The sequence below is a fragment of the Chiloscyllium plagiosum genome, unplaced genomic scaffold (assembly GCF_037043375.1).
Source record: "Chiloscyllium plagiosum isolate Xiang-an unplaced genomic scaffold, Cpla_swu_hap1 HiC_scaffold_40, whole genome shotgun sequence".
NCBI classification, from domain to species: domain Eukaryota; kingdom Metazoa; phylum Chordata; class Chondrichthyes; order Orectolobiformes; family Hemiscylliidae; genus Chiloscyllium; species Chiloscyllium plagiosum.
In genome coordinates, this window is record NW_028270178.1 from 3092925 (window position 1) to 3160982 (window position 68058).

At 58.9% G+C, this 68058-nt stretch overlaps 1 protein-coding gene and 1 non-coding gene across 2 annotated transcripts; both read right to left on the minus strand.

Annotated features, from left to right (window-relative positions):
- Nucleotides 1–768: 768 nt before the first annotated feature.
- Nucleotides 769–28005, minus strand: sdhc (succinate dehydrogenase complex, subunit C, integral membrane protein). The gene is made up of 4 exons (XM_087981522.1): nucleotides 27911–28005; nucleotides 6001–6062; nucleotides 1729–1892; nucleotides 769–981 (listed from the first exon to the last, which is right to left on the minus strand). The coding sequence occupies exons 2-4, from the start codon at nucleotides 6047–6049 to the stop codon at nucleotides 877–879; spliced, it is 318 nt and encodes a 105-aa protein (XP_087837648.1). The 5' UTR covers nucleotides 6050–6062; nucleotides 27911–28005; the 3' UTR covers nucleotides 769–876.
- A 16445-nt stretch (nucleotides 28006–44450) lies between these two features.
- Nucleotides 44451–44523, minus strand: trnat-ugu (transfer RNA threonine (anticodon UGU)). Its single transcript has one exon. It is a non-coding gene; the product is annotated as a tRNA-Thr (tRNA).
- Nucleotides 44524–68058: the final 23535 nt, after the last annotated feature.

A 68058-nucleotide genomic window follows, 5' to 3' on the forward strand; every position in this document is an offset into this window, starting at 1 on the left:
GCGCCGCACTGTCGGAGGGTCAGTACTGAGGGAGGGCCTGCACTGTCAGAGGGTCAGTACTGAGGGAGTGCTGCACTGTCAGAGGGTCAGTACTGAGGGAGTGCCGCACTGTCGGAAGGTCAGTACTGAGGGAGCGCCTCACTGTCGGAGGGTCAGTACTGAGGGAGGGCCGCACTGTCGGAGGGTCAGTACTGAGGGAGTGCCGCACTGTCGGAAGGTCAGTACTGAGGGAGCGCCTCACTGTCGGAGGGTCAGTACTGAGGGAGGGCCGCACTGTCGGAGGGTCAGTACTGAGGGAGTGCCGCACTGTCGGAAGGTCAGTACTGAGGGAGCGCCTCACTGTCGGAGGGTCAGTACTAAGGGAGTGCAGCACTGTCGGAGGGTCAGTACTGAGGGAGTGCCGCACTGTCGGAGGGTCAGTACTGAGGGAGCGCTGCACTGTCGGAGGGTCAGTACTGAGGGAGTGCCGCACTGTCAGAGCGTCAGTACTGAAGGAGTGCCGCACTGTCGGAGGGTCAGTACTGAGGGAGTGCCGCACTGTCGGAGGGGACAGTGCTGAGGGAGTGCCGCACTGTCGGAGGGTCAGTACTGAGGGAGTGCCGCACTGTCGGAGGGACAGTGCTGAGGGAGTGCCGCACTGTCGGAGGGTCAGTACTGAGGGGGTACTGCACTGATCTCCTCGTCGCTGACCCCTCTCAGGTAGCTCCCGGTGCGAGTGGCAGCAAAATCTGGATCGACCTGGTTTCCGGAAGGTTCCGCAGACACGTCCAATGTGGAGTTACTTTTATTTCGATTTGTCGTACACATTCAGAGAGTCTGCCCGTGACACCGTGCACAGCCCCAACCCCCACCCGCTCCCAAACTCCTGACAGGATGTCACATCGAGGCCAGTCCGAGACACGAGGCGATGGTGAGGGCTACCACAAGGTAACCTGTCACTTCCACCTGAGGGATCTTCAAGGCATTCCCAGAATCCCAGACCTGGGGCGGGAGGGGGGCGGGAGAGAGAGAGATGGTGAAGAGAGAGAGATGGTGAAGAGAGAGAGAGGGGGAAGAGAGAGAGGGGGAAGAGAGAGAGGGGGAAGAGAGAGAGGGGGAAGAGAGAGAGGGGGAAGAGAGAGAGGGGGAAGAGAGAGAGGGGGAAGAGAGAGAGGGGGAAGAGAGAGAGGGGGAAGAGAGAGAGGGGGAAGAGAGAGAGAGGGGGGAAGAGAGAGAGGGGGAAGAGAGAGAGGGGGAAGAGAGAGAGGGGGAAGAGAGAGAGGGGGAAGAGAGAGAGGGGGGGCGGGGGAGAGAGATGGGGGGGGGGAGCGAGGGGTAGAGAATGAGACAGACACAGAGTGAAAGAGAGCACGCATTAATTCCCTGTTGTGTTCCAACCATGATCGTACTCCATCACTCTCTACCTCCTCCATCTTCCAAACTCTCACCCCACCCTCTTCCATCATCTGTCTCTCTCCCTCTCTTTCCACCACCAGCCAACCCTGCTGTCTCTCTCTCTCTCTCTCTCTCTCTCTCTCTCTCCCTCCCTGTCTATCTTTCCATCCCCCTGTCTCTCTCCCGACACTGGTCGTGTCTGTCTGTGTGTCTAGTGCATGTGCGTCTCTGCGCGCGCGTGGGTCTGTCTGTGTGTCTGAGTCTCTCCCCCTCCCTGCCTGCCCCCGCCCCTCTCTCTCTCTCTCTCTCTGCCCCCCCCCCCCCCCTCCCTCCCCCCGCACCAATCCCACTCACTAGATGCCGGAGCCCATTCCAGGTGTGGTAGGTGAATGGGAAACAGATGGCGAACTTGCTGGTGAAGATCAGGGCGGACGGCAACTCCAGGCTTCGGATCATGTCGACGTACAGAGAGAAATCTCCAGGCAGGGTCAGAGCGGCTACCGCAAACAGGGAGACTCCTGTAGTGGGGGGGGGGGGGGGGCAGAGATGGGTTCAGGGTGAGGAGGGGGGGGCATTGGGAGAGGGGGAGAGAGAAAAAGAGAGAGAGAGAGAGACAGGGCGGTTGGGATGGGGGAGCAATTTGGCAGAGAGAGAGGTGGCGTTGGGAGGAGAGGGGGATGGGGGTAAAAAAGAGAGAGAGACAGACAGAGAAGGTGGGTGGGGGGTTGCGAGTGAGACAGAGAGAGAGAGTGGGGGGGGGGGAAAGAGGAAGAGGACAGGGTGAGAGACAGGGGTTATTGGGTGATCGATGATGGGTTGGGGGGAGGGAGAGAGAGAGCGGGGAGTGTTGGGGGGTGGACAGAGAGGGTAAGACAGAGAGGGATGGAGGAAGGCGGGAGGGGAGAGGGAACAGTGTCAGTCCAAGGGGATGAAGTGGGGGGGGGGGGGCGGAGAACGGTCACCATTGGGAGTTGGACGCTGATAGAGCACGGGCCCATTTCACCCCCTGTCCGCTACCCAGAGATACAGACTGGGAGGGGGTGGGGTGGGGGAGGGGTGGGGTGGGGGAGGGGGGGGGGGAGAAGAGTGATGGGGAGAGGGGGGAAGTGATGAGGAGGGGAGAGTGATGGGGAGGGGAGGGTGCACGGGGTGAGTGGTGGGGAGGGGGGGAACAGGTGGAGTGATGGGGAGGGGGAACGGGAGGGGGAGGGATGAGGAGGGGTGTGGGGGAGGGGGCGCTGAGTGCAAGGTTTCGTGAAGGGGCAGGGAGCAGTCAGTTTGGGCCAATCCCAATTGGGACCATGGGCATTGGATGGTCAGGGGGGGGGTATTTGTGGGACCTGCCAGAGGGGGTATTAGGAAGGTATTTATATAGTTTGGGGAGGAGGTAGTGAAGAGGTAGTTGTGGGGCCTGGTGTGAGGGGCAGTTGTGGGGCCTGGTGTGAGGGGCAGTGTGGGGTATTTGTGGGGCCTGGTGTGAGGGGCAGTGTGGGGGGTAGTTGTGGGGCCTGGTGTGAGGGGCAGTGTGGGGGTAGTTGTGGGGCCTGGTGTGAGGGGCAGTGTGGGGGTAGCTGTGGGGCCTGGTGTGAGGGACAGTGTGGGGTATTTGTGGGGGCTGGTGTGAGGGGCAGTGTGGGGGTAATTGTGGGGCCTGGTGTGAGGGACAGTGTGGGGGTAGTTGTGGGGCCTGGTGTGAGGGACAGTGTGGGGGGTAGTTGTGGGGCCTGGTGTGAGGGACAGTGTGGGGATAGTTGTGGGGCCTGGTGTGAGGGGCAGTGTGGCGTATTTGTGGGGGCTGGTGTGAAGGGCAGTGTGGGGGTAATTGTGGGGCCTGGTGTGAGGGACAGTGTGGGGGTAGTTGTGGGGCCTGGTGTGAGGGGACAGTGTGGGGGTAGTTGTGGGGCCTGGTGTGAGGGACAGTGTGGGGGTAGTTGTGGGGCTTGGTGTGAGGGGCAGTGTGGGGTGTTGTGAGGGCCCGGTGTGAGGGGCAGTGTGGGGGTAGTTGTGGGGCCTGGTGTGAGGGGACAGTGTGGGGGTAGTTGTGGGGCCTGGTGTGAGGGACAGTGTGGGGGTATTTGTGGACCCTGGTGTGAGGGACAGTGTGGGGGTAGTTGTGGGGCCTGGTGTGAGGGACAGTGTGGGGGTATTTGTGGACCCTGGTGTGAGGGACAGTGTGGGGGGTAGTTATGGGGCCTGGTGTGAGGGACAGTGTGGGGGTAGTATTATGGGGTCTGGTGTGAGGGACAGTGTGGGGTAGTTGTGGGGTCTGGTGTGAGGGCAGGTGGTGTGGGCCTGGTGTGAGGGCAGTGTGGGGGTATGTGGGGCCTGGTGTGAGGGGCAGTGTGGGCGTAGTTGTGGGGTCTGGTGTGAGGGGCAGTGTGGGGGTAGTTATGGGGCCTGGTGTGAGGGGACAGTGTGGGGGTAGTTATGGGGCCTGGTGTGAGGGGCAGTGTGGGGGTAGTTGTGGGGTCTGGTGTGAGGGACAGTGTGGGGGTAGTTGTGGGGCCTGGTGTGAGGGACAGTGTGGGGGTAGTTGTGGGGCCTGGTGTGAGGGGCAGTGTGGGGGTAGTTGTGGGGTCTGGTGTGAGGGGCAGTGTGGGGGTAGTTGTGGGGTCTGGTGTGAGGGACAGTGTGGGGGTAGTTGTGGGGTCTGGTGTGAGGGGCAGTGTGGGGGTATTTGTGGGGCCTGGTGTGAGGGACAGTGTGGGGGTAGTTGTGGGGCCTGGTGTGAGGGGCAGTGTGGGGGTAGTTGTGGGGCCTGGTGTGAGGGACAGTGTGGGGGTAGTTGTGGGGCCTGGTGTGAGGGACAGTGTGGGGGCAGTTGTGGGGCCTGGTGTGAGGGGCAGTGTGGGGGTAGTTGTGGGGCCTGGTGTGAGGGGCAGTGTGGGGGTAGTTGTGGGGCCTGGTGTGAGGGACAGTGTGGGGGTAGTTGTGGGGCCTGGTGTGAGGGACAGTGTGGGGGGCAGTTGTGGGGGCCTGGTGTGAGGGGCAGTGTGGGGGCAGTTGTGGGGCCTGGTGTGAGGGGCAGTGTGGGGGTAGTTGTGGGGCCTGGTGTGAGGGGCAGTGTGGGGGGTAGTTGTGGGGCCTGGTGTGAGGGGCAGTGTGGGGGTAGTTGTGGGGCCTGGTGTGAGGGGCAGTGTGGGGGTAGTTGTGGGGCCTGGTGTGAGGGGCAGTGTGGGGGTAGTTGTGGGGCCTGGTGTGAGGGGCAGTGTGGGGGTAGTTGTGGGGCCTGGTGTGAGGGGCAGTGTGGGGGTAGTTGTGGGGCCTGGTGTGAGGGGCAGTGTGGGGCATGGTGTGTGGGGCCTGGTGTGAGGGGGCAGTGTGGGGGTAGTTGTGGGGCCTGGTGTGAGGGACAGTGTGGGGGCAGTTGTGGGGCCTGGTGTGAGGGGCAGTGTGGGGGTAGTTGTGGGGCCTGGTGTGAGGGGCAGTGTGGGGCAATGGTGTGTGGGGTCTGGTGTGAGGGGCAGTGTGGGGGTAGTTGTGGGGCCTGGTGTGAGGGACAGTGTGGGGGTAGTTGTGGGGCCTGGTGTGAGGGGACAGTGTGGGGGCAGTTGTGGGGCCTGGTGTGAGGGGGCAGTGTGGGGGCAGTTGTGGGGCCTGGTGTGAGGGGCAGTGTGGGGGTAGTTGTGGGGCCTGGTGTGAGGGGCAGTGTGGGGGTAGTTGTGGGGCCTGGTGTGAGGGGCAGTGTGGGGGTAGTTGTGGGGCCTGGTGTGAGGGGCAGTGTGGGGGTAGTTGTGGGGCCTGGTGTGAGGGGCAGTGTGGGGGGTAGTTGTGGGGCCTGGTGTGAGGGGCAGTGTGGGGGGTAGTTGTGGGGCCTGGTGTGAGGGGCAGTGTGGGGGTAGTTGTGGGGCCTGGTGTGAGGGGCAGTGTGGGGGCAGTTGTGGGGCCTGGTGTGAGGGACAGTGTGGGGCCTGGTGTGAGGGGCAGTGTGGGGGTAGTTGTGGGGCCTGGTGTGAGGGGCAGTGTGGGGGGTAGTTGTGGGGCCTGGTGTGAGGGACAGTGTGGGGCCTGGTGTGAGGGGCAGTGTGGGGGTAGTTGTGGGGCCTGGTGTGAGGGGCAGTGTGGGGGTAGTTGTGGGGCCTGGTGTGAGGGGCAGTGTGGGGGTAGTTGTGGGGCCTGGTGTGAGGGCGGCAGTGTGGGGGTAGTTGTGTGGGCCTGGTGTGAGGGGCAGTGTGGGGGTAGTTGTGGGGCCTGGTGTGAGGGGCAGTGTGGGGATAGTTGTGGGGCCTGGTGTGAGGGGCAGTGTGGGGGTAGTTGTGGGGGCCTGGTGTGAGGGACAGTGTGGGGGTAGTTGTGGGGCCTGGTGTGAGGGGCAGTGTGGGGGGTAGTTGTGGGGCCTGGGTGTGAGGGGCAGTGTGGGGATAGTTGTGGGGCCTGGTGTGAGGGGCAGTGTGGGGGTAATTGTGGGGCCTGGTGTGAGGGGCAGTGTGGGGGCAGTTGTGGGGCCTGGTGTGAGGGGCAGTGTGGGGGTAGTTGTGGGGGCCTGGTGTGAGGGGCAGTGTGGGGGTAATTGTGGGGCCTGGTGTGAGGGGCAGTGTGGGGGCAGTTGTGGGGCCTGGTGTGAGGGACAGTGTGGGGTAGTTGTGTTGTTTGTGTGGGGGGGGTATTTGCTGAGTTGATACCCACCTGCACTCAGAGCAGCTCCAGTCCCACGATGCATCACTGACATCGCCATTGGTAGCGACCACCTGAGCAACCAAAATTACAACATAATTATAGATTTGCAGATAGCACCAAGAAGGAGGGAGGGGCAGGAAGCGTTGAGGGAGATAGGAGGCCGCAGAAGGACTTGGATAGGCCGGGGGGGGGGGGGGGCAAAGACATGGAGACATGGGCTTGGACAGGCCGGGAGAGGGGGGTAAAGACATGGAGACATGGAATTGGACAGGCCGGGAGAGGGGGGGCAAAGACATGGAGACATGGACTTGGACAGGCCGGGAGAGAGGGGGCAATGACATGGAGACATGGGCTTGGACAGGCCGGGAGAGGGGGGAAAGACATGGAGACATGGGCTTGGACAGGCCGGGAGAGGGGGGGCAAAGACATGGAGACATGGACTTGGACAGGCCGGGAGTGGGGGCAAAGACATGGAGACATGGACTTGGACAGGCCGGGAGAGGGGGGGGGCAAAGACATGGAGACATGGACTTGGACAGGCCCGGGAGAGGGGGGGGCAGAGACATGGAGACATGGGCTTGGACAGGCCGGGAGAGGGGGGGCAGAGACATGGAGACATGGACTTGGACAGGCCGGGAGAGGGGGGGTAAAGACATGGAGACATGGACTTGGACAGGCCGGGAGAGGGGGGGGTAAAGACATGGAGAGATGGGCTTGGACAGGCCGGGAGAGGGGGGGTAAAGACATGGAGACATGGGCTTGGACAGGCCGGGAGAGGGGGGGGGGGCAAAGACATGGAGACATGGACTTGGACAGGCCGGGAGAGGGGGGGGGGGCAAAGACATGGAGACATGGACTTGGACAGGCCGGGAGTGGGGGGGGGGGCAAAGACATGGAGACATGGACTTGGACAGGCCGGGAGAGAGGGGGGCAATGACATGGCAGATGGAAGAGAAGGTGGGGAGGTGTGGGGTTACACACTTGGGGAGGTAGCGTAGAGGCAGGGGGTATTTTCGAAACGGGGAAAAGTTTCAGAAATCTGAAACGTGAAGGGACTTCGGAAAATTCCGGGTCCAGGAATCTCTTGATGATAACGTTCCGGTGGAGTTGGCTGTGAGGAAGGTAAATGCGGTGTTAGCCTCCATTTCAGATGGAATACCAGAGCAGGGATAGTCCTGCTGAGGCTGGACCATGCTCCGGTCAGACCGCGTTTGGGATATAGTGAGCTGTTCTGGGCCCCGTATCTAAGGAGGGATGTGCTGGTGTTGGAGAGGTCCACAGGAGGGTTACAAGAACAATCCCGCGGGAATGAAGAGATGGTCACATGGGGAGCTGGTGAAGACACAATGTTTCCTGTTTCCCCAGCCTTTTGTACCTCTGTCTCTCCCTCTCTCTCTCTGTGCCTGTCTATCTCTCTCTGTCTCTGTGTGCCTGTCTCTCTCTCTCTGTGCCTGTCTCTCTCTCTCTGTCTCTGTGTGCCTGTCTCTCTCTCTCTCCCTCTCGGTGCCTGTCTCTCTCTCTCTATCCCTGTCTCTCTCTCTCTGTCTCTGTGCCTGTCTCTCTCTCTCTCTCTCTGTGCCTGTCTCTCTCTCTCTCTCTCTGTGCCTGTCTCTCTCTCTCTATCCCTGTCTCTCTCTCTCTGTCTCTGTGCCTGTCTCTCTCTCTCTCTCTCTGTGCCTGTCTCTCCCTCTCTCTCTGTGTGCCTGTCTCTCCCACTCTCGCTCTGCCTGTCTCTCCCACTCTCGCTCTGCCTGTCTCTCCCACTCTCGCTCTGCCTGTCTCTCCCACTCTCGCTCTGCCTGTCTCTCCCACTCTCGCTCTGCCTGTCTCTCCCACTCTCGCTCTGCCTGTCTCTCCCACTCTCGCTCTGCCTGTCTCTCCCACTCTCGCTCTGCCTGTCTCTCCCCTCTCTCGCTCTGCCTGTCTCTCCCTCTCTTCGCTCTGCCTGTCTCTCCCTCTCTCGCTCTGCCTGTCTCTCCCTCTCTCGCTCTGCCTGTCTCTCCCTCTCTCGCTCTGCCTGTCTCTCCCTCTCTCTCTCTCTGCCTGTCTCTCCCTCTCTCTCTCTCTGCCTGTCTCTCCCTCTCTCTCTCTCTGCCTGTCACTCCCTCTCTGCCTGTCTCTCACTCTCCCTCGGTGCCTGTCTCTCTCCCTCTCCCTCTCGGTGCCGGTCTCTCCCTCTCTCTCTGTGCCTGTCTCTGTGCCTGTCTTTCTCTCTCTCTCTCTCTCTCTGTGCCTGTCTCTCTCTCTCTCTGTGCCTGTCTCTCTCTCTCTCTGTGCCTGTCTCTCTCCCTCTCGGTGCCTGTCTCTCTCTCTCTCCCTCTCGGTGCCTGTCTCTCTCTCTCCCCCTCTCGGTGCCTGTCTCTCTCTCTCCCCCTCTCGGTGCCTGTCTCTCCCTCTGTGCCTGTCTCTCCCTCTCTCTCTGTGCCGGTCTCTCCCTCTCTCTCTGTGCCGGTCTCTCCCTCTCTCTCTGTGCCTGTCTCTCCCTCTCTCTCTGTGCCTGTCTCTCCCTCTCTCTCTCTGTGCCTGTCTCTCCCTCTCTCTCTCTGTGCCTGTCTCTGTGCCTGTCTCTCTCTCTGTGCCTGTCTCTCTCTCTCTCTCTCTCTCTCTCTGTGCCTGTCTCTCTCTCTCTCTCTCTGTGCCTGTCTCTCTCTCTCTCTGTGCCTGTCTCTCTCTCTCTTCTGTGCCTGTCTCTCTCTCTCTCTCTGCTGTCTCTCTCTCTCTCTCTCTCTCTCTGTGCCTGTCACTCTCTCTCTCTCTCTCGGTGCTGTCTCTCTCTCTCTCTCTCTCCTCTCGGTGCTGTCTCTCTCTCTCTCTCTCTCCCTCTCGGTGCCTGTCTCTCTCTCTCTCTCTCTCCTTCTCTCTCTCTGTGCCTGTCTCTCCCTCTCCCTCTCTGCCTGTCTCTCCCTCTCCCTCTCTGCCTGTCTCTCCCTCTCCCTCTCTGCCTGTCTCTCCCTCTCCCTCTCTGCCTGTCTCTCCCTCTCCCTCTCTGCCTGTCTCTCCCTCTCCCTCTCCGCCTGTCTCTCCCTCTCCGCCTGTCTCTCCCTCTCCCTCTCTGCCTGTCTCTCCCTCTCCCTCTCCGCCTGTCTCTCCCTCTCCGCCTGTCTCTCCCTCTCCCTCTCTGCCTGTCTCTCCCTCTCCCTCTCTGCCTGTCTCTCCCTCTCCCTCTCTGTGCCTGTCTCTCACTCTCTCTCCCTCTCGGTGCCTGTCTCTCTCTCTCTCTCTCTCTCCCCCTCTCGGTGCCTGTCTCTCTCTCTCTCCCCCTCCCTCTCGGTGCCTGTCTCTCTCTCTCTCCACCTCTCGGTGCCTGTCTCTCTCTCTCTCCCCCTCTCGGTGCCTGTCTCTCTCTCTCTCCCCCCTCTCGGTGCCTGTCGCTCTCTCTCTCTCTGTGCCTGTTGCTCTCTCTCTCTGTGCCTGTCGCTCTCTCTCTCTGTGCCTGTCGCTCTCTCTCTCTCTGTGCCTGTCTCTCTCTCTATCTCTCTGTGCCTGTCTCTCTCCCTCTGTGCCTGTCTCTCCCTCCCTCTCTCTCTGTGCCTGTCTCTCTCTCTCTCTCTGTGCCTGTCTCTCTCTCTCTCTGTGGCCTGTCTCTCTCTCTCTCTCTCTCTGGCCTGTCTCTCTCTCTCTCTCTCTCTGAGCCTGTCTCTCTCTCTCTCTCTCTGAGCCTGTCTCTCTCTCTCTCTCTGTGCCTGTCTCTCTCTCTCTCTCTGTGCCTGTCTCTCTCTCTCTCTCTGTGCCTGTCTCTCTCTCTCTCTCTGTGCCTGTCTCTCTCTCTCTCTCTCTGTGCCTGTCTCTCTCTCTCTCTCTCTGTGCTGTCTCTCTCTCTCTCTGTGCCTGTCTCTCTCTCTCTCTCTCTGTGCCTGTCTCTCTCTCTCTCTCTCTGTGCCTGTCTCTCTCTCTCTCTCTCTGTGCCTGTCTCTCTCTCTCTCTCTCTCTCTCTCTGCCTGTCTCTCTCTCTCTCTCTCTCTGTGCTGGTCTCTCTCTCTCTCCCTCTCTGTGCTGGTCTCTCTCTCTCTCCCTCTCTGCCTGTCTCTCCCTCTCTCCCTCTCTGCCTGTCTCTCCCTCTCTCCCTCTCTGCCTGTCTCTCCCTCTCTCCCTCTCTGCCTGTCTCTCCCTCTCCCTCTCTGCCTGTCTCTCCCTCTCCCTCTCTGCCTGTCTCTCCCTCTCCCTCTCTGCCTGTCTCTCCCTCTCCCTCTCTGCCTGTCTCTCCCTCTCCCTCTCTGTGCCTGTCTCTCCCTCTCTCTCTCTGTGCCTGTCTCTCCCTCTCTCTCTCTCTCGGTGCCTGTCTCTCACTCTCTCTCTCTCTCGGTGCCTGCCTCTCTCTCTCTCTCCCTCTCGGTGCCTGCCTCTCTCTCTCTCTCCCTCTCGGTGCCTGTCTCTCTCTCTCTCTCTCTCCCTGTCTCTCTCTCTCGGTGCCTGTCTCTCACTCTCTCTCTCTCTCGGTGCCTGCCTCTCTCTCCCTCTCTCTCTCTGTGCCTGTCTCTCTCTCCCTCTCTCTCTCTGTGCCTGTCTCTCTCTCTCTCTCTCCCTCTCGGTGCCTGTCTCTCTCTCTCTCTCTCTCTCTCCCTCTCTGTGCCTGTCGCTCTCTCTCTCTGTGCCTGTCGCTCTCTCTCTCTGTGCCTGTCGCTCTCTCTCTCTGTGCCTGTCGCTCTCTCTCTCTGTGCCTGTCGCTCTCTCTCTCTGTGCCTGTCGCTCTCTCTCTCTGTGCCTGTCGCTCTCTCTCTCTGTGCCTGTCGCTCTCTCTCTCTGTGCCTGTCGCTCTCTCTCTCTGTGCCTGTCGCTCTCTCTATCTCTCTGTGCCTGTCACTCTCTCTATCTCTCTGTGCCTGTCTCTCTCTCTATCTCTCTGTGCCTGTCTCTCTCCCTCTGTGCCTGTCTCTCCCTCCCTCTCTGTGCCTGTCTCTCTCTCTCTGTGCCTGTCTCTCTCTCTCTGTGCCTGTCTCTCCCTCTCTCTCTCTGTGCCTGTCTCTCTCTCTCTCTCTCTCTGTGCCTGTCTCTCTCACTCTCTCTCTCTGTGCCTGTCTCTCTCTCTCTCTCTCTGTGCCTGTCACTCTCTCTATCTCTCTGTGCCTGTCTCTCTCTATCTCTCTGTGCCAGTCTCTCTCCCTCTGTGCCTGTCTCTCCCTCCCTCTCTGTGCCTGTCTCTCTCTCTCTGTGCCTGTCTCTCTCCCTCTGTGCCTGTCTCTCCCTCCCTCTCTCTCTCTGCCTGTCTCTCTCTCTCTCTCTCTCTCTGTGCCTGTCTCTCTCTCTCTCTCTGTGCCTGTCTCTCTCTCTCTCTCTCTGTGCCTGTCTCTCTCTCTCTCTCTGTGCCTGTCTCTCTCTCTCTCTCTCTCTCTCTGTGCCTGTCTCTCTCTCTCTCTCTCTCTCTGTGCCTGTCTCTCTCTCTCTCTCTGTGCCTGTCTCTCTCTCTCTCTCTCTGTGCCTGTCTCTCTCTCTCTCTCTCTGTGCCTGTCTCTCTCTCTCTCTCTCTGTGCCTGTCTCTCTCTCTCTCTCTCTGTGCCTGTCTCTCTCTCTCTCTCTCTGTGCCTGTCTCTCTCTCTCTGTGCCTGTCTCTCTCTCTCTCTCTCTCTGTGCCTGTCTCTCTCTCTCTCTCTCTCTCTCTGTGCCTGTCTCTCTCTCTCTCTCTCTGTGCCTGTCTCTCTCTCTCTCTGTGCCTGTCTCTCTCTCTCTCTGTGCCTGTCTCTCTCTCTCTCTCTCTGAGCCTGTCGCTCTCTCTCTCTCTCTCTCTCTGTGCCTGTCTCTCTCTCTCTCTCTCTGAGCCTGTCGCTCTCTCTCTCTCTCTCTCTCTGTGCCTGTCTCTCTCTCTCTCTCTGTGCCTGTCTCTCTCTCTCTCTCTCTGTGCCTGTCTCTCTCTCTCTCTGTGCCTGTCTCTCTCTCTCTCTGTGCCTGTCTCTCTCTCTCTCTCTCTGAGCCTGTCGCTCTCTCTCTCTCTCTCTCTCTGTGCCTGTCTCTCTCTCTCTCTCTGTGCCTGTCTCTCTCTCTCTCTCTGTGCCTGTCTCTCTCTCTCTCTCTCTGTGCCTGTCTCTCTCTCTCTCTCTCTCTGTGCCTGTCTCTCTCTCTCTCTCTCTCTGTGCCTGTCTCTCTCTCTCTCTCTGTGCCTGTCTCTCTCTCTCTCTCTCTCTCTGAGCCTGTCTCTCTCTCTCTCTCTCTCTCTGTGCCTGTCTCTCTCTCTCTCTCTGTGCCTGTCTCTCTCTCTCTCTCTGTGCTCTGTGCCTGTCTCTCTCTGTCTCTCTCTCTCTCTCTGTGCCTGTCTCTCTCTCTCTCTCTCTGTGCTGGTCTCTCTCCCTCTCCCTCTCTGCCTGTCTCTCCCTCTCCCTCTCTGCCTGTCTCTCCCTCCTCTCCCTCTCTGCCTGTCTCTCCCTCTCTCCCTCTCTGCCTGTCTCTCCCTCTCTCCCTCTCTGCCTGTCTCTCCTCTCTCCCTCTCTGCCTGTCTCTCTCTCCCTCTCTGCCTGTCTCTCCCTCTCCCTCTCTGCCTGTCTCTCCCTCTCCCTCTCTCGTGCCTGTCTCTCCCTCCTCTCTCTCTGTGCCTGTCTCTCCCTCTCTCTCTCTCGGTGCCTGTCTCTCCCTCTCTCTCTCTCTCGGTGCCTGCCTCTCTCTCTCTCTCCCTCTCGGTGCCTGCCTCTCTCTCTCTTCTCCCTCTCGGTGCCTCGTCTCTCTCTCTCTCCTCTCTCCTGTCTCTCTCTCTCGGTGCCTGTCTCTCTCTCCCTCTCTCTCTCTGTGCCTGTCTCTCTCTCCCTCTCTCTCTCTGTGCCTGTCTCTCTCTCTCTCTCTCCCTCTCGGTGCCTGTCTCTCTCTCTCTCTCTCTCTCTCTCTCCCTCTCGGTGCCTGTCTCTCTCTCTCTCCCCTCTCGGTGCCTGTCGCTCTCTCTCTCGGTGCCTGTCGCTCTCTCTCTCTGTGCCTGTCGCTCTCTCTCTCTGTGCCTGTCGCTCTCTCTCTCTGTGCCTGTCGCTCTCTCTCTCTGTGCCTGTCGCTCTCTCTCTCTGTGCTGTCGCTCTCTCTCTCTCTCTGTGCCTGTCACTCTCTCTATCTCTCTGTGCCTGTCTCTCTCTCTATCTCTCTGTGCCTGTCTCTCTCCCTCTGTGCCTGTCTCTCCCTCCCTCTCTGTGCCTGTCTCTCTCTCTCTGTGCCTGTCTCTCTCTCTCTGTGCCTGTCTCTCCCTCTCTCTCTCTGTGCCTGTCTCTCTCTCTCTCTCTCTGTGCCTGTCTCTCTCACTCTCTCTCTCTGTGCCTGTCGCTCTCTCTCTCTGTGCCTGTCGCTCTCTCTCTGTGCCTGTCGCTCTCTCTCTCTGTGCCTGTCGCTCTCTCTCTCTGTGCCTGTCGCTCTCTCTCTCTGTGCCTGTCGCTCTCTCTCTCTGTGCCTGTCGCTCTCTCTCTCTGTGCCTGTCGCTCTCTCTCTCTGTGCCTGTCGCTCTCTCTATCTCTCTGTGCCTGTCTCTCTCTCTCTCTCTCTCTGTGCCTGTCTCTCTCTCTCTCTCCTCTCTGTGCCTGTCTCTCTCTCTCTCTCTCTCTCTGTTCCTGTCTCTCTCTCTCTCCCCCTCTCGGTGCCTGTCGCTCTCTCTCTCGGTGCCTGTCGCTCTCTCTCTCTGTGCCTGTCGCTCTCTCTCTCTGTGCCTGTCGCTCTCTCTCTCTGTGCCTGTCGCTCTCTCTCTCTGTGCCTGTCGCTCTCTCTCTCTGTGCCTGTCGCTCTCTCTCTCTGTGCCTGTCGCTCTCTCTCTCTCTCTGTGCCTGTCTCTCTCTCTATCTCTCTGTGCCTGTCTCTCTCTCTATCTCTCTGTGCCTGTCTCTCTCCCTCTGTGCCTGTCTCTCCCTCCCTCTCTGTGCCTGTCTCTCTCTCTCTGTGCCTGTCTCTCTCTCTCTGTGCCTGTCTCTCCCTCTCTCTCTCTGTGCCTGTCTCTCTCACTCTCTCTCTCTGTGCCTGTCTCTCTCTCTCTCTCTCTGTGCCTGTCACTCTCTCTATCTCTCTGTGCCTGTCTCTCTCTCTATCTCTCTGTGCCAGTCTCTCTCCCTCTGTGCCTGTCTCTCCCTCCCTCTCTGTGCCTGTCTCTCTCTCTCTGTGCCTGTCTCTCTCCCTCTGTGCCTGTCTCTCCCTCCCTCTCTCTCTGTGCCTGTCTCTCCCTCTCTCTCTCTGTGCCTGTCTCTCTCTCTCTCTCTCTCTGTGCCTGTCTCTCTCTCTCTCTCTCTCTCTCTGTGCCTGTCTCTCTCTCTCTCTCTGTGCCTGTCTCTCTCTCTCTCTCTCTCTCTGTGCCTGTCTCTCTCTCTCTCTCTCTCTGTGCCTGTCTCTCTCTCTCTCTCTGTGCCTGTCTCTCTCTCTCTCTCTGTGCCTGTCTCTCTCTCTCTCTCTCTCTCTGTGCCTGTCTCTCTCTCTCTCTCTCTCTGTGCCTGTCTCTCTCTCTCTCTCTCTCTCTCTCTGTGCCTGTCTCTCTCTCTCTCTCTCTGTGCCTGTCTCTCTCTCTCTCTCTCTGTGCCTGTCTCTCTCTCTCTCTCTCTGTGCCTGTCTCTCTCTCTCTCTCTCTGTGCCTGTCTCTCTCTCTCTCTCTCTCTGTGCCTGTCTCTCTCTCTCTCTCTGTGCCTGTCTCTCTCTCTCTCTCTGTGCCTGTCTCTCTCTCTCTCTCTGTGCCTGTCTCTCTCTCTCTCTCTGTGCCTGTCTCTCTCTCTCTCTCTCTCTCTCTCTGTGCCTGTCTCTCTCTCTCTCTCTGTGCCTGTCTCTCTCTCTATCTCTCTGTGCCTGTCTCTCTCTCTATCTCTCTGTGCCTGTCTCTCTCTCTCTCTCTCTCTCTCTGTGCCTGTCTCTCTCTCTCTCTCTCTGTGCCTGTCTCTCTCTCTCTCTCTCTGTGCCTGTCTCTCTCTCTCTCTCTCTGTGCCTGTCTCTCTCTCTCTCTCTGTGCCTGTCTCTCTCTCTCTCTCTGTGCCTGTCTCTCTCTCTCTCTCTCTCTCTGTGCCTGTCTCTCTCTCTCTCTCTGTGCCTGTCTCTCTCTCTCTCTCTGTGCCTGTCTCTCTCTCTCTCTCTGTGCTGTCTCTCTCTCTCTCTCTCTCTCTCTCTCTGTGCCTGTCTCTCTCTCTCTCTCTGTGCCTGTCTCTCTCTCTCTCTCTGTGCTGGTCTCTCTCCCTCTCCCTCTCTGCCTGTCTCTCCCTCTCCTCTCTGCCTGTCTCTCCCTCTCCCTCTCTGCCTGTCTCTCCCTCTCCCTCTCTGCCTGTCTCTCCCTCTCCCTCTCTGCCTGTCTCTCCCTCTCCCTCTCTGCCTGTCTCTCCCTCTCCCTCTCTGCCTGTCTCTCCCTCTCCCTCTCTGCCTGTCTCTCCCTCTCCCTCTCTGCCTGTCTCTCCCTCTCCCTCTCTGCCTGTCTCTCTCTCTCTGCCTGTCTCTCTCTCTCTCTCTCTCTGTGCCGGTCTCTCTCTCTCTCTCTCTGTGCCGGTCTCTCTCTCTCTCTCTCTGTGCCGGTCTCTCTCTCTCTCTCTCTGTGCCGGTCTCTCTCTCTCTCTCTCTGTGCCGGTCTCTCTCTCACTCTCTCGCTCCCTCTCTGCCTGTCTCTCCCTCTCTGCCTGTCTCTGCCTGTATCTCCCTCTCGACCTGTCTCTCCTCTCTGCCTGTCTCTCCCTCTCTGCCTGTCTCTCCCTCTCCCTCTCTGCCTGTCTCTCCCTCTCTGCCTGTCTCTCCTCTCCCTCTCTGCCTGTCTCTCCCTCTCCCTCTCTGCCTGTCTCTCCCTCTCCCTCTCTGCCTGTCTCTCCCTCTCCCTCTCTGCCTGTCTCTCCCTCTCCCTCTCTGCCTGTCTCTCCCTCTCCCTCTCTGCCTGTCTCTCCCTCTCCCCCTCTCGGTGCCTGTCTCTCTCTCTCTCTCCCTCTCGGTGCCTGTCTCTCTCTCTCTCTCTCCCTCTCGGTGCCTGTCTCTCTCTCTCTCTCTCCCTCTCGGTGCCTGTCTCTCTCTCTCTCTCCCTCTCGGTGCCTGTCTCTCTCTCTCCCTCTCCCTCTCTGCTGTCTCTCCCTCTCCCTTTCTGCCTGTCTCTCCCTCTCCCTCTCTGCCTGTCTCTCCCTCTCTGCTGTCTCTCCCTCTCTGCCTGTCTCTCCCTCTCTGCCTGTCTCTCCCTCTCTGCCTGTCTCTCCCTCTCCCTCTCCCTCTCTGCCTGTCTCTCCCTCTCTGCCTGTCTCTCCTCTCTCTCTCTGTGCCTGTCTGTCACTCTCTCTCTCTCTCGGTGCCTGTCTCTCACTCTCTCTCCCTCTCGGTGCCTGTCTCTCTCTCCCTCTCAGTGCCTGTCTCTCTCTCTCTCCCTCTCGGTGCCTGTCTCTCTCTCTCTCCCCCTCTCGTGCCTGTCGCTCTCTCTCTCTGTGCCTGTCGCTCTCTCTCTCTGTGCCTGTCGCTCTCTCTCTCTGTGCCTGTCGCTCTCTCTCTCTGTGCCTGTCGCTCTCTCTCTCTGTGCCTGTCGCTCTCTCTATCTCTCTGTGCCTGTCTCTCTCCCTCTGTGTCTGTCTCTCCCTCCCTCTCTCTCTGTGCCTGTCTCTCTCCCTCTGTGTCTGTCTCTCCCTCCCTCTCTCTCTGTGCCTGTCTCTCTCCCTCTGTGCCTGTCTCTCCCTCCCTCTCACTCTGTGCCTGTCTCTCCCTCTCTCTCTCTGTGCCTGTCTCTCTCTCTCTCTCTCTGTGCCTGTCTCTCTCTCTCTCTCTCTGTGCCTGTCTCTCTCCCTCTGTGCCTGTCTCTCCCCTCTCTCTCTGTGCCTGTCTCTCCCTCTCTCTCTCTGTGCCTGTCTCTCTCTCTCTCTCTCTCTGTGCCTGTCTCTCTCTCTCTCTCTCTCTGTGCCTGTCTCTCTCTCTCTCTCTCTCTCTGTGCCTGTCTCTCTCTCTCTCTGTGCCGGTCTCTCTCCCTCTGTGCCTGTCTCTCCCTCTCTCTGTGCCCGTCTCTCTCTCTCTCTCTCTCTGTGCCCGTCTCTCTCTCTCTCTCTCTGTGCCCGTCTCTCTCTCTCTCTCTCTGTGCCCGTCTCTCTCTCTCTCTCTCTCTCTGTGCCCGTCTCTCTCTCTCTCTGTGCCCGTCTCTCTCTCTCTCTGTGCCTCTCTCTCTCTCTCTCTGTCTCTCTGTGCCGGTCTCTCTCTCTCTCTCTCTGTGCCGGTCTCTCTCTCTCTCTCTCTGTGCCGGTCTCTCTCTCACTCTCTCGCTCCTCTCTGCCTGTCTCTCCTCTCCCTCTCTGCCTGTCTCTGCCTGTATCTCCCTCTCTGCCTGTCTCTCCCTCTCTGCCTGTCTCTCCCTCTCCCTCTCTGCCTGTCTCTCCCTCTCCCTCTCTGCCTGTCTCTCCCTCTCTGCCTGTCTCTCCCTCTCCCTCTCTGCCTGTCTCTCCCTCTCCCTCTCTGCCTGTCTCTCCCTCTCCCTCTCTGCCTGTCTCTCCCTCTCCCTCTCTGCCTGTCTCTCCCTCTCCCTCTCTGCCTGTCTCTCCCTCTCCCTCTCTGCCTGTCTCTCCCTCTCCCTCTCTGCCTGTCTCTCCCTCTCCCCCTCTCGGTGCCTGTCTCTCCCTCTCCCCTCTCGGTGCCTGTCTCTCCCTCTCCCCTCTCGGTGCCTGTCTCTCTCTCTCCCTCTCGGTGCCTGTCTCTCTCTCTCTCTCCCTCTCGGTGCCTGTCTCTCTCTCTCTCTCTCCTCTCGGTGCCTGTCTCTCTCTCTCCCTCTCCCTCTCTGCCTGTCTCTCCTCTCCCTCTCTGCCTGTCTCTCCCTCTCCCTCTCTGCCTGTCTCTCCTCTCTGCCTGTCTCTCCCTCTCCCTCTCTGCCTGTCTCTCCCTCTCCCTCTCTGCCTGTCTCTCCCTCTCCCTCTCTGCCTGTCTCTCCCTCTCCCCTCTCGGTGCCTGTCTCTCTCTCTCTCTCCCTCTCGGTGCCTGTCTCTCTCTCTCTCTCCCTCTCGGTGCCTGTCTCTCTCTCTCTCTCCCTCTCGGTGCCTGTCTCTCTCTCTCTCTCCCTCTCGGTGCCTGTCTCTCTCTCTCTCTCCCTCTCGGTGCCTGTCTCTCTCTCTCTCCCCCTCTCGGTGCCTGTCTCTCTCTCTCCCCTCTCGGTGCCTGTCTCTCTCTCTCTCTGTGCCTGTCGCGCTCACTCTCTCTCTGCTGTCTCTCTCTCTCTCTCTTTCTCTGTGCCTGTCTCTCTCCCTCTGTGCCTGTCTCTCCCTCCCTCTCTCTGTGTGCCTGTCTCTCTCCCTCTGTGCCTGTCTCTCCCTCTCTCTCTCTCTCTGTGCCTGTCTCTCCCTCTCTCTCTCTCTGTGCCTGTCTCTCCCTCTCTCTCTCTCTGTGCCTGTCTCTCTCTCTCCCCCTCTCGGTGCCTGTCTCTCTCTCTCTCTGTGCCTGTCGCGCTCTCTCTCTCTCTGCTGTCTCTCTCTCTCTCTCTTTCTCTGTGCCTGTCTCTCTCCCTCTGTGCCTGTCTCTCCCTCCCTCTCTCTCTGTGCCTGTCTCTCTCCCTCTGTGCCTGTCTCTCCCTCTCTCTCTCTCTGTGCCTGTCTCTCCCTCTCTCTCTCTGTGCCTGTCTCTCCCTCTCTCTCTCTGTGCCTGTCTCTCCCTCTCTCTCTCTGTGCCTGTCTCTCCCTCTCTCTCTCTGTGCCTGTCTCTCCCTCTCTCTCTCTGTGCCTGTCTCTCCCTCTCTCTCTCTGTGCCTGTCTCTCCCTCTCTCTCTCTGTGCCTGTCTCTCCCTCTCTCTCTCTGTGCCTGTCTCTCCCTCTTTCTCTCTGTGCCTGTCTCTCTCCCTCTCTCTCTGTGCCTGTCTCTCTCTCCCTCTCTCTCTGTGCCTGTCTCTCTCTCCCTCTCTCTCTGTGCCTGTCTCTCTCTCCCTCTCTCTCTGTGCCTGTCTCTCTCTCCCTCTCTCTCTGTGCCTGTCTCTCCCCCTCTCTCTCTGCCTGTCTCTCCCTCTCTGCCTGTCTCTCCCTCTCTGCCTGTCTCTCCCTCTCTGCCTGTCTCTCCCTCTCTGCCTGTCTCTCCCTCTCTGCCTGTCTCTCCCTCTCTGCCTGTCTCTCCCTCTCTGCCTGTCTCGCCCTCTCCCTCTCTGCCTGTCTCTCCCTCTCCCTCTCTGCCTGTCTCTCCCTCTCCCTCTCTGCCTGTCTCTCCCTCTCCCTCTCTGCCTGTCTCTCCCTCTCCCTCTCTGCCTGTCTCTCCCTCTCTCTCTCTGCCTGTCTCTCCCTCTCTCTCTCTGCCTGTCTCTCCCTCTCTCTCTCTGCCTGTCTCTCCCTCTCTCTCTCTGCCTGTCTCTCCCTCTCTCTCTCTGCCTGTCTCTCCCTCTCTCTCGGTGCCTGTCTCTCCTCTCTCTCTCGGTGCCTGTCTCTCCCTCTCTCTCGGTGCCTGTCTCTCCCTCTCTCTCGGTGCCTGTCTCTCCCTCTCTCTCGGTGCCTGTCTCTCTCTCTCTCTCTCTCGGTGCCTGTCTCTCTCTCTCTCCCTCTCGGTGCCTGTCTCTCTCTCTCTCTCCCTCTCGGTGCCTGTCTCTCTCTCTCTCCTCTCGGTGCCTGTCTCTCTCTCTCTCCCTCTCGGTGCCTGTCTCTCTCTCTCTCCCTCTCGGTGCCTGTCTCTCTCTCTCTCCCTCTCGGTGCCTGTCTCTCTCTCTCTCTGTGCCTGTCGCTCTCTCTCTCTCTGTGCCTGTCGCTCTCTCTCTCTCTCTGTGCCTGTCGCTCTCTCTCTCTCTCTGTGCCTGTCGCTCTCTCTCTCTCTGTGCCTGTCTCTCTCTCTCTCTCTGTGCCTGTCTCTCTCTCTCCCTCTGTGCCTGTCTCTCTCTCTCCCTCTGTGCCTGTCTCTCTCTCTCCCTCTGTGCCTGTCTCTCTCCCTCTGTGCCTGTCTCTCTCCCTCTGTGCCTGTCTCTCTCCCTCTGTGCCTGTCTCTCTCTCTCTGTGCCTGTCTCTCTCTCTCTCTGTGCCTGTCTCTCTCTCTCTCTGTGCCTGTCTCTCTCTCTCTCTGTGCCTGTCTCTCTCTCTCTCTGTGCCTGTCTCTCCCTCTCTGTGCCTGTCTCTCTCTCTCTTGTGCCTGTCTCTCCCTCTCTCTCTCTCTCTGCCTGTCTCTCCCTCTCCCTCTCTGCCTGTCTCTCCCTCTCCTCTCTGCCTGTCTCTCCCTCTCCCTCTCTGCCTGTCTCTCCCTCTCCCTCTCTGCCTGTCTCTCCCTCTCTCTCTGCCTGTCTCTCCCTCTCTCTCTCTGCCTGTCTCTCCCTCTCTCTCGGTGCCTGTCTCTCCTCTCTCTCGGTGCCTGTCTCTCCCTCTCTCTCGGTGCCTGTCTCTCCCTCTCTCTCGGTGCTGTCTCTCCCTCTCTCTCGGTGCCTGTCTCTCTATCTCTCTCTCTCGGTGCCTGTCTCTCTCTCTCTCTCTCTCGGTGCCTGTCTCTCTCTCTCTCTCCTCTCGGTGCCTGTCTCTCTCTCTCTCCCTCTCGGTGCCTGTCTCTCTCTCTCTCCCTCTCGGTGCCTGTCTCTCTCTCTCTCCTCTCGGTGCCTGTCTCTCTCTCTCTCCCTCTCGGTGCCTGTCTCTCTCTCTCTCCCTCTCGGTGCCTGTCTCTCTCTCTCTCCCTCTCGGTGCCTGTCTCTCTCTCTCTCTCTGTGCCTGTCGCTCTCTCTCTCTCTCTGTGCCTGTCGCTCTCTCTCTCTCTCTGTGCCTGTCGCTCTCTCTCTCTCTGTGCCTGTCTCTCTCTCTCTCTCTGTGCCTGTCTCTCTCTCTCTCCTCTGTGCCTGTCTCTCTCTCTCTCCCTCTCGTGCCTGTCTCTCTCTCTCTCCCTCTCGTGCCTGTCTCTCTCTCTCTCCCTCTCGGTGCCTGTCTCTCTCTCTCTCTGTGCCTGTCTCTCTCTGTGCCTGTCGCTCTCTCTCTCTCTGTGCCTGTCGCTCTCTCTCTCTCTCTGTGCCTGTCGCTCTCTCTCTCTCTGTGCCTGTCTCTCTCTCTCTCTCTGTGCCTGTCTCTCTCTCTCCCTCTGTGCCTGTCTCTCTCTCTCCCTCTGTGCCTGTCTCTCTCTCTCCCTCTGTGCCTGTCTCTCTCTCTCCTCTGTGCCTGTCTCTCTCCCTCTGTGCCTGTCTCTCTCCCTCTGTGCCTGTCTCTCTCTCTCTGTGCCTGTCTCTCTCTCTCTCTGCCTGTCTCTCTCTCTCTGTGCCTGTCTCTCTCTCTCTCTGTGCCTGTCTCTCTCTCTCTCTGTGCCTGTCTCTCCCTCTCTGTGCCTGTCTCTCTCTCTCTCTGTGCCTGTCTCTCGCTCTCTCTCTCTCTCTCTGCCTGTCTCTCCCTCTCCCTCTCTGCCTGTCTCTCCCTCTCCCTCTCTGCCTGTCTCTCCCTCTCCCTCTCTGCCTGTCTCTCCCTCTCCCTCTCTGCCTGTCTCTCCCTCTCTCTCTCTGCCTGTCTCTCCCTCTCTCTCTCTGCCTGTCTCTCCCTCTCTCTCGGTGCCTGTCTCTCCCTCTCTCTCGGTGCCTGTCTCTCCCTCTCTCTCGGTGCCTGTCTCTCCCTCTCTCTCGGTGCCTGTCTCTCCCTCTCTCTCGGTGCCTGTCTCTCTCTCTCTCTCTCTCGGTGCCTGTCTCTCTCTCTCTCTCTCTCGGTGCCTGTCTCTCTCTCTCTCTCCCTCTCGGTGCCTGTCTCTCTCTCTCTCCCTCTCGGTGCCTGTCTCTCTCTCTCTCCTCTCGGTGCCTGTCTCTCTCTCTCTCCCTCTCGGTGCCTGTCTCTCTCTCTCTCCCTCTCGGTGCCTGTCTCTCTCTCTCTCCTCTCGGTGCCTGTCTCTCTCTCTCTCTCTGTGCCTGTCGCTCTCTCTCTCTCTCTGTGCCTGTCGCTCTCTCTCTCTCTGTGCCTGTCTCTCTCTCTCTCTCTGTGCCTGTCTCTCTCTCTCCCTCTGTGCCTGTCTCTCTCTCTCCCTCTGTGCCTGTCTCTCTCTCTCCCTCTGTGCCTGTCTCTCTCCCTCTGTGCCTGTCTCTCTCCCTCTGTGCCTGTCTCTCTCCCTCTGTGCCTGTCTCTCTCTCTCTGTGCCTGTCTCTCTCTCTCTCTGTGCCTGTCTCTCTCTCTCTCTGTCCTGTCTCTCTCTCTCTGTGCCTGTCTCTCCCTCTCTCTCTCTCTGTGCCTGTCTCTCCCTCTCTCTCTCTGTGCCTGTCTCTCCCTCTCTCTCTCTGTGCATGTCTCTCTCTCTCTCTCTCTCTGTGCCTGTCTCTCTCTCTCTCTCTCTGTGCCTGTCTCTCTCTCTCTCTCTCTCTCTCTCTCTGTGCCTGTCTCTCTCTCTCTCTCTCTGTGCCTGTCTCTCTCTCTCTCTCTCTGTGCCTGTCTCTCTCTCTCTCTCTCTGTGCCTGTCTCTCTCTCTCTCTCTCTGTGCCTGTCTCTCTCTCTCTCTCTCTCTGTGCCTGTCTCTCTCTCTCTCTCTCTGTGCCTGTCTCTCTCTCTCTCTCTCTGTGCCTGTCTCTCTCTCTCTCTCTTTGTGCCTGTCTCTCTCTCTCTCTCTTTGTGCCTGTCTCTCTCTCTCTCTCTGTGCCTGTCTCTCTCTCTCTCTCTGTGCCTGTCTCTCTCTCTCTCTCTGTGCCTGTCTCTCTCTCTCTCTCTGTGCCTGTCTCTCTCTCTCTCTCTGTGCCTGTCTCTCTCTCTCTCTCTGTGCCTGTCTCTCTCTCTCTCTCTGTGCCTGTCTCTCTCTCTCTCTCTGTGCCTGTCTCTCTCTCTCTCTCTGTGCCTGTCTCTCTCTCTCTCTCTCTCTGTGCCTGTCTCTCTCTCTCTCTCTCTGTGCCTGTCTCTCTCTCTCTCTCTCTCTGTGCCTGTCTCTCTCTCTCTCTCTCTCTGTGCCTGTCTCTCTCTCTCTCTCTCTCTGTGCCTGTCTCTCTCTCTCCCTCTGTGCCTGTCTCTCCCTCTCTCTCTGTGCCTGTCTCTCCCTCTCTCTCTCTGTGCCTGTCTCTCTCTCTCTCTCTCTCTGTGCCTGTCTCTCTCTCTCTCTCTCTCTGTGCCTGTCACTCTCTCTCTCTCTCTCGGTGCCTGTCTCTCTCTCTCTCTCTCCCTCTCGGTGCCTGTCTCTCTCTCTCTCTCTCTCCCTCTCGGTGCCTGTCTCTCTCTCTCTCTCTCTCCTTCTCTCTCTCTGTGCCTGTCTCTCCCTCTCCCTCTCTGCCTGTCTCTCCCTCTCCCTCTCTGCCTGTCTCTCCCTCTCCCTCTCTGCCTGTCTCTCCCTCTCCCTCTCTGCCTGTCTCTCCCTCTCCCCCTCTCGGTGCTGTCTCTCCCTCTCCCCCTCTCGGTGCCTGTCTCTCCCTCTCCCCCTCTCGGTGCCTGTCTCTCTCTCTCTCTCCCTCTCGGTGCCTGTCTCTCTCTCTCTCTCCCTCTCGGTGCCTGTCTCTCTCTCTCTCTCTCCCTCTCGGTGCCTGTCTCTCTCTCTCCCTCTCCCTCTCTGCCTGTCTCTCCCTCTCCCTCTCTGCCTGTCTCTCCCTCTCCCTCTCTCTCCCTCTCTGCCTGTCTCTCCCTCTCCCTCTCTGCCTGTCTCTCCCTCTCCCTCTCTGCCTGTCTCTCCCTCTCTGCCTGTCTCTCCCTCTCCCTCTCTGCCTGTCTCTCCCTCTCCCCCTCTCGGTGCCTGTCTCTCTCTCTCTCTCCCTCTCGGTGCCTGTCTCTCTCTCTCTCTCCCTCTCGGTGCCTGTCTCTCTCTCTCTCTCCCTCTCGGTGCTGTCTCTCTCTCTCTCTCCCTCTCGGTGCCTGTCTCTCTCTCTCTCTCTCCCTCTCGGTGCCTGTCTCTCTCTCTCTCTCCCTCTCGGTGCCTGTTCTCTCCCCTCTCGGTGCCTGTCTCTCTCTCTCCCCCTCTCGGTGCCCTGTCTCTCTCTCTCTCTGTGCCTGTCGCGCTCACTCTCTCTCTGCTGTCTCTCTCTCTCTCTCTTCTCTCTGTCCCCTCCCTCTGTCTTCTCTCCCTGTGCTGTCTCTCCTCCTCGCTCTCTGTGCCTGTCTCTCTCCCTCTGTGCCTGTCTCTCCCTCTCTCTCTCTCTCTGTGCCTGTCTCTCTCTCTCTCTCCTCTCTGTGCCTGTCTCTCCTCTCTCTCTCTCTGTGCCTGTCTCTCTCTCTCCCCTCTCGGTGCCTGTCTCTCTCTCTCTCTGTGCCTGTCGCGCTCTCTCTCTCTCTGCTGTCTCTCTCTCTCTCTCTTTCTCTGTGCTGTCTCTCTCCTCTGTGCCTGTCTCTCCCTCCCTCTCTCTCTGTGCCTGTCTCTCTCCCTCTGTGCCTGTCTCTCCCTCTCTCTCTCTCTGTGTCCTGTCTCTCCCTCTCTCTCTCTGTGCCTGTCTCTCCCTCTCTCTCTCTGTGCCTGTCTCTCCTCTCCTCTCTCTGTGCCTGTCTCTCCCTCTCTCTCTCTGTGCCTGTCTCTCCCTCTCTCTCTCTGTGCCTGTCTCTCCCTCCTCTCTCTCTGTGCCTGTTCTCTCTCTCTCTCTGTGCCTGTCTCTCCCTCTCTCTCTCTGTGCCTGTCTCTCCCTCTCTCTCTCTGTGCCTGTCTCTCTCCCTCTCTCTCTGTGCCTGTCTCTCTCTCCCTCTCTCTCTGTGCCTGTCTCTCTCCCTCTCTCTGTGCCTGTCTCTCTCTCCCTCTCTCTCTGTGCCTGTCTCTCTCTCCCTCTCTCTCTGTGCCTGTCTCTCTCTCCCTCTCTCTCTGTGCCTGTCTCTCTCTCCTCTCTCTCTGTGCCTGTCTCTCCCCTCTCTCTCTGCCTGTCTCTCCCTCTCTTCCTGTGCCTGTCTCTCCCTCTCTGCCTGTCTCTCTCCCTCTCTGCCTGTCTCTCCCTCTCTGCCTGTCTCTCCCTCTCTGCCTCTCTCCCTCTCTGCCTGTCTCTCCCTCTCCCTCTCTGCCTGCTCTCTCCCTCTCCCTCTCTGCCTGTCTCTCCCTCTCCCTCTCTGCCTGTCTCTCCCTCTCCCTCTCTGCCTGTCTCTCCCCTCCCTCTCTGCCTGTCTCTCCCTCTCCCTCTCTGCCTGTCTCTCCCTCTCTCTCTCTGCCTGTCTCTCCCTCTCTCTCTCTGCCTGTCTCTCCCTCTCTCTCTCTGCCTGTCTCTCCCTCTCTCTCTCTGCCTGTCTCTCCCTCTCTCTCTCTGCCTGTCTCTCCCTCCTCTCTCGGTGCTGTCTCTCCCTCTCTCTCGGTGCCTGTCTCTCCCTCTCTCTCGGTGCCTGTCTCTCCCTCTCTCTCTCTCGGTGCCTGTCTCTCTCTCTCTCTCTCTCGGTGCCCTGTCTCTCTCTCTCTCCCTCTCGGTGCCTGTCTCTCTCTCTCTCCCCTCTCGGTGCCTGTCTCTCTCTCTCTCCCTCTCGGTGCCTGTCTCTCTCTCTCTCCCTCTCGGTGCCTGTCTCTCTCTCTCTCCCTCTCGGTGCCTGTCTCTCTCTCTCTCCCTCTCGGTGCCTGTCTCTCTCTCTCTCCTCTCGGTGCCTGTCTCTCTCTCTCTCCTGTGCCTGTCTCTCTGTGCCTGTCGCTCTCTCTCTCTCTGTGCTGTCGCTCTCTCTCTCTCTCTGTGCCTGTCGCTCTCTCTCTCTCTGTGCCTGTCTCTCTCTCTCTCTCTCTCTGTGCCTGTCTCTCTCTCTCTCTCTCTGTGCCTGTCTCTCTCTCTCCCTCTGTGCCCTGTCTCTCTCTCTCCCTCTGTGCTGTCTCTCTCTCCTCTCTCTGTGCCTGTCTCTCTCTCTCTCTCTGTGCCTGTCTCTCTCTCTCCCTCTGTGCCTGTCTCTCTCCCTCTGTGCCTGTCTCTCTCCTCTGTGCTGTCTCTCTCTCCCTCTGTGCCTGTCTCTCTCCCTCTGTGCCTGTCTCTCTCTCTTCTGTGCCTGTCTCTCTCTCTCTCTGTGCTGTCTCTCTCTGTGCTGTCCTCTCTCTCTCTCTGTGCCTGTCGCTCTCTCTCTCTCTCTCTCTGTGCCTGTCGCTCTCTCTCTCTCTGTGCCTGTCTCTCTCTCTCTCTCTGTGCCTGTCTCTCTCTCTCTCTCTGTGCCTGTCTCTCTCTCTCCCTCTGTGCCTGTCTCTCTCTCTCCTCTGTGCCTGTCTCTCTCTCTCCCTCTGTGCCTGTCTCTCTCTCTCCCTCTGTGCCTGTCTCTCTCCCTCTGTGCCTGTCTCTCTCCTCTGTGCCTGTCTCTCTCTCTCTGTGCCTGTCTCTCTCTCTCTGTGCCTGTCTCTCTCTCTCTCTGTGCCTGTCTCTCTCTCTCTCTGTGCCTGTCTCTCCCTCTCTGTGCCTGTCTCTCTCTCTCTGTGCCTGTCTCTCCCTCTCTCTCTGCCTGTCTCTCCCTCTCCCTCTCTGCCTGTCTCTCCCTCCTCTCTGTGCCTGTCTCTCCCTCTCCTCTCTGCCTGTCTCTCCCTCTCCCTCTCTGCCTGTCTCTCCCTCTCCCTCTCTGCCTGTCTCTCCTCTCTCTCTCTGCCTGTCTCTCCCTCTCTCTCTCTGCCTGTCTCTCCCTCTCTCTCTCTGCCTGTCTCTCCCTCTCTCTCTCTGCCTGTCTCTCCCCTCTCTCTCTCTGCCTGTCTCTCCCTCTCTCTCTCTGCCTGTCTCTCCCTCTCTCTCTCTGCTTGTCTCTCCCTCTCTCTCTCTGCCTGTCTCTCCCTCTCTCTCGGTGCCTGTCTCTCCCTCTCTCTCTCTGTGCCTGTCTCTCTCTCTCTCTCTGTGCCTGTCTCTCCTCTCTCTCTGTGCCTGTCTCTCTCTCTCTCTCTCTGTGCCTGTCTCTCTCTCTCTCCCTCTCTGTGCCTGTCTCTCCCTCTCTCCCTCCATGCCTGTCTCTCTCTCTCTCTGTGCCTGTCTCTCTCTCTCTCTGTGCCTGTCTCTCTCTCTCTCTCTGTGCCTGTCTCTCTCTCTTCTCTGTGCCTGTCTCTCTCTCTCTCTGTGCCTGTCCCCTCTCTCTCTCTCTCTGTGCCTGTGCCTGTCTCTCTCTCTCTCTCTGTGCCTGTCTCTCTCTCTCTCTGTGCCTGTCTCTCCCTCTCTGTGCCTGTCTCTCCCTCTCTGTGCCTGTCTCTCCCTCTCTCTCTCTGTGCCTGTCTCTCCCTCTCTCTCTCTGTGCCTGTCTCTCTCTCTCTCTCTGTGCCTGTCTCTCTCTCTCTCTCTCTGTGCCTGTCTCTCTCTCTCTCTCTCTGTGCCTGTCTCTCTCTCTCCCTCTCTGTGCCTGTCTCTCCCTCTCTCCCTCCATTGCCTGTCTCTCTCTCTCTCTGTGCCTGTCTCTCTCTCTCTCTGTGCCTGTCTCTCTCTCTCTCTGTGCCTGTCTCTCTCTCTCTCTGTGCCTGTCTCTCTCTCTCTCTGTGCCTGTCTCTCTCTCTCTCTGTGCCTGTCTCTCTCTCTCTCTGTGCCTGTCTCTCTCTCTCTCTCTGTGCCTGTCTCTCTCTCTCTCCCTCGGTGCCTGTCTCTCTCTCTCTCCCTCGGTGCCTGTCTCTCTCTCTCTCCCTCGGTGCCTGTCTCTCTCTCTCTCCCTCGGTGCCTGTCTCTCTCTCTCTCCCTCGGTGCCTGTCTCTCTCTCTCCCTCGGTGCCTGTCTCTCTCTCTCTCCCTCGGTGCCTGTCTCTCTCTCCCTCGGTGCCTGTCTCTCTCTCTCTCTGTCTGTCTGTCTCTCTCTCTCTCTGTCTGTCTCTCTCTCTCTCTCTGTCTGTCTGTCTCTCTGTCTGTCTGTCTGTCTGTCTGTCTCTCTCTCTCTCTCTCTCTCTCTCTCTCTCTCTCTGTCTCTCTCACCCTCTGCCAATAATAACCAGACAGTGACTCGAGCAACTTGCATTTTTTAAATTAATTAATAATTGTGTATTGTGAGCAGGGAGGGCAAGTCACCGAGTGTCTTTCAGACAGAGATGGACAGGTTCTTGATTGGTGAAGGGAGGGAGTGTTGAGGACAGGAGAATGGGAGGTCAGCCATGATATGAGCCATCTTGGAATACGACAGCAGACTACAGGTGGGATCTGCTCCAGGAGAATGGCCTAAGCTTTCTGGTCCAGGGTCAGGGTTGGTGTTAATGCCTCTCCGGGGAAGGGTGGGGGGTGGGAGGTGTGGTTCGAGTGAGCATTCGGATTGTGGTTCAGATTAGCACGTGGGCTCAGTTTCGGTGACGACACTTGGACCCTGTACCTGTAGATGCTGATATGGGGTGATATCGGCCGCTTCAGTCCTCGTTCTTCTCCCAGTACTGAGCCATCTCTTGCTTGGCATTGGTTGCCATGGCCACGCCCTGCCCAGAGTAAATTAAACTGGTCACTGAGAGAGCGGGGAACCCCCCCCCCCCCCCTCGCTCCCTGTGGGCACACCCACCCACCCCCGCATCCCCCACACTGTGGGACTCCTCCGCCCGTAACCTCAAGAGACCCCCTCACTCCCTCACCCCCCAAGACACCCCCTCACCCCTGAGAGACCCCCTCACTCCCTCACCCTGAGAGACCCCTCACTCCCTCACCCCCCCGAGAGACCCCTCACTCCTCCCCCCCACCCGAGAGACCCCCTCACTCCCTCACCCAGAGAGACCCCTCACTCCCTCACCCCCCCGAGAGACCCCCTCACTCCCTCACCCAGAGAGACCCCCTCACTCCCTGAGAAACCCCCTCACCCCCTGAGAGACCCCCTCACTCCCTCACCCCCTGAGAGACCCCCTCACTCCCTCACCCCCTGAGAGACCCCCTCTCTCCTGAGAGACCCCCTCACCCCCTGAGAGACCCCCTCACTCCCTGAGAGACCCCCTCACTCCCTCACTCCCTGAGACACCCCCTCACTCCATGAGAGACCCCCCTCACCCCCTGAGACCCCCTCACTCCCTGAGAGACCCCCTCACTCCATCACTCCCTGAGAGACCCCCTCACTCCATGAGAGACCCCCTCACCCCCTGAGAGACCCCCTCACTCCCTGAGAGACCCCCTCACTCCCTGAGAGACCCCCTCACTCCCTGAGAGACCCCCTCCACTCCCTCACCCTGAGAGACCCCTCACTCCCTCCAACCACCTGAGAGACCCCTCACTGAGAGACCCCCTCACTCCCTCACCCTGAGAGACCCCCTCACTCCCTCACCCCGAGAGACCCTCACTCCCTCACCCCGAGAGAACCCTCACTCCCTCACCCCCTGAGAGAACCCACACTCCCTCACCCTGAGAGACCCCCTCACTCCCTCACCCCGAGAGACCCCTCACTCCCTCACCCCCTGAGAGACCCCTCACTCCCTCACCCCCTGAGAGACCCCTCACTCCCTCACCCCCTCAGAGACCCCTCACTCCCCTCACCCCCTGAGAGACCCCTCACTCCCTCACCCCCTGAGAGAACCCTCACTCCCTCACCCCCTGAGAGAACCCTCACTCCCTCACCCCCTGAGAGAACCCTCACTCCCTCACCCCCTGAGAGACCCCTCACTCCTTCACCCCCTGAGAGACCCTCACTCCCTCACCCCCTGAGAGACCCCTCACTCCATCACCCCCTGAGAGACCCCTCACTCCCTCACCCCCTGAGAGACCCCTCACTTCCTCACCCCGAGAGACCCCTCACTCCCTCACCCCGAGAGACCCCTCACTCCCTCACCCCCGAGAGACCCCTCACTCCCTCACCCCCTGAGAGACCCCTCACTCCCTCACCCCCTGAGAGACCGCTCACTCCCTCACCCCCTGAGAGAACCCTCACTCCCTCACCCCCTGAGAGACCCCTCACTCTGAGAGACCCCCCTCACTCCGAGAGACCCCTCACTCCCTCACCCCCTGAGAGACCCCTCACTCCCTCACCCCGAGAGACCCCTCACTCCCTCACCCCCTGATAGACCCCTCACTCCCTCACCCCGAGAGACCCCTCACTCCCTCACCCCCGAGAGACCCCTCACTCCCTCACCCCCGAGAGACCCCTCACTCCCTCACCCCCTGAGAGACCCCTCACTCCCTCACCCCCTGAGAGACCCCTCACTCCCTCACCCCCTGAGAGAACCCTCACTCCCTCACCCCCTGAGAGACCCCTCACTCTGAGAGACCCCCCTCACTCCCTCACTCTGAGAGACCCCTCACTCCCTCACCCCCTGAGAGACCCCTCACTCCCTCACCCCGAGAGACCCCTCACTCCCTCACCCCCTGATAGACCCCTCACTCCCTCACCCCGAGAGACCCCTCACTCCCTCACCCCCTGAGAGACCCCTCACTCCCTCACCCCCTGAGAGACCCCTCACTCCCTCACCCCCTGAGAGACCCCTCACTCCCTCACCCCCTGAGAGACCCCTCACTCCCTCACCCCCTGAGAGACCCCTCACTCCCTCACCCCCTGAGAGACCCCTCACTCCCTCACCCCCTGAGAGACCCCTCACTCCCTCACCCCCTGAGAGACCCCTCACTCCCTCACCCCCTGAGAGACCCCTCACTCCCTCACCCCCTGAGAGACCCCTCACTCCCTCACCCCCTGAGAGACCCCTCACTCCCTCACCCCCTGAGAGACCCCTCACTCCCTCACCCCCTGAGAGACCCCTCACTCCCTCACACCCTGAGAGACCCCTCACTCCCTCACCCCAGAGAGACCCCTCACTCCCTCACCCTGAGAGACCCCCTCACTCCCTCACCCCTTGAGAGACCCCCTCACATCCCTCACCCTGAGAGACCCCCTCACTCCCTCACCCCTTGAGAGACCCCCTCACTCCCTCACCCCCTGAGAGACCCCCTCACTCCCTCACCATCTGAGAGATCCCCTCACTCTCTCACCCCAAGAGACCCCTCACTCCCTCACCCTGAGAGATCCCCTCACTCCCTCACCCTGAGAGACCCCTCACTCCCTCACCCTGAGAGACCCCTCACTCCCTCACCCTGAGAGACCCCTCACTCCCTCACCCTGAGAGATCCCCTCACTCCCTCACCCTGAGAGACCCCTCACTCCCTCACCCTGAGAGACCCCTCACTCCCTCACCCTGAGAGACCCCTCACTCCCTCACCCTGAGAGATCCCCTCACTCCCTCACCCCAAGAGATCCCCTCACTCCCTCACCCCAAGAGACCCCTCACTCCCTCACCCTGAGAGATCCCCTCACTCCCTCACCCTGAGAGACCCCCTCACTCCCTCACCCTGAGAGACCCCCTCACTCCCTCACCCTGAGAGACCCCCTCACTCCCTCACCCTCCCAAGACCCCCTCACTCCCTCACCCTCCCAAGACCCCCTCACTCCCTAAACCCCTGAGACCCCCTCACACTCTCATCCCGAGAGACCCCTCACTCCTTCACCCCGAGAGACCCCTCACTCCCTCACCCTGAGAGACCCCTCACTCCCTCACCCTGAGAGACCCCCTCACTCCCTCACCCCGAGAGACCCCTCACTCCCTCACCCTGAGATACCCCCTCACTCCCTCACCCTGAGACCCCTCACCCTGAGAGACCCCTCACTCCCTCACCCTGAGAGACCCCTCACTCCCTCACCGAGACCCCTCACCCTGAGAGACCCCTCACTCCCTCACCCTGAGAGACCCCTCACTCCCTCACCCTGAGAGACCCCTCACTCCCTCACCCTGAGAGACCCCTCACTCCCTCACCCTGAGAGATCCCCTCACTCCCTCACCCTGAGAGATCCCCTCACTCCCTCACCCTGAGAGACCCCTCACTCCCTCAGAGATCCCCTCACCCTGAGAGACCCCCTCACTCCCTCACCCTGAGAGACCCCTCACTCCCGCACCCTGAGAGACCCCCTCACTCCGAGAGACCCCTCACTCCCTCATCCCCTGAGAGACCCCTCACTCCCTCATCCCCTGAGAGACCCCTCACTCCCTCACCCCCTGAGAGACCCCTCACTCCCTCACCCCAAGAGACCCCTCACTCCCTCACCCCCTGAGAGACCCCCTCACTCCCTCACCCTGAGAGACCCCCTCACTCCCTCACCCTGAGAGACCCCTCACTCCCTCACCCTGAGAGACCCCTCACTCCATCACCCCCCTGAGAGACCCCTCACTCCATCACCCCCCTGAGAGACCCCTCACTCCCTCACCCCCTGAGAGACCCCTCACTCCCTCACCCCCTGAGAGACCCCTCACTCCATCACCCCTGAGAGACCCCCTCACTCCCTCACCCTGAGAGACCCCCTCACTCCCTCACCCCCTGAGAGACCCCCTCACTCCCTCACCCTGAGACCCCTCACTCCATCACCCCCTGAGATATACCCTCACTCTCTCACCCCAAGAGACCCCTCACTCCCTCACCCTGAGAGATCCCCTCACCCCGAGAGACCCCTCACTCCCTCACCCCAAGAGACCACTCACTCCCTCACCCTGAGAGATCCCCTCACTCCCTCACCCTGAGAGATCCCCTCACTCCCTCACCCTGAGAGATCCCCTCACTCCCTCACCCTGAGAGATCCCCTCACTCCCTCACCCCAAGAGACCCCTCACTCCCTCACCCTGAGCGATCCCCTCACTCCCTCACCCTGAGCGATCCCCTCACTCCCTCACCCTGAGAGACACCACACTCCCTCACCCTGAGAGATCCCCTCACTCCCTCACCCCAAGAGACCCCTCACTCCCTCACCCTGAGAGATCCCCTCACTCCCTCACCCTGAGAGATCCCCTCACTCCCTCACCCTGAGAGACCCCTCACTCCCTCACCCTGAGAGACCCCTCACTCCCTCACCCCTGAGAAATCCCCTCACTCCCTCACCCCAAGAGACCCCTCACTCCCTCACCCTGAGAGATCCCCTCACTCCCTCACCCTGAGAGACCCCTCACTCCCTCAGAGATCCCCTCACCCTGAGATACCCCCTCACTCCCTCACCCTGAGAGACCCCTCACTCCCTCACCCCCTGAGAGATCCCCTCACTCACTCACCCTGAGAGACCCCCTCACTCCCTCACCCTCCCAAGACCCCCTCACTCCCTAAACCCCTGAGACCCCCTCACACCCTCATCCCGAGAGACCCCTCACTCCCTCACCCCCTGAGAGACCCCTCACTCCCTCACCCTGAGAAACACCCTCACTCCCTCACCCTGAGCAACCCCCTCACTCCCTCACCCTGAGCGACCCCCTCACTCCCTCACCCCGAGAGACCCCTCACACCCTCACCCTGAGAGACCCCTCACTCCCTCACCCTGAGAGACCCCTCACTCCCTCACCCTGAGAGACCCCTCACTCCCTCACCCTGAGAGACCCCTCACTCCCTCACCCTGAGAGACCCCTCACTCCCTCACCCTGAGAGACCCCTCACTCCTTCACCCTGAGAGACCCCTCACTCCCTCACCCCGAGAGACCCCTCACACCCTCACCCCGAGAGACCCCTCACACCCTCACCCTGAGAGACCCCTCACTCCCTCACCCTGAGAGACCCCTCACTCCCTCACCCTGAGACCCCTCACTCCCTCACCTTGAGAGACCCCTCACTCCCTCACCCTGAGAGACCCCTCACTCCCGCACCCCGAGAGACCCCTCAATCCCTCACCCTGAGAGACCCCTCACTCCCTCACCCTCAGAGACCCCCTCACTCCCTCACCCTGAGAGACCCCTCACTCCCTCACCCTGAGAGACCCCCTCACTCCCTCATCCCGAGAGACCCCTCACTCCCTCACCCCGAGAGACCCCTCACTCCCTCACCCTCAGAGACCCCCTCACTCCCTCACCCTGAGAGACCCCTCACTCCCTCACCCTGAGAGACCCCTCACTCCCTCACCCTGAGAAACCGCCCTCCCTGGTAAACAGTGAGCCACCCCACACTACACTCCACAAACTGTGGGACCCCCTCCCAAACCCCCAACACCATACAACCCCTCCCACCCATCAACACTCACCATTGCCTGCTTAACACAGGAGCGACTGGGGGCCGTAACAACGGATGGCCGAGACACCTGTGAGAGAGACAGAAAGGAAACTAAATTCAACCCTCAGCTCAGTGCAGCCCTCCCTCAGCACTGATCCTCCGACAGTGCGGAACTCCCTCAGTACTGACCCTCCGACAGTGCGGCTCTCCCTCAGTACTGACCCTCCGACAGTGCGGCCCTCCCTCAGTACTGACCCTCCGACAGTGCGGCACTCCCTCAGCACTGACCCTCCGACAGTGCGGCACTCCCTCAGCACTGACCCTCCGACAGTGCGGCACTCCCTCAGCACTGACCCTCCGACAGTGCGGCCCTCCCTCAGTACTGACCCTCAGACAGTGCGGCGCTCCCTCAGTACTGACCCTCCGACAGTGCGGCACTCCCTCAGTACTGACCCTCCGACAGTGCGGCCCTCCCTCAGTACTGACCCTCCCTCAGTACTGACCCTCCGACAGTGCGGCGCTCCCTCAGTACTGACCCTCCCTCAGTGCGGCCCTCCCTCAGTACTGACCCTCCCTCAGTACTGACCCTCCGACAGTGCGGCGCTCCCTCAGCACTGACCCTCCGACAGTGCGGCACTCCCTCAGCACTGTCCCTCCGACAGTGATGCATTCCCTCAGTACTGTCCCTCCGACAGTGCGGCACTCCCTCAGTACTGACCCTCCGACAGTGCGGCACTCCCTCAGTACTGACCCTCCGACAGTGCGGCACTCCCTCAGTACTGACCCTCCGACAGTGCGGCACTCCCTCAGTACTGACCCTCCGACAGTGCGGCACTCCCTCAGCACTGACCCTCCGACAGTGCGGCCCTCCCTCAGCACTGACCCTCCGACAGTGCGGCCCTCCCTCAGCACTGATCCTCCGACAGTACGGCACTCCCTCAGCACTGATCTTCCGACAGTGCGGCACTCCCTCAGCACTGACCCTCCGACAGTGCGGCACTCCCTCAGCACTGACCCTCCGACAGTGCGGCACTCCCTCAGCACTGACCCTCCGACAGTGCGGCACTCCCTCAGCACTGACCCTCCGACAGTGCGGCACTCCCTCAGCACTGATCCTCCGACAGTGCGGCACTCCCTCAGCACTGATCTTCCGACAGTGCGGCACTCCCTCAGCACTGACCCTCCGACAGTGCGGCACTCCCTCAGCACTGACCCTCCGACAGTGCGGCACTCCCTCAGCACTGACCCTCCGACAGTGCGGCACTCCCTCAGCACTGACCCTCCGACAGTGCGGCACTCCCTCAGCACTGACCCTCCGACAGTGCGGCACTCCCTCAGCACTGACCCTCCGACAGTGCGGCCCTCCCTCAGTACTGACCCTCAGACAGTGCGGCGCTCCCTCAGTACTGACCCTCCGACTGTGCGGCACTCCCTCAGTACTGACCCTCCGACAGTGCGGCCCTCCCTCAGTACTGACCCTCCGACAGTGCGGCGCTCCCTCAGTACTGACCCTCCCTCAGTGCGGCCCTCCCTCAGTACTGACCCTCCCTCAGTACTGACCCTCCGACAGTGCGGCGCTCCCTCAGCACTGACCCTCCGACAGTGCGGCACTCCCTCAGCACTGTCCCTCCGACAGTGATGCATTCCCTCAGTACTGTCCCTCCGACAGTGCGGCACTCCCTCAGTACTGACCCTCCGACAGTGCGGCACTCCCTCAGTACTGACCCTCCGACAGTGCGGCACTCCCTCAGTACTGACCCTCCGACAGTGCGGCGCTCCCTCAGTACTGACCCTCCGACAGTGCGGCACTCCCTCAGTACTGACCCTCCGACAGTGCGGAACTCCCTCAGTACTGACCCTCGGACAGTGCGGCCCTCCCTCAGTACTGACCCTCCGACAGTGCGGCACTCCCTCAGTACTGACCCTCCGACAGTGCGGCACTCCCTCAGTACTGACCCTCCGACAGTGCGGCACTCCCTCAGTACTGACCCTCCGACAGTGCGGCACTCCCTCAGTACTGACCCTCCGACAGTGCGGCACTCCCTCAGTACTGACCCTCCGACAGTGCGGCACTCCCTCAGTACTGACCCTCCGACAGTGCGGCACTCCCTCAGTACTGACCCTCCGACAGTGCGGCACTCCCTCAGTACTGACCCTCCGACAGTGCGGCACTCCCTCAGTACTGACCCTCCGACAGTGCGGTGCTCCCTCAGTACTGACCCTCTGAATGTTCTTACATCATACAGAAGCCGGTCAAACCAAATTACCCTATTGTTTGAGTTGCAACACAACGAACATAAAATATTCACTACTCCTGCAAACTGCTTAAGTTTCTCACCTTTTCAAATAATACATCTTGAATATATAGTTGTTATTAACATGGCTTTAGTCAAACACCACTGAACTATCTAATTTTCTTTTCAGCGAAACCTCCTCTCTCACACGGGCAAACAGACACAGTTAAGGAATAAATTAAGAAGGAAAAAAAATTGCAATTTGACAGTTCGATAACTATTGCAACAATACATACAAAGCCTTCATGAAACCATTGGACAACATATTGTATTACAATGGATCTATCTGACTTCCTTGAATTCTGCTGTCATTGGTCAATGCGAACAACTTCCACAGAATCAGAGTTCCTTTAAAGAATTGTTGCAGTTCATAACTCCATGAAAGTGGAGTCGCAGGTAGATAGGATAGTGAAGGCGGCGTTTGGCATGCTTTCATTTATTGGTCAGAGCTGAAAATGTGTTGCTGGAAAAGCGCAGCAGGTCGGGCCGCATCCAGGGAACAGGAGAATCGACGTTTCGGGCGTGAGCCCTTCTTCAGGAATGCAGCCCATTCCTGAAGAAGGGCTCACGCCCGAAATGTCGATTCTCCTGCTCCCTGGATGCTGCCCGACCTGCTGCGCTTTTCCAGCAACACATTTTCAGCTCTGATCTCCAGCATCTGCAGACCTCACTTTCCCCTCCTTTAATCGATCAGAGTATTGAGTACGGGAGTTGGGGAGGTCATATTGCGGCCTGTACAGGACATTGGTTAGGCCACTGTTGGAATATTGCGTGCAATTCTGGTCTCCTTCCTATCGGAAAGATGTTGTGAAACTTGAAAGGGTTCAGAAAAGATTTACAAGGATGTTGCCAGGGTTGGAGGGTCTGAGCTACAGGGAGAGGCTGAACAGACTGGGGCTGTTTTCCCTGGAGCGTCGGAGGCTGAGGGGTGACCTTATAGAGGTTTACTAAATTATGAGGGGCACGGATAGGGTAAATACACAAAGTCTTTTCCCCTGGGGTTGGGGGAGTCCAGAACTAGAGGGGCATAGGTTTAGGGTGAGAGGGGAAAGATATAAAAGAGACCTAAGGGGCAACGTTTTCACCCAGAGGGTGGTACGGGTATGGAATGAGCTGCCAGAGGATGTGGTGGGGGCTGGTACAATTACAGCATTTAAGAGGCATCTGGATGGGTATATGGATAGGAAGGGGTTTGGAGGGATATGGGCCGGGTGCTGGCAGGGGGGGGACTAGGCTGGGACGGGCCGAAGGGTCTGATTCCCTCCTGTACATCTCTATAATATAATAATGAAACTCCTCTGGAGGAGCCAGGCTCACTGACCTCAGCAGCAGCGCCATCTTTGATGATCCCTGCCGTCGCCGGATGATGACGCGCAACGGCCCGCTGACGGAGACTCGGCCCGGGCGGCGGCCATCTTTGATCCTACCCGCGCTCTCTCGCTCGCTCGCTCGCTCCAGGCATCACGGCGGCAGCGCCCGCCAAGGGGACGCCATCTTTGATTCTCCGGCGGCCCGCCCTCCTCGGCTTCTCAGTGATCCCTCTCGGGACGCCATCTTTGATTCTCCGGCGGCCCGCCCTCCTCAGTGATCCCCTCGGGACGCCATCTTTGATTCTCCCGCGGCCCGCCCTCCTCGGCTTCTCAGTGATCCCCCTCGGGGACGCCATCTTTGATTCTCCGGCGGCCCCGCCCTCCTCGGCTTCTCAGTGATCCCCCTCGGGACGCCATCTTTGGTCGGCCGGATGTGACGACGAGTGCTGGCACCCACCCCCCCCGCCGACCTCAGCTCCGTGGTGAGAAAGGAGGAAGCCGCCATTTTTGTTCTTCCCACCCACTTCCAAAACGCGCCTCCACCGTGGTTATTTTCACCTTTGACGGGTCGGGAGGCGGTGACGGATCAGCATTTGAACTTGCTCTCGCGGCGCCTTCGGGAGTTTACGTCAGGAGGGAGCAGGGGGAAACCCGCGCTGCGGGGCTTCGCGCATGCGCCCTGGCGACGGAGCCGCTCGACTCTCAAATTAATTGTGTTCGGAGAGAGAAAAGTCCCGTGTCCGCCGGCAAAATGGGCCGTAAGGTGTTCGAGTCGACCGGCCGCGGGGAGTTTGGAACGAAAGGGTGGGGTCAAATTGGCTGAATGTGGTGTCGGTGACCCCTGTGAGGACGTGTGGGGGTCAAGGGGCGGGGCTTGCCCTCCCCCAGCAACTGAGTGTCAATCCTGCACAAAAAAATAGCTGAGTTTGGTACCCACAGGGAGGACCTCGGGTTCATGTCACATTACAGGTGACCACCATTGCACCACACTCACACATGCACCTCCTCACAGACTTAAGACACTCTGCACTCACCCCCCACACAGACACCCACACACCCCCTTACAGACACACACACTCACACATGCACCTCCTCACAGACTTAAGACACTCTGCACTCACCCCACACACACACACAGACACCCACACACCCCCTTACAGACACACACACTCACACATGCACCCCCTCACAGACTTAAGACACACTGCACTCACCCCCCACACACACACAGACACCCACACACCCCCTTACAGACACACACACTCACACATGCACCTCCTCACAGACTTAAGACACTCTGCACTCACCTCACACACACACACACACACAGGTACACACAGACACCCACACACACCCTTACAGACACACACACTCACGCATGCACCTCCTCACAGACTTAAGACACTCTGCACTCACCCCACACACACACACACACACACACACACACAGGTACACACAGACACCCACACACCCCCTTACAGACACACACACTCACACATGCACCTCTTCACAGACTTAAGACACTCTGCACTCACCCCACACACACACACAGACACCCACACACCCCCTTACAGACACACACACTCACACATGCACCTCCTCACAGACTTAAGACACTGCACTCACCCCCCACACACACACAGACACCCACACACCCCCTTACAGACACACACACTCACACATGCACCTCCTCACAGACTTAAGACACTCTGCACTCACCTCACACACACACAGGTACACACAGACACCCACACACCCCCTTACAGACACACACACTCACACATGCACCCCCTCACAGACTTAAGACACTCTGCACTCACCTCACACACACACACACACACACACACAGGTACACACAGACACCCACACACACCCTTACACACACCCACACTCACACATGCACCTCCTCACAGACTTAAGACACTCTGCACTCACCTCACACACACACACAGACACCCACACACCCCCTTACAGACACACACACTCACACATGCACCTCCTCACAGACTTAAGACACTGCACTCACCCCCCACACACACACACAGGTACACACAGATACCCACACACCCCCTTACAGACACACACACTCACACATGCACCCCCTCACAGACTTAAGACACTCTGCACTCACCTCACACACACACAGACACCCACACACACCCTTACAGACACCCACACTCACACATGCACCTCCTCACAGACTTAAGACACTGCACTCACCCCCCACACACACACAGACACCCACACACCCCCTTACAGACACACACACTCACACATGCACCTCCTCACAGACTTAAGACACTCTGCACTCACCTCACACACAGGTACACACAGAAACCCACACACCCCCTTACAGACACACACACTCACACATGCACCCCCTCACAGACACTCTGCACTCACCTCACACACAGGTACACACAGATACCCACACACACCCTTACAGACACACACACTCACACATGCACCCCCTCACAGACTTAAGACACTCTGCACTCACCTCACACACAGGTACACACAGAAACCCACACACACCCTTACAGACACACACACTCACACATGCACCCCCTCACAGACACTCTGCACTCACTACACACACACACACACACACACTTTCTCACACTCACAATCCCCACCCCAACAGACACACACAGACAAAGACCCACATGCACGCATATATTTTGTGGGGTGAATTTGTACTTGCAGAGTTACATTGCACTTTGCTCAAAAACTGCATACATTCATGTAGAACTCTGAGCTCAAAAACTGCATGAATCTATGTAAAACTCTGTTATCTCACTTTTTAGATTAGAATCAATCAGGTCACAGACAGAGAACACAGGGGGCCAACACCTTCAACATATTGTCTAGCTATCACCATTGTTAACAGCTAACCCGAGAATGCAACTTTTTAAAAAAAAGGTTTTGTGATTTACACATGAAAGAAATGAAACTATCACTGTATTCTAACAGATGAAAGGCTTAACAGACAATCAATTCTTCAATGTATAATTTCAGTTAAATTTTGTTATAAATTCTGTGTTACGATCGAGCCCTCCACTATCGCCTGATAAAGGAGCGTCGCTCCGAAAGCTAGTGTGCTTCCAATTAAACCTGTTGGACTATAACCTGGTGTTGTGTGATTTTTAACTTTGCAAAAAACTTGGCAGAAATGCCCAGAACTCCTTCATTCAGTTTCTCAATGTACAGTGGTGAATGGCTGTGTCCCCAACACTGATCCCTGCCTAACTCCACCGGGCCCCAGCGACCACCCTGAAAGTTCCGTATTAATAAATCGAAACCCGTCAACCCACCCGAAAAGACAGCAGTCTTGAAAGTCACGCAACACTGGGTGTAAAGATTAGATTCCCCGACAGTGTGGAAACAGGCGCTTCGGCCCAGCAATTCCACGCCGAAGTACCACCCACCCAGACCCATTCCCCGACATTTCACCCAACGACAGGGGCAGTTTAGCATGGTCAATCCACCTGTCCTTCACGTCTTTGGACTGTGGGAGGAAGCCCACGCAGACGCGGGGAGGATGTGCAAACTCCACGCAGTCAGTCAGTCGCCTGAGGCAGGGAATTGAACCTGCGTCTCTGGCGCTGTGAGGCAGCAGTGCTAAACACCGTGCCGCCCCTATAATCCGACAGGTATATTTGGAAGCACTAGCTTTCGGAGCACTGCTCCTTCATCAGCTGGTTGTGGAGTGTAAGACCGTAAGACTTATGGCAGAAGTTTACGGTGTGATGCAACTGAAATTATGTATTGAAAGAGAGCTGGATTGCTTGTTAAGTCTCTCATCTTATAGTTCACAAGTGAACTTTAACAATTCGTGTCATGTCAGTCCAGCTGATTAGATTCTCTACAGTGGGCCTTTCGGCCCAACAAGTCCACACCGGCCCTCGAAAGAGTAGCCCAACCACTCCCATTTGCCTCTGACGAATGCACCTAACACTATGGGGTAATTTAGCACGGCCAATCCACCCTAACCTGCACATCCCTGGGCACTATGGGTAATTTAGCACGGCCAATCCACCCCTAACCTGCACATCCCTGGGCACTATGGGTAATTTAGCACGGCCAATCCACCCCTAACCTGCACATCCCTGGGCACTATGGGTAATTTAGCATGGGCAATCCACTCTAACCTGCACATCCCTGAACACTATGGGTAATTTAGCATTGCCAATCCACCCCTAAACTGCACATCCCTGGGCACTATGGGGTAATTTAGCATTACCAATCCACCCTAGCCTGCACATCCCTGAACACTATGGGTAATTTAGCTTGGACAATCCACTCTAACCTGCACATCCCTGAACACTATGGGTAATTTAGCATGGCCAACCCACCCAAACCTACATATCCCTAAACACTATGGGTAATTTAGCATGGCCAATCCATCCTAACCTACATATCCCTGAACACGATGGATAATTTAGCATGACCAACCCACCCGAACCGACACATCCCTGAACACTATGGGTAATTTAGCATGGCCAATCCATCCTAACCTACATATCCCTGAACACGATGGGTAATTTAGCATGGCCAACCCACCCAAACCTACATATCCCTAAACACTATGGGTAATTTAGCATGGCCAATCCAACCTAACCTACACATCCCTGAACACTATGGGTAATTTAGCATGGTCAATCCACCCTAACCTACACATCCCTGAACACTATGGGTAATTTAGCATGGCCAATCCAACCTAACCTGCACATCCCTGAACACTATGAGTAATTTAGCACGGCCAATCCACCCTACCCTGCACATCCCTGAGCACTATGGGTAATTTAGCATGGCCAATCCACCCTAACCTGCACAACCCTGAACACTATGGGTAATTTAGCATGGCCAATCCACTCTAAACTACACATCCCTGGGCTCTATGGGTAATTTAGGATGGCCAATCCACCCTAACCTGCACATCCCTGAGCACTATGGGTAGTTTAGCATGGCCAACCCACCCTAACCTGCTCATCCCTGAACACTATGGGTAATTTAGCATGGACAATCCACCCTAACCTGCACATCCCTGAACACTATGGGGTAATTTAGCATGGCCAATCCACCCTAACCTGCACATCCCAGGGCACTATGGGTAATTTAGCATAGCCAATCCACCCTAACCTGCACATCCCTGGGAACTATGGGTAATTTAGCTTAGCCAATCCACCCTAAACTGCACATCCCTGAGCACTATGGGTAATTTAGCATGGCCAATCCATCCTAACCTGCACATCCCTGAGCACTATTGGTAATTTAGCATGGCCAATCTACCCTAACCTGCACATCCCTGGGCACTGTGGGTAATTTAGCATGGCCAACCCACCCAACCTGCACATCCCTGAACACTATGGGTAATTTAGCATGGCCAATCCACCCTAACCTTGACATCCCTGAACACTATGGGTAATTTAGCATTGCCAATCCACCCTAACCTGCACATCCCTGGGCACTATGGGTAATTTAGTATGGCCAATCCACCCTAACCTGCACATCCCTGGTCTCTATGGGTAATTTAGCATGGCCAATCCACCCTAACCTGCACATCCCTGGGCACTAAGGGTAATTTAGCATGGCCATTCCACCCTAACCTGCATATCCCTGAACACTATGGGTAATTTAGCATGGCCAATCCAACCTTACCTGCACATCCCTGAACACTATGAGTAATTTAGCACGGCCAATCCACCCTAACCTGCACATCCCTGGGCACTATGGGTAATTTAGTATGGCCAATCCACCCTAACCTGCACATCCCTGGTCTGTATGGGTAATTTAGCATGGCCAATCCACCCTAACCTGCACATCCCTGGGCACTAAGGGTAATTTAGCATGGCCATTCCACCCTAACCTGCATATCCCTGAACACTATGGGTAATTTAGCATGGCCAATCCAACCTTACCTGCACATCCCTGAACACTATGAGTAATTTAGCACGGCCAATCCACTCTAACCTACACATCCCTGGGCACTATGGGTAATTTAGTATGGCCAATCCACCCTAACCTGCACATCCCTGGTCTCTCTGGGTAATTTAGCATGGCTAATTCACCCTAACCTGCACATCCCTGAACACGATGGGTAATTTAGCATGGCCAATTCACCCTAACCTGCACATCCCTGAACACTATGGGTAATTTAGCATGGCCAATCCTGCCTCACCTGCACATCCCTGAGTACTATGGGTAATTTTGCACGGCCAATCCACCCTAACCTTGAGATCCCTGAACACTATGCGTAATTTATCATGGCCAATCCTGCCTAACCTGCACATCTCTGAGCACGATGGGTAATTTAGCATGGCCAATCCACCCTAACCTACACATCCCTGAGCACTATTGGTAATTTAGCATGGCCAATCCACCCTAACCTTGAGATCCCTGAACACTATGGGGTAATTTAGCATGGCCAATTCACCTTAACCTGCACATCCCTGAACACTATGGGTAATTTAGCATGGCCAATTCACCCTAACCTGCACATCCCTGAGCACTATGGGTAATTTAGCATGGCCAATCCACCCTAACCTGCACATCCCTGAGCACTATGGGTAATTTAGCATGGCCAATCCACCCTAACCTGCACATCCCTGAGCACTATGGGTAATTTAGCATGGCCAATCCATCCTAACCTGCTCATCCCTGAACACTATGGGTAATTTAGCATGGCCAATCCACCCTAACCTGCACATCCCTGAGCACTATGGGTAATTTAGCATGGCCCATCCACCCGAACCTGCACATCCCTGAGCACTATGGGTAATTTAGCATGGCCAATCCATCCTAACCTGCTCATCCCTGAACACTATGGGTAATTTAGCATGGCCCATCCACCCGAACCTGCACATCCCTGAGCAATATTGGTAATTTAGCATGGCCAATTCACCCTAACCTGCACATCCCTGAGCACTATGGGTAATTTAGCATGGCCAATCCACCCTAACCTGCACATCCCTGAGCACTATGGGTAATTTAGCATGGCCAATCCACCCTAACCTGCACATCCCTGGGCACTATGGGTAATTTAGCATGGCCAATCCACCCTAACCTACACATCCCTGAGCACTATGGGTAATTTAGCATGGCCAATTCACCCTAACTGGCACATCTTTCGACCATGGGATGAAACCCACGCTGTCACGGGGAGAATGTGCAAACTCCACACACACAGTCGCCCCCCAGGCTGGAATCGAACCTGGGACCCTGGTGCTGCGAGGCAGCGGTGCTCACCACTGAGCCGCCCATCCACAAATCAGGTTTAAACGTGTCATGCATCGATTGTTTGGATACAAGATGGAGAACTCTAATTTAAAAGCCACGCCTGAACAGGGACTTGAACCCTGGACTCTCAGATTACAAGTCTGATGCTCTACCGACTGAGCTATCCAGGCTCCTCTCGTGCAGTTGGGGTTTTAACTTTTAAAAAAGCTTTGTGATTTACACATGATAGAAGTGAAACCAACATGTTCATTCAGAAAGATGAGAGACTTAACAAACAATCCAGGTCCCTTTCAATATATAATTTCAGTTACGTCACACTGTAAACATTTGCTGTAAATTCTCCACAGCCACCCGATGAAGGAGCAGCGCTCTGAAAGCTAGTTTTTCCACATAAACCTGTTGGACTATAACCTGGTGCTGTGTGATTTTTAACTTTGTACACCCCAGTCCAACACCGACATTTCCAAATCTAGGTCTGTTCACCTTAAACCTCTGCCCTTTAGTTTTGGTCTCCCCTGCCCTTGGGAAAAGACCTTGACTGTTTCCTTAATCCATGCCTCTCGTGAATTTATAAGGTCACCCCTCAGCCTCCAATGCTCCAGAGAAGAAAGCCAGTCCAGCCTTGCCTTATCGCATCCGTTGTATGACGCTATGATCTTTTGCGGTAAATTCTGTGCCCTATGACCCTGCTCCGCGAGCTGCCTGATGAAGGAGCAGCGCTCCGAATCTTTATACTTCCAAATAAGTATTCCTGAAGAAGGGCTTATGCCCGAAACGTCGATTCTCCTGTTCCCTGGATGCTGCCTGACCTGCTGCGCTTTTCCAGCAACACATTTCCAGCTCTGATCTCCAGCATCTGCAGACCTCACTTTCACTTCCAAATAAACCCCGAGAGTCGACGTTTCGGGCCCAAACGCTTTGTCAAGAAGCTCTGAAGGGCGAATGCTTGAAACGTCGATTCTCCTGCTCCTCGGAGGCTGCCTGACCTGCTGGGCTTTCCCAGCACCGCCCTCTCGACTCTGACCTCCAGCATCCGCAGTCATCACCCTCTCCTTCCAAATAAACCCTGCTGGCTTTCGATTTCGCCCCGGAACCAGGCGGATTTATTCCCACTCTCTGCCAGTCCACCGATCCCGGATCTGTCAGAGACAAAACGAGACCCAGCAGGTGTCGGAAATCCAAAGTAGACAGGGAGCGAGGCTGGAAAAAACACGGCGAGCATCAGGATGGTGGAGGGGTCCGCGTTTCAGGTGCGACCCTTCTTCAGGGCTGGGGCTGGGTGCGGGAGGGAGCTGAGGTGGGGGGGGGGGGGCGGGAGAAGGGTTGTGGGTGGGGAGAGGGACGGAGTGGTGAGGTAGCGGGAGGTGAACACATGTAGCGGGCAGGGCCTGGTTGGTTGATGGGAGGTATTAAATCAGTCGGGAGCGAGAAGGAAGGGTCCATCGGAGGGATGGATGGAAGGGAAGGGGGAGGGGAAGGAAAGAGAGTCAGAGGACAGAGGGGGGGGGGTTATTTGAGACTGGAGGGCTCTACATTGAGTCCTCCGGGCCGCCCAGGAAGGAGATGAGTTGATCCTCCAATTTGCGGTCTGATTCGTTGTGGGAGAGGAGGAGGTCACCGAAGGTCATGTCGGAAAGACAGTGGGAAGGGGAATTGAAATGGGCGGAGAACGGGAGGTCCAGTCAGCCACGGCGGGCCCAGCTCTGAGGCTCGGTGAACGGTTCCCCAAGTTTAAGTTCGGTCTCCCCAATGGAAAGAAGACCACACCGGGAACTCCTGATGCAGTAAACTCGGATGGACGGAGAGGCAGGGGAACCCTCTGTCTGACCCACAGGGACTGTCTGGGGGCCTGGATGGAGGGTGAGGGGCAGGGGAACCCTCTGTCTGACCCACAGGGACTGTCTGGGGTCCTGGATGGAGGGTGAGGGGCAGGGGAACCCTCTGTCTGACCCACAGGGACTGTCTGGGGTCCTGGATGGAGGGTAAGGGGCAGGGGACCCCTCTGTCTGACCCACAGGGACAGTCTGGGGTCCTGGATGGAGGGGGAGGGGCAGGGGAACCCTCTGTCTGACCCACAGGGACTGTTTGAGGTCCTGGATGGAGGGTGAGGGGCAGGGGAACCCTCTGTCTGACCCACAGGGACTGTCTGGGACCCTGGATGGAGGGTGAGGGGCAGGGGAACCCTTTGTCTGACCCACATGGACTGTCTGGGACCCTGGATGGAGGGTAAGGGGCAGGGGACCCCTCTGTCTGACCCACAGGGACTGTTTGAGGTCCTGGATGGAGGGTGAGGGGCAGGGGAACCCTCTGTCTGACCCACAGGGACTGTCTGGGACCCTGGATGGAGGGTGAGGGGCAGGGGACCCCTCTGTCTGACCCACAGGGACTGTCTGGGACCCTGGATGGAGGGTGAGTGGCAGGGGAACCCTTTGTCTGACCCACAGGGACTGTCTGGGGTCCCGGATGGAGGGTGTGGGGCAGGGGAACCCTCTGTCTGAGCCACAGGGACTGTTTGGGGTCCTGGATGGAGGGTGAGGGGCAGGGGAACCCTTTGTCTGACCCACAGGGACTGTCTGGGACCCTGGATGGAGGGTGAGGGACAGGGGACCCCTCTGTCTGACCCACAGGGACTGTCTGGGACCCTGGATGGAGGGTGAGTGGCAGGGGAACCCTTTGTCTGACCCACAGGGACTGTCTGGGACCCTGGATGGAGGGTGAGGGGCAGGGGACCCCTCTGTCTGACCCACAGGGACTGTCTGGGGTCCCGGATGGAGGGTGAGGGGCAGGGGAACCCTCTGTCTGACCCACAGCGACTGTCTGGGGTCCCGGATGGAGGGTGAGGTGCAGGTGAACCCTCTGTCTGACCCACAGGGACTGTCTGGGGTCCTGGATGGAGGGTGAGGGGCAGGGGAACCCTCTGTCTGACCCACAGGGACTGTCTGGGATCCCGGATGGAGGGTGAGGGGCAGGGGAACCCTCTGTCTGACCCACAGGGACTGTCTGGGGCCCTGGATGGAGGGTGAGGGGCAGGGGAACCCTCTGTCTGACCCACAGGGACTGTCTGGGGCCCTGGATGGAGGGTGAGGGGCAGGGTAACCCTCTGTCTGACCCACAGGGACTGTTTGGGGCCCTGGATGGAGGTGTCAGAGATGGTCCAGGTAAATTTAAGGTCAGGGTGGAATGTGTTGGTGAAGTTGATGAATTGCTGAACCTCCTCGCGGGAGCACAAGGTGGCGCCAATGCAGTCATCAATGTACCTCCATCCCCTCCCCAACTCACCTACTCTACTCTATGCTACTTCCTCCACGCCCCCACCCCCCTCTCATTTATCTCTCCACCCTGCAGGCTCTCTGCCTGTATTCCTGATGGTGGGCTTTTGCCCGAAATGTTGATTTTCCTGCTCCTCGGATGCTGCCTGACCTGCTGTGCTTTTCCAGCACCGCTCTAATCTAGACTCTGGTTTCCAGCATCTGCAGTCCTTGTTTTTACCTTTTATGTACTAGGGTAGGGCTTACACAGTTAGTGGTAGGGCCATGGGACGTGTTGGAGAACAGGGGGAGCTCGGGGTTCAGGGACATCATTCTGTGAACTCTGTCTCACATGTAGACGGGTCGGGGGTTAAGAAGGCGTTGAGCACGCTTGCCTTCATTGCTCAGTCCTTGGAGTACAGGAGTTGGGGGACGTCATGTTGGGGTTGTACAGGACATTGGTGAGGCCTCGTCTGGAGAACTGTGTCCAGTTTCGGTCGCCCTGTTACAGGAAGGAGATGATTAACCCAGAGAGGGCTCAGAAGGGATTTACCAGGAGGTTGCCGGGTTTGGGGGGGGCGGAAGAGGGGTTTGAGTTATAAGGAGAGACTGGGACGTCTTCCACTGGACAGTAGGAGGTTGAGGAGTGACCGAATAGAAGTTTATGAAATCATGAGGGGTGTCGATAAGGTGAGTGGTCAGGTGTATTTTCCATGGGGGGGGCAGAGGGTGGTTTCAAAACATTTTTAAGTTGAGAGGAGACAGATATAAAAAAGATATGAGGGGGCACTTGTTTCACACAGGGGATGGTCCATGTCTGTGCCTGAGGAAGTGATGCATGTGGGTACAGCGACAATGTTCAAAAGGGATTTGGATAAGGATGTGAGATGTAAAGGGTTGGGAGGGGTATGGGCCAGGAGCAGGCAAGTGGGACCAATTTAGATGGGATTCTGGTCGGCACGGACTGGTTGGGCCGAAGGGTATATCTCTGGGCTGTATGACAGCCTGGCTGTGACTCGACAAGTACGTTTCAAATAATTCTTTTCCAGCGTAAGATACACCATTTGTTTCTCTTGAGTAGAGAACAAACTTTGAGGCTCTTTGCTTCAGGGTTAATATCGCACCCTCAAGCAAAACCAAACCACACGTGTGCACCAGCGAAACCGAAACACATCTAACGGTCAGGCAAGGCAGGGTTTAGTCAGGAAACTGATATGTGAGGATGGTACGGGCTGGAGGAGGTTACAGAGATAGGGAGGGGGTGTAGGGGCTGGAGGGGGTTACAGAGATAGGGAGGGGGTGTAGGGGCTGGAGGGGGTTACAGAGATAGGGAGGGGGTGTAGGGGCTGGAGGGGGTTACAGAGATAGGGAGGGGGTGTAGGGGCTGGAGGGGGTTACAGAGATAGGGAGGGGGTGTAGGGGTTGGAGGGGGTTACAGAGATAGGGAGGGGGTGTAGGGGCTGGAGGGGGTTACAGAGATAGGGAGGGGGTGTAGGGGTTGGAGGGGGTTACAGAGATAGGGAGGGGTGTAGGGGCTGGAGGGGTGTTACAGAGATAGGGAGAGGGTGTAGGGGCTGGAGGGGGTTACAGAGATAGGGAGGGGGTGTAGGGGCTGGAGGGGGTTACAGAGATAGGGAGGGGGTGTAGGGGCTGGAGGGGGTTACAGAGATAGGGAGGGGGTGTAGGGGTTGGAGGGGGTTACAGAGATAGGGAGAGGTGTAGGGGCTGGAGGGGGTTACAGAGATAGGGAGGGGGTGTAGGGGTTGGAGGGGGTTACAGAGATAGGGAGGGGGTGTAGGGGCTGGAGGGGTGTTACAGTGATAGGGAGGGGGTGTCGGGGCTGGAGGGGGTTACAGAGATAGGGAGGGGTGTAGGGGCTGGAGGGGGTTACAGAGATAGGGAGGGGGTATAGGGGCTGGAGGGGATTACAGAGATAGGGAGGGGGTGTCGGGGCTGGAGGGGGTTACAGAGATAGGGAGGGGTGTAGGGGCTGGAGGGGGTTACAGAGATAGGGAGGGGGTGTAGGGGCTGGAGGGGGTTACAGTGATAGGGAGGGGGTGTAGGGGCTGGAGGGGGGTTACAGAGATAGGGAGGGGGTGTAGGGGCTGGAGGGGGTTACAGAGATAGGGAGGGGTGTAGGGGCTGGAGGGGGTCACAGAGATAGGGAGGGGGTGTAGGGGCTGGAGGGGGTTACAGAGATAGGGAGAGGTGTAGGGGCTGGAGGGGGTTATAGAGATAGGGAGGGGGTGGAGGGGCTGGAGGGGGTTACAGAGATAGGGAGGGGGTGTAGGGGCTGGAGGGAGTTACAGAGATAGGGAGGGGGTGTAGGGGCTGGAGGGGGTTACAGAGATAGGGAGGGGGTGTAGGGGCTGGAGGGGGTTACAGAGATAGCGAGGGGGTGTAGGGGCTGGAGGGAGTTACAGAGATAGGGAGGGGGTGTAGGGGCTGGAGGGGGGTTACAGAGATAGGGAGGGGGTGTAGGGGCTGGAGGGGGTTACAGAGATAGGGAGGGGGTGTAGGGGCTGGAGGGAGTTACAGAGATAGGGAGGGGGTGTAGGGGCTGGAGGGGGTTACAGAGATAGGGAGGGGGTGTAGGGGCTGGAGGGGGTTACAGAGATAGCGAGGGGGTGTAGGGGCTGGAGGGGGTTACAGAGATAGGGAGGGGGTGTAGGGGCTGGAGGGGGGTTACAGAGATAGGGAGGGGCTGTAGGGGCTGGAGGGGGGTTACAGAGATAGGGAGGGGGTGTAGGGGCTGGAGGGGGTTACAGAGATAGGGAGGGGGTGTAGGGGCTGGAGGAGGTTACAGAGATAGGGAGGGTGTGTAGGGGCTGGAGGGTGTTACAGAGATAGGGAGGGGGTGTAGGGGCTGGAGGGGGTTACAGAGATAGGGAGGGGGTGTAGGGGCTGGAGGGGGTTACAGAGATAGGGAGGGGGTGTAGGGGCTGGAGGGGGGTTACAGAGATAGGGAGGATGTGTAGGGGCTGGAGGGTGTTACAGTGATAGGGAGGGGGTGTAGGGGCTGGAGGGGGTTACAGAGATAGGGAGGGGGTGTAGGGGCTGGAGGGGGTTACAGAGATAGCGAGGGGGTGGAGGGGCTGGAGGGGGTTACAGAGATAGGGAGGGGGTGTAGGGGCTGGAGAGGGTTACAGAGATAGGGAGGGGGTGTAGGGGCTGGAGAGGGGTTACAGAGATAGGGAGGGGGTGTAGGGGCTGGAGGGGGTTACAGAGATAGGGAGGGGGTGTAGGGGCTGGAGGGGGTTACAGAGATAGCGAGGGGGTGTAGGGGCTGGAGGGGGGTTACAGAGATAGGGAGGGGGTGAAGAGGCTGGAGGGGGTTACAGAGATAGGGAGGGGGCGTAGGGGCTGGAGGGGGTTACAGAGATAGCGAGGGGGTGTAGGGGCGGGAGGGGGGTTACAGAGATAGGGAGGGGGTGTAGGGGCTGGAGGGGGGTTACAGAGATAGGGAGGGGGTGTAAGGGCTGGAGGGGGTTACAGAGATAGGGAGGGGGTGTAGAGGCTGGAGGGGGTTACAGAGATAGCGAGGGGGTGTAGGGGCTGGAGGGGGTTACAGAGATAGGGAGGGGGTGTAGGGCCTGGAGGGGGGTTACAGAGATAGGGAGGGGGTGTAGGGGCTGGAGCGGGTTACAGAGCTAAGGAGGAGTGTAGGGGGTGGGGGTTTACAGAGATAGGGAGGGGGTGTAGGGGCTGGAGGGGGGTAACAGAGATAGGGAGGGGGTGTAGGGGCTGTAGGGGGTTACAGAGATCGGGAGGGAGTTTAGGGGCTGTAGGGGGTTACAGAGATAGGGAGGGGGTGTAGGGGCTGGAGGGGGTTACAGAGCTAGGGAGGAGTGTAGGGGGTGGGGGTTCACAGAGATAGGGAGGGGGTGTAGGGGCTGGAGGGGGGTAACAGAGATAGGGAGGGGGTGTAGCGGCTGGAGGGGGTTACAGAGATCGGGAGGGAGTGTAGGGGCTGGAGGGGATTACAGAGATAGGGAGGGTGTGTTGGGGCTGGAGCGAGTTACAGAGATAGGGAGGGTGTAAAGGGGCTGGAGGGGGTTATAGAGATAGGGAGGGGGTGTAGGGGCTGGAGGGGGTTACAGAGATAGGGAGGGGTGTAAGGGCTGGAGGGGGTTATAGAGATAGGGAGGGGGTGTAGGGGCTGGAGGGGGTTACAGAGATAGGGAGGGGGTGTAGGGGCTGGAGGGGGTTACAGAGATAGGGAGGGGGTGTAGGGGCTGGAGGGGGTTACAGAGATAGGGAGGGGATGTAGGGACTGGAGGGGGTTACAGAGATAGGGAGGGGTATAGGTGCTGGAGGGGGTTACAGAGATAGGGAGGGTGTGTTGGGGCTGGAGGGGGTTACAGAGATAGGGAGGGGTATAGGGGCTGTAGGGGTTTACAGAGATAGGGAGGGTATGTAGTGCCTGGATGGCGTTACAGAGATAGGGAGGGGGTGTAGGGGCTGGAGGAGGTTACAGAGATAGGGAGGGGTGTAGGGGCTGGAAGGGATTACAGAGATAGGGAGGGGGTGTCGGGGCTGGAGGGGGTACCAGAGATAGGGAGGGGGTGTAGGGGCTGGAGTGGGTTTTAGAGATAGGGAGGGGGTAGGGGCTGGAGGGGGTAACAGAGATAGGGAGTGGTGTAGGGGATGGAGGGTGTGACAGAGATAGGAAGGGGTGTAGGGCCTGGAGAGAGTTTCAGAGATAGGGTTGGTGTGTTGGGGCTGGAGGGGGTTACAGAGATAGGGTGGGGGTGTAGGGGCTGGATAAGTTACAGAGATAGGGAGGGTGTGTTGGGGCTGGAGGAGGTTACAGAGATAGGGATGGGGTTTGGGGATGGAGTGGGTTATAGAGATAGGGAGGGGGTGTAGGGGCTGGAGGGGGTTACAGAGATAGGGAGGGGCTGGAGGGGGTTACAGAGATAGGGAGGTGGTGTAGGGGCTGGAGGGGATTACAGTGATAGGGAGGGGGTGTTGGGGCTGGAGCGGGTTACAGAGATAGGGAGGGGGTGTAGGGGCTGGAGGGGGTTACAGAGATAGGGAGGGGGTCTAGGGGTTGGAGTGGGTTATAGAGATAGGGAGGGTGTGTAGGGGATGGAGGGGGTTACAGAGATAGGGAGGGGGTGTAGGGGATGGAGGGGGTGACAGAGATAGGAAGGGGTGTAGGGCCTGGAGGGTGTTTCAGAGATAGGGAGGGTGTTTTGGGGCTGGAGGGGGTTACATTGATAGGGAGGGTGTGTTGGGGCTGGAGCGGGTTACAGAGACGGGAGGGGTATAGGGGCTGGTGGGGTTTACAGAGATAGGGAGGGGATGTAGTGCCTGGAGGGCGTTACAGAGATAGGGAAGAGGTGTCGGGCATAGAGGGGGTTACAGAGATAGGGAGGGGGTGCAGGGATTGGATGGCGTTACAGAGATAGGGAGGGGGTGAAGGGGCTGGGGGGGTTACAGAGATCGGGAGGGATGTAGGGTCTGGATGTGGTTACAGAGATAGGGAGGGGTGAAGGGGCTGGGGGGGTTTACAGAGATAGGGAGGGGGTGTAGGGGCTGGAGCGGGTTACAGAGATAGGGAGGAGGTGAAGGGGCTGGAGGGGGGTTACAGAGATAGGGAGGGGGTGTAGGGGCTGGAGGGGTTTACAGAGATAGGGAGGGGGTGTAGGGGTTGGAGGGGGTTACAGAGATAGGGAGGGGGTGTAGGGGCTGGAGGGGGTTACAGAGATAGGGAGGGGTATAGGGGCTGGAGGGGGTTACAGAGATAGGGAGGGGTGTAGGGGCTGGAGGGGGTTGCAGAGATAGGGAGGGGGTGTAGGGGCTGGAGGGGGTTGCAGAGATAGGGAGGGGGTGTAGGGGCTGGAGGGGGTTACAGAGATAGGGAGGGGGTGTTGGGGCTGGAGGGTGTTACAGAGATAGGGAGGTGGTGTAGGGGCTGGAGGGGGTTACAGAGATAGGGAGGGGATGAAGGGGCTGGGGGGGGTTACAGAGATAGGGAGGGGTATAGGGGCTGGAGGGGGTTACAGAGATAGGGAGGGGTGTAGGGGCTGGAGTGGGATATAGAGATAGGGAGGGGGTAGGGGCTGGAGGGGATTACAGAGATAGGGAGGGGGTGTAGTGGCTGGAGGGGATTACAGAGATAGGGAGTGGTGTAGGGGATGGAGGGTGTGACAGAGATAGGGAGGGGTGTAGGGCCTGGAGGGCGTTTCAGAGATAGGGAGGGGGTGTAGGGGATGGAGGGGGTTACAGAGATAGGGAGAGGGTGTAGGGGGTTACAGAGATAGGGAGGGGGTGTAGGGGCTGGAGGGGGGTTACTGAGATAGGGAGAGGGTGTAGGGGCGGGAGGGGGTTACAGAGATAGGGATGGGGTTTGGGGATGGAGGGGGTTATAGAGATAGGGACGGGGTGTAGGGGCTGGAGGAGGTTACAGAGATAGGGAGGGGATGTAGGGGCTGGAGGGGGTTACAGAGATAGGGAGGGGGTGTAGGGGCTGGAGGGGGGTTACAGGGATAGGGAGGGGGTGTAGGGGCTGGAGTGGGTTACAGAGATAGGGAGGGGGTGTGGGGCTGGAGGGGGTTACAGAGATAGGGAGGGGTATAGGGGCTGGAGGGGGTTACAGAGATAGGGAGGGGTGTAGGGGCTGGAGTGGGATATAGAGATAGGGCGGGGGTAGGGGCTGGAGGGGATTACAGAGATAGGGAGGGGGTGTAGGGGCTGGAGGGGATTACAGAGATAGGGAGTGGTGTAGGGGATGGAGGGTGTGACAGAGATAGGGAGGGGTGCAGGGCCTGGAGGGCGTTTCAGAGATAGGGAGGGGGTGTAGGGGATGGAGGGGGTTACAGAGATAGGGAGAGGGTGTAGGGGGTTACAGAGATAGGGAGGGGGTGTAGGGGCTGGAGGGGGGTTACTGAGATAGGGAGAGGGTGTAGGGGCGGGAGGGGGTTACAGAGATAGGGATGGGGTTTGGGGATGGAGGGGGTTATAGAGATAGGGACGGGGTGTAGGGGCTGGAGGAGGTTACAGAGATAGGGAGGGGATGTAGGGGCTGGAGGGGGTTACAGAGATAGGGAGGGGGTGTAGGGGCTGGAGGGGGGTTACAGGGATAGGGAGGGGGTGTAGGGGCTGGAGTGGGTTACAGAGATAGGGAGGGGGTGTGGGGCTGGAGGGGGTTACAGAGATAGGGAGGGGGTGTAGGGGCTGGTGGGGGGTTACTGAGATAGGGAGAGGGTGTAGGGGCTGGAGGATGTTACAGAGATAGGGAAGGGGGGTAGGGGCTGGAGGGGGTTACAGAGATAGGGTGGGGGTGTAGGGGCTGGAGGGGGTTTACAGAGATAGGGAGGGGGTGTAGGGGCTGGAGGGGGTTACAGAGATAGGGAGGGGGTGTAGTTGCTGGAGGGGGGTAACAGAGATAGGGAGGGGGTGTAGGGGCTGGAGGGGGTTACAGAGCTAGGGAGAAGTGTAGGGGGTGGGGGGGTTACAGAGATAGGGATGGGGTGTAGGGGCTGGAGGGGGTTACAGAGATAGGGAGGGGGTGTAGGGGCTGGAGGGGGTTACAGAGATAGGGAGGGGGTGTAGGGGCTGGAGGGGGTTACAGAGATAGGGAGGGGGTGTTGGGGCTGGAGCAGATTACAGAGATAAGGAGGGGGTGTCGGGGCTGGAGGGGGTTACAGAAATAGGGGGTGGGTTTGGGGCTGGAGGGGGTTACAGAGATAGGGAGGGGGTGTAGTTGCTGGAGGGGGGTAACAGAGATAGGGAGGGGGTGTAGGGGCTGGAGGGGGTTACAGAGATAGGGAGGGGGTAGGGGCTGGAGGGGGTTACAGAGATAGGGAGGGGGTGTAGGGGCTGGAGGGGGTTACAGAGATAGGGAGGGGTTGTAGGGCCTGGAGGGGGTTACAGAGATAGGGAGGGGTGTAGGGGCTGGAGGGGGTTACAGAGATAGGGAGGGTGTGTAGGGGCTGGAAGGGGTTACAGAGATAGGGAGGGTGTGTAGGGGCTGGAGGGGGTTACAGAGATAGGGAGAGGGTGTAGGGACTGGAGGGGGTTACATTGATAGGGAGGGGGTGTAGGGGCTGGAGGAGGTTACAGAGATAGGGAGGGGGTGTAGGGGCTCGGGGGGTTACAGAGATAGGGAGGGGGTGTAGGGGCTGGAGGGGGTTACAGAGATAGGGAGGGGGTGTAGGGGCTGGAGGAGGTTACAGAGATAGGGAGGGGGTGTAGGGACTGGAGGGGGTTACATTGATAGGGAGGGGGTGTAGGGGCTGGAGGAGGTTACAGAGATAGGGAGGGGGTGTAGGGGCTCGGGGGGTTACAGAGATAGGGAGGGGGTGTAGGGGCTGGAGGGGGTTACAGAGATAGGGAGGGGGTGTAGGGGCTGGAGGAGGTTACAGAGATAGGGAGGGGGTGTAGGGACTGGAGGGGGTTACAGAGATAGGGAGGGGGTGTAGGGGCTGGAGGGGGTTACAGGGATAGGGAGGGGGTGTAGGGGCTCGGGGGGTTACAGAGATAGGGAAGGGGTGTAGGGGCTCGGGGGGTTACAGAGATAGGGAGGGCGTGTAGGGGCTGGAGGGGGTTACAGAGATAGGGAGGGGGTGTAGGGACTGGAGGGGGTTACAGAGATAGGGAGGGGGTGTAGGGGCTGGAGGGGGTTACAGGGATAGGGAGGGGGTGTAGGGGCTCGGGGGGTTACAGAGATAGGGAGGGGGTGTAGGGGCTGGAGGGGGTTACAGAGATAGGGAGGGGGTGTAGGGACTGGAGGGGGTTACAGAGATAGGGAGGGGGTGTAGGGGCTGGAGGGGGTTACAGGGATAGGGAGGGGGTGTAGGGGCTCGGGGGGTTACAGAGATAGGGAGGGGGTGTAGGGGCTGGAGGGGATTACAGAGATAGGGAGGGGGTGTAGGGGCTGGAAGGGGTTACAGAGATAGAGAGGGGGTCTAGGGGCTGGAGGAGGTTACAGAGATAGGGAGGGGGTGTAGGGGCTGGAGGGGGTTACAGAGATAGGGAGGGGGTGCAGGGGCTCGGGGGGTTACAGAGATCGGGAGGGGGTGTAGGGTCTGGTGGAGGTTACAGAGATAGGGAGGGGGTGTAGGGGCTGGAGGAGGTTACAGAGATAGGAAGGGGGTGTATGGGCTGGAGGGGGTTACAGAGATAGGGAGGGGGTGTAGGGGCTGGAGAGGGTTACAGAGATAGGGAGAGGGTGTAGGGGCTGGAGGAGGTTACAGAGATAGGGAGGGGGTGTAGGGGCTGGAGGTGGGTTACAGAGACAGGGAGGGGGGTGTAGGGGCTGGAGGGGGTTACAGAGATAGGGAGGGGTGTAGGGGCTGGAGGGGGTTACAGAGATAGGGAGGGGGGTGTAGGGGCTGGAGGGGGTTACAGAGATAGGGAGGGGTGTAGGGGCTGGAGGGGGTTACAGAGATAGGGAGGGGGTGTAGGGGCTGGAGGAGGTTACAGAGATAGGGAGGGGGTGTAGGGGCTGGAGGTGGGTTACAGAGACAGGGACGGGGTGTAGGGGCTGGAGGGGGTTACAGAGATAGGGAGGGGGTGTGGGTCTGGAGGGGGTTACAGAGATAGGGAGGGGATGAAGGGGCTGGAGAGGGTTACAGAGATAGGGAGGGGGTGTAGGGGCTGGAGAAGTTACAGAGATAGGGAGGGGGTGTAGGGGCTGGAGAAGTTACAGAGATCGGGAGGGTGTGTGGGGGCTGGAGGGGGTTACAGAGATAGGGATGGGGTTTGGGGATGGAGGGTGTTATAGAGATAGGGAGGGGATGTATGGGCTGGAGGGGGTTACAGAGATAGGGAGGTGGTGTAGGGGCTGGAGGGGGTTACAGAGATAGGGAGGGGGTCTAGGGGCTGGAGTGGGTTACAGAGATCGGGAGGGTGTGTGGGGGCTGGAGGGGGTGACATAGATAGGGAGGGGTGTTGGGGCTGGAGGAGGTTACAGAGATAGGGAGGGGATGTAGGGGCTGGAGGGGGTTACAGAGATAGGGAGGGGATGTAGGGGCTGGAGGGGGTTACAGAGATAGGGAGGGGATGTAGGGGCTGGAGGGGGTTACAGAGATAGGGAGGGGGTGTAGGGGATGGAGGGGGTGACAGAGATAGGGAGGGGTGTAGGGGCTGGAGGGGGTTACAGAGATAGGGTGGGGTTGTAGGGCCTGGCGGGCGTTTCAGAGATAGGGAGGGGGTGTAGGGGCTGGAGGGGGGTTACTGAGATAGGGAGAGGGTGTAGGGGCTGGAGGGGGGTTACAGAGATAGGGTGGGGGTGTAGGGGCTGGAGGGGGTTTACAGAGATAGGGAGGTGGTGTAGGGGCTGGAGGGGGTTACAGAAATAGGGAGGGGGTGTAGGGCTGGAGGGGGTTACAGAGATAGGGAGGGGTATAGGGCTGGAGCGGGTTACAGAGATAGGGAGGGGGTAGGGGCTGGAGGGCATTACAGAGATAGGGAGTGGTGTAGGGGATGGAGGGAGTGACAGAGATAGGGAGGGGTGTAGGGCCTGGAGGGCGTTTCAGAGATAGGGAGGGTGTGTTGGGGCTGGAGGGGGTGACATAGATATGGAGGAGGTGTAGGGGATTGAGGGGGGTAACAGAGATAGGGAGAGGGTGTAGGGGCTGGAGGGGGGTTACTGAGATAGGGAGAGGGTGTAGGGGCGGGAGGGGGTTACAGAGATAGGGATGGGGTTTGGGGATGGAGGGGGTTATAGAGATAGGGAGGGGGTGTAGGGGCTGGAGGAGGTTACAGAGATAGGGAGGGGATGTAGGGGCTGGAGGGGGTTACAGAGATAGGGAGGGGGTGTGGGGCTGGAGGGGGTTACAGAGATAGGGAGGGGGTGTAGGGGCTGGAGGAGGTTACAGAGATAGCGAGGGGGTGTAGGGGCTGGAGGGGGGTTACAGGGATAGGGAGGGGGTGTAGGGGCTGGAGGGGGTTACAGAGATAGGGAGGGGGTGTGGGGCTGGAGGGGGTTACAGAGATAGGGAGGGGGTGTAGGGGCTGGTGGGGGGTTACTGAGATAGGGAGAGGGTGTAGGTGCTGGAGGATGTTACAGAGATAGGGTGGGGGTGTAGGGGCTGGAGGGGGTTTACAGAGATAGGGAGGGGGTGTAGGGGCTGGAGGGGGTTACAGAGATAGGGAGGGTGTGTAGTTGCTGGAGGGGGGTAACAGAGATAGGGAGGGGGTGTAGGGGCTGGAGGGGGTTACAGAGCTAGGGAGGAGTGTAGGGGGTGGGGGGGGTTACAGAGATAGGGATTGGGTGTAGGGGCTGGAGGGGGTTACAGAGATAGGGAGGGGGTGTAGGGGCTGGATGTGGTTACAGAGATAGGGAGGGGTGAAGGGGCTGGGGGGGTTTACAGAGATAGGGAGGGGGTGTTGGGGCTGGAGCGGGTTACAGAGATAGGGAGGGGGTGTAGGGGCTGGAAGGGGGTTACAGAGATAGGGAGGGGGTGTAGGGGCTGGAGGGGGGTTACAGAGACAGGGAGGGGGTGTAGGGGTTGGAGGGGGTTACAGAGCTAGGCAGGGTGTGTTGGGGCTGGAGCGGGTTACAGAGATAGGGAGGGGTATAGGGGCTGGAGGGGGTTACAGAGATAGGGAGGGGTGTAGGGGCTGGAGGGGGTTACAGAGATAGGGAGGGGGTAGGGGCTGGAGGGGGTAACAGAGATAGGGAGGGAGTGTAGGGGCTGGTGGGGGTTACAGAGATAGGGAGAGGTGTAGGGCCTGGAGGGCGTTTCAGAGATCGGGAGGGGGTGAAGGGGCTGGAGGGGGTTATAGAGATAGGGAGGGGGTGTAGGGGCTGGAGGGTGTTACAGAGATAGGGAGGGGGTGTAGGGGCTGGAGCGGGTTACAGAGATAGGGAGGGGGTGTAGGGGCTGGAGGGGATTACAGAGATAGGGAGGGGGTGTTGGGGCTGGAGCGGGTTATAGAGATAGGGAGGGGGTAGGGGCTGGAGGGGGTTACAGAGATAGGGAGGGTGTGTAGGGGATGGAGGGGGTTACAGAGATAGAGAGGGGGTCTAGGGGTTGGAGTGGGTTATAGAGATAGGGAGGGGGTAGGGACTGGAGGGGGTAACAGAGATAGGGTGTGGTGTAGGGGTTGGAGTGGGTTACAGAGATAGGGAGGGGGTGTAGGGGCTGGAGGGGGTTACAGAGATAGGGAGGGGGTGTAGGGGCTGGAGGGGGTTACAGAGATAGGGAGGGGTTGTAGGGCCTGGAGGGGGTTACAGAGATAGGGAGGGGTGTAGGGGCTGGAGGGGGTTACAGAGATAGGGAGGGTGTGTAGGGGCTGGAAGGGGTTACAGAGATAGAGAGGTGGTCTAGGGGTTGGAGGGGGTTACAGAGATAGGGAGGGGTGTAGGGGCTGGAGGGGGTTACATTGATAGGGAGGGGGTGTAGGGGCTGGAGGAGGTTACAGAGATAGGGAGGGGGTGTAGGGGCTCGGGGGGTTACAGAGATAGGGAGGGGGTGTAGGGGCTGGAGGGGGTTACAGAGATAGGGAGGGGGTGTAGGGGCTGGAGGAGGTTACAGAGATAGGGAGGGGGTGTAGGGACTGGAGGGGGTTACAGAGATAGGGAGGGGGTGTAGGGGCTGGAGGGGGTTACAGGGATAGGGAGGGGGTGTAGGGGCTCGGGGGGTTACAGAGATAGGGAGGGGGTGTAGGGACTGGAGGGGGTTACAGAGATAGGGAGGGGGTGTAGGGGCTGGAGGGGGTTACAGGGATAGGGAGGGGGTGTAGGGGCTCGGGGGGTTACAGAGATAGGGAGGGGGTGTAGGGGCTGGAGGGGGTTACAGAGATAGGGAGGGGGTGTAGGGGCTGGAGGAGGTTACAGAGATAGGGAGGGTGTGTAGGGGCTGGAGGAGGTTACAGAGATAGGGAGGGGGTGTAGGGGCTGGAGGGGGTTACAGAGATAGGGAGGGGGTGCAGGGGCTCGGGGGGTTACAGAGATCGGGAGGGGGTGTAGGGTCTGGTGGAGGTTACAGAGATAGGGAGGGGGTGTAGGGGCTGGAGGAGGTTACAGAGATAGGGAGGGGGTGTAGGGGCTGGAGGGAGTTACAGAGATAGGGAGGGGGTGTAGGGGCTGGAGAGGGTTACAGAGATAGGGAGGGGGTGTAGGGGTTGGAGGAGGTTACAGAGATAGGGAGGGGGTGTAGGGGCTGGAGGTGGGTTACAGAGACAGGGAGGGGGGTGTAGGGGCTGGAGGGGGTTACAGAGATAGGGAGGGGTGTAGGGGCTGGAGGGGGTTACAGAGATAGGGAGGGGGGTGTAGGGGCTGGAGGGGGTTACAGAGATAGGGAGGGGTGTAGGGGCTGGAGGGGGTTACAGAGATAGGGAGGGGGTGTAGGGGCTGGAGGAGGTTACAGAGATAGGGAGGGGGTGTAGGGGCTGGAGGGGGTTACAGAGATCGGGAGGGGGTGTGGGTCTGGAGGGGGTTACAGAGATAGGGAGGGGATGAAGGGGCTGGAGAGGGTTACAGAGATAGGGAGGGGGTGTAGGGGCTGGAGAAGTTACAGAGATAGGGAGGGGGTGTAGGGGCTGGAGAAGTTACAGAGATCGGGAGGGTGTGTGGGGGCTGGAGGGGGTGACATAGATAGGGAGGAGGTGTAGGGGATGGAGGGGGTTACAGAGATAGGGATGGGGTTTGGGGATGGAGGGTGTTATAGAGATAGGGAGGGGATGTATGGGCTGGAGGGGGTTACAGAGATAGGGAGGTGGTGTCGGGGCTGGAGGGGGTTACAGAGATAGGGAGGGTGTGTAGGGGCTGGAGGGGGTTACAGAGATAGGGAGGGGTGTTGGGGCTGGAGGGGGTTACAGAGATAGGGAGGGGGTCTAGGGGCTGGAGTGGGTTACAGAGATCGGGAGGGTGTGTGGGGGCTGGAGGGGGTGACATAGATAGGGAGGGGTGTTGGGGCTGGAGGAGGTTACAGAGATAGGGAGGGGATGTAGGGGCTGGAGGGGGTTACAGAGATAGGGAGGGGATGTAGGGGCTGGAGGGGGTTACAGAGATAGGGAGGTGGTGTAGGGGCTGGAGGGGGTTACAGAGATAGGGAGGGGGTCTAGGGGCTGGAGTGGGTTATAGAGATAGTGAGGGGGTAGGGGCTGGAGGGGGTAACAGAGATAGGGAGGGGGTGTAGGGGATGGAGGGGGTGACAGAGATAGGGAGGGGTGTAGGGGCTGGAGGGGGTTACAGAGATAGGGTGGGGGTGTAGGGCCTGGCGGGCGTTTCAGAGATAGGGAGGGGGTGTAGGGGCTGGAGGGGGGTTACTGAGATAGGGAGAGGGTGTAGGGGCTGGAGGGGGGTTACAGAGATAGGGAGGTGGTGTAGGGGCTGGAGGGGGTTACAGAAATAGGGAGGGGGTGTAGGGGCTCGGGGGGTTACAGAGATAGGGAGGGGGTGTAGGGGCTCGGGGGGTTACAGAGATAGGGAGGGCGTGTAGGGGCTGGAGGGGGTTACAGAGATAGGGAGGGGGTGTAGGGACTGGAGGGGGTTACAGAGATAGGGAGGGGGTGTAGGGGCTGGAGGGGGTTACAGGGATAGGGAGGGGGTGTAGGGGCTCGGGGGGTTACAGAGATAGGGAGGGGGTGTAGGAGCTGGAGGGGGTTACAGAGATAGGGAGGGGGTGTAGGGGCTGGAAGGGGTTACAGAGATAGAGAGGGGGTCTAGGGGCTGGAGGAGGTTACAGAGATAGGGAGGGGGTGTAGGGGCTGGAGGGGGTTACAGAGATAGGGAGGGGGTGCAGGGGCTCGGGGGGTTACAGAGATCGGGAGGGGGTGTAGGGTCTGGTGGAGGTTACAGAGATAGGGAGGGGGTGTAGGGGCTGGAGGAGGTTACAGAGATAGGGAGGGGGTGTAGGGGCTGGAGGGAGTTACAGAGATAGGGAGGGGGTGTAGGGGCTGGAGAGGGTTACAGAGATAGGGAGGGGGTGTAGGGGCTGGAGGAGGTTACAGAGATAGGGAGGGGGTGTAGGGGCTGGAGGTGGGTTACAGAGACAGGGAGGGGTGTGTAGGGGCTGGAGGGGGTTACAGAGATAGGGAGGGGTGTAGGGGCTGGAGGGGGTTACAGAGATAGGGAGGGGGGTGTAGGGGCTGGAGGGGGTTACAGAGATAGGGAGGGGTGTAGGGGCTGGAGGGGGTTACAGAGATAGGGAGGGGGTGTAGGGGCTGGAGGAGGTTACAGAGATAGGGAGGGGGTGTAGGGGCTGGAGGTGGGTTACAGAGACAGGGACGGGGTGTAGGGGCTGGAGGGGGTTACAGAGATAGGGAGGGGGTGTGGGTCTGGAGGGGGTTACAGAGATAGGGAGGGGATGAAGGGGCTGGAGAGGGTTACAGAGATAGGGAGGGGGTGTAGGGGCTGGAGAAGTTACAGAGATAGGGAGGGGGTGTAGGGGCTGGAGAAGTTACAGAGATCGGGAGGGTGTGTGGGGGCTGGAGGGGGTTACAGAGATAGGGAGGGGATGTATGGGCTGGAGGGGGGTTACAGAGATAGGGAGGGGATGAAGGGGCTGGAGAGGGTTACAGAGATAGGGAGGTGGTGTAGGGGCTGGAGGGGGTTACAGAGATAGGGAGGGGGTCTAGGGGCTGGAGTGGGTTACAGAGATCGGGAGGGTGTGTGGGGGCTGGAGGGCGTGACATAGATAGGGAGGGGTGTTGGGGCTGGAGGAGGTTACAGAGATAGGGAGGGGATGTAGGGGCTGGAGGGGGTTACAGAGATAGGGAGGGGATGTAGGGGCTGGAGGGGGTTACAGAGATAGGGAGGGGATGTAGGGGCTGGAGGGGGTTACAGAGATAGGGAGGGGGTGTAGGGGATGGAGGGGGTGACAGAGATAGGGAGGGGTGTAGGGGCTGGAGGGGGTTACAGAGATAGGGTGGGGTTGTAGGGCCTGGCGGGCGTTTCAGAGATAGGGAGGGGGTGTAGGGGCTGGAGGGGGGTTACTGAGATAGGGAGAGGGTGTAGGGGCTGGAGGGGGGTTACAGAGATAGGGTGGGGGTGTAGGGGCTGGAGGGGGTTTACAGAGATAGGGAGGTGGTGTAGGGGCTGGAGGGGGTTACAGAAATAGGGAGGGGGTGTAGGGCTGGAGGGGGTTACAGAGATAGGGAGGGGTATAGGGCTGGAGCGGGTTACAGAGATAGGGAGGGATCTAGGGGCTGGAGGGGGTTACAGAGATAGGGAGGGGTGTAGGGGCTGGAGTGGGATATAGAGATAGGGAGGGGGTAGGGGCTGGAGGGCATTACAGAGATAGGGAGTGGTGTAGGGGATGGAGGGGGTTACAGAGATAGGGTGGGGTTGTAGGGCCTGGCGGGCGTTTCAGAGATAGGGAGGGGGTGTAGGGGCTGGAGGGGGGTTACTGAGATAGGGAGAGGGTGTAGGGGCTGGAGGGGGGTTACAGAGATAGGGTGGGGGTGTAGGGGCTGGAGGGGGTTTACAGAGATAGGGAGGTGGTGTAGGGGCTGGAGGGGGTTACAGAAATAGGGAGGGGGTGTAGGGCTGGAGGGGGTTACAGAGATAGGGAGGGGGTGTAGGGGCTGGTGGGGGGTTACTGAGATAGGGAGAGGGTGTAGGTGCTGGAGGATGTTACAGAGATAGGGTGGGGGTGTAGGGGCTGGAGGGGGTTTACAGAGATAGGGAGGGGGTGTAGGGGCTGGAGGGGGTTACAGAGATAGGGAGGGGGTGTAGTTGCTGGAGGGGGGTAACAGAGATATGGAGGGGGTGTAGGGCCTGGAGGGCGTTTCAGAGATAGGGAGGGTGTGTTGGGGCTGGAGGGGGTGACATAGATATGGAGGAGGTGTAGGGGATTGAGGGGGGTAACAGAGATAGGGAGAGGGTGTAGGGGGTTACAGAGATAGGGAGGGGGTGTAGGGGCTGGAGGGGGGTTACTGAGATAGGGAGAGGGTGTAGGGGCGGGAGGGGGTTACAGAGATAGGGATGGGGTTTGGGGATGGAGGGGGTTATAGAGATAGGGAGGGGGTGTAGGGGCTGGAGGAGGTTACAGAGATAGGGAGGGGATGTAGGGGCTGGAGGGGGTTACAGAGATAGGGAGGGGGTGTAGGGGCTGGAGGGGGTTACAGAGATAGGGAGGGGGTGTGGGGCTGGAGGGGGTTACAGAGATAGGGAGGGGGTGTAGGGGCTGGAGGGGGTTACAGAGATAGCGAGGGGGTGTAGGGGCTGGAGGGGGGTTACAGGGATAGGGAGGGGGTGTAGGGGCTGGAGGGGGTTACAGAGATAGGGAGGGGGTGTGGGGCTGGAGGGGGTTACAGAGATAGGGAGGGGGTGTAGGGGCTGGTGGGGGGTTACTGAGATAGGGAGAGGGTGTAGGTGCTGGAGGATGTTACAGAGATAGGGTGGGGGTGTAGGGGCTGGAGGGGGTTTACAGAGATAGGGAGGGGGTGTAGGGGCTGGAGGGGGTTACAGAGATAGGGAGGGGGTGTAGTTGCTGGAGGGGGGTAACAGAGATAGGGAGGGGGTGTAGGGGCTGGAGGGGGTTACAGAGATAGGGAGGGGGTGTAGAGACTGGAGGGGGTTACAGAGATAGGGAGGGGGTGTAGGGGCTGGAGGGGGTTACAGGGATAGGGAGGGGGTGTAGGGGCTCGGGGGTTTACAGAGATAGGGAGGGGGTGTAGTGGCTGGAGGGGGTTACAGAGATAGGGAGGGGGTGTAGGGACTGGAGGAGGTTACAGAGATAGGGAGGGTGTGTAGGGGCTGGAGGAGGTTACAGAGATAGGGAGGGGGTGTAGGGGCTGGAGGGGGTTACAGAGATAGGGAGGGGGTGCAGGGGCTCGGGGGGTTACAGAGATCGGGAGGGGGTGTAGGGTCTGGTGGAGGTTACAGAGATAGGGAGGGGGTGTAGGGGCTGGAGGAGGTTACAGAGATAGGGAGGGGGTGTAGGGGCTGGAGGGAGTTACAGAGATAGGGAGGGGGTGTAGGGGCTGGAGAGGGTTACAGAGATAGGGAGGGGGTGTAGGGGCTGGAGGAGGTTACAGAGATAGGGAGGGGGTGTAGGGGCTGGAGGTGGGTTACAGAGACAGGGAGGGGGGTGTAGGGGCTGGAGGGGGTTACAGAGATAGGGAGGGGTGTAGGGGCTGGAGGGGGTTACAGAGATAGGGAGGGGGGTGTAGGGGCTGGAGGGGGTTACAGAGATAGGGAGGGGTGTAGGGGCTGGAGGGGGTTACAGAGATAGGGAGGGGGTGTAGGGGCTGGAGGAGGTTACAGAGATAGGGAGGGGGTGTAGGGGCTGGAGGGGGTTACAGAGATCGGGAGGGGGTGTGGGTCTGGAGGGGGTTACAGAGATAGGGAGGGGATGAAGGGGCTGGAGAGGGTTACAGAGATAGGGAGGGGGTGTAGGGGCTCGAGAAGTTACAGAGATCGGGAGGGTGTGTGGGGGCTGGAGGGGGTGACATAGATAGGGAGGAGGTGTAGGGGATGGAGGGGGTTACAGAGATAGGGATGGGGTTTGGGGATGGAGGGTGTTATAGAGATAGGGAGGGGATGTATGGGCTGGAGGGGGTTACAGAGATAGGGAGGTGGTGTCGGGGCTGGAGGGGGTTACAGAGATAGGGAGGGTGTGTAGGGGCTGGAGGGGGTTACAGAGATAGGGAGGGGTGTTGGGGCTGGAGGGGGTTACAGAGATAGGGAGGGGGTCTAGGGGCTGGAGTGGGTTACAGAGATCGGGAGGGTGTGTGGGGGCTGGAGGGGGTGACATAGATAGGGAGGGGTGTTGGGGCTGGAGGAGGTTACAGAGATAGGGAGGGGATGTAGGGGCTGGAGGGGGTTACAGAGATAGGGAGGGGATGTAGGGGCTGGAGGGGGTTACAGAGATAGGGAGGTGGTGTAGGGGCTGGAGGGGGTTACAGAGATAGGGAGGGAGTCTAGGGGCTGGAGTGGGTTATAGAGATAGTGAGGGGGTAGGGGCTGGAGGGGGTAACAGAGATAGGGAGGGGGTGTAGGGGATGGAGGGGGTGACAGAGATAGGGAGGGGTGTAGGGGCTGGAGGGGGTTACAGAGATAGGGTGGGGGTGTAGGGCCTGGCGGGCGTTTCAGAGATAGGGAGGGGGTGTAGGGGCTGGAGGGGGGTTACTGAGATAGGGAGAGGGTGTAGGGGCTGGAGGGGGGTTACAGAGATAGGGTGGGGGTGTAGGGGCTGGAGGGGGTTTACAGAGATAGGGAGGTGGTGTAGGGGCTGGAGGGGGTTACAGAAATAGGGAGGGGGTGTAGGGGCTCGGGGGGTTACAGAGATAGGGAGGGGGTGTAGGGGCTCGGGGGGTTACAGAGATAGGGAGGGCGTGTAGGGGCTGGAGGGGGTTACAGAGATAGGGAGGGGGTGTAGGGACTGGAGGGGGTTACAGAGATAGGGAGGGGGTGTAGGGGCTGGAGGGGGTTACAGGGATAGGGAGGGGGTGTAGGGGCTGGAGGGGGTTACAGAGATAGGGAGGGGGTGTAGGGACTGGAGGGGGTTACAGAGATAGGGAGGGGGTGTAGGGGCTGGAGGGGGTTACAGGGATAGGGAGGGGGTGTAGGGGCTCGGGGGGTTACAGAGATAGGGTGGGGGTGTAGGGGCTGGAGGGGGTTACAGGGATAGGGAGGGGGTGTAGGGGCTGGAAGGGGTTACAGAGATAGAGAGGGGGTCTAGGGGCTGGAGGAGGTTACAGAGATAGGGAGGGGGTGTAGGGGCTGGAGGGGGTTACAGAGATAGGGAGGGGGTGCAGGGGCTCGGGGGGTTACAGAGATCGGGAGGGGGTGTAGGGTCTGGTGGAGGTTACAGAGATAGGGAGGGGGTGTAGGGGCTGGAGGAGGTTACAGAGATAGGGAGGGGGTGTAGGGGCTGGAGGGAGTTACAGAGATAGGGAGGGGGTGTAGGGGCTGGAGAGGGTTACAGAGATAGGGAGGGGGTGTAGGGGCTGGAGGAGGTTACAGAGATAGGGAGGGGGTGTAGGGGCTGGAGGTGGGTTACAGAGACAGGGAGGGGGGTGTAGGGGCTGGAGGGGGTTACAGAGATAGGGAGGGGTGTAGGGGCTGGAGGGGGTTACAGAGATAGGGAGGGGGGTGTAGGGGCTGGAGGGGGTTACAGAGATAGGGAGGGGTGTAGGGGCTGGAGGGGGTTACAGAGATAGGGAGGGGGTGTAGGGGCTGGAGGAGGTTACAGAGATAGGGAGGGGGTGTAGGGGCTGGAGGGGGTTACAGAGATCGGGAGGGGGTGTGGGTCTGGAGGGGGTTACAGAGATAGGGAGGGGATGAAGGGGCTGGAGAGGGTTACAGAGATAGGGAGGGGGTGTAGGGGCTGGAGAAGTTACAGAGATCGGGAGGGTGTGTGGGGGCTGGAGGGGGTGACATAGATAGGGAGGAGGTGTAGGGGATGGAGGGGGTTACAGAGATAGGGATGGGGTTTGGGGATGGAGGGTGTTATAGAGATAGGGAGGGGATGTATGGGCTGGAGGGGGTTACAGAGATAGGGAGGTGGTGTCGGGGCTGGAGGGGGTTACAGAGATAGGGAGGGTGTGTAG

Coding starts and splice junctions, on each gene's coding strand:
- sdhc (XM_087981522.1), bottom strand. CDS start 6,049: ATGGCGATGTCAGTGATGCATCGTGGGACTGGAGCTGCTCTGAGTGCA. Junction 1,893..6,000: donor TGGAGCTGCTCTGAGTGCAG/GTGGGTATCAAC, acceptor CCCCCACTACAG/GAGTCTCCCTGTTTGCGGTA. Junction 982..1,728: donor GGAATGGGCTCCGGCATCTA/GTGAGTGGGATT, acceptor CTCCCGCCCCAG/GTCTGGGATTCTGGGAATGC.